Raw genomic sequence first — 72,089 nt, 5'->3', positions numbered from 1 at the left:
GATCATGGATCTCATTTCCTCCCTCATTTGTTAGCAAATGACAGATGCTAAGGTACGCATCTGGTCTTCTGATAGGAAGGAGGGCCCACTGACTGGAGGAGGTGGTGGCATGGATGTGGAAGGTCCAGCTGAGCTGGAGGGTATATCAGGGAAATCCATGTGGCTGGGTGGAGGAGAGTGGTGGTCAGACTCCTGATGTGGGATCTTAGGCTCTAGGGTTTGAGCTTTTCTTTTTGGTACCTTGACCCAAGACCCATCTACCTTTTGAAACTCCATTCTTCGCATTGTGCCCTCATTATAGTAGTCGGTGTTTCTCAAGGGTTTTGCAGGTTCATTTTTGGGAATGTGAACCTTAAAGTGTTTAAATACTAGGGTAAATATCATACCATAGGGTATACTAAACCTAGAATACCTATGACATAGAGCAATGTAGTTCAACATAAGTCTAGGGAGGTTTAGAGGAATCCCTAGTAGGATATGGTGCATGATAACTAAGTCTCGCTCCGAAACAAAATCGAAGCGACCGGTTTTAGGAAACAAGACCCGGTTGACAATACTTAAAAGTAATCTCATCTCGGCATTTAGGTCTTGTGAGTTCACTACATCAAGAGGGCCGCAGTCCTCTCGTCCTAAAAGTAAGTTTAGGGCTATTTCCCTTTGGGGATGTGAGGTTGGAGCCTCACCGTCCTTAGGGATTTGCAAAACAGTGGACAAGATGTCCTCATTAATTTCTACTAATGTCCCCCGGACATATGCAGTGTACCCTAAGTCCCCTAAGGCCATATGGCTAAAAAGTTCTCTAACTAGACCGGGGTAGGTCGAGGTATTGAGGGTACAAAGGTGCTCCCACCCTTGGGCTCGGAGTCTCTCTCCAATAGAGAACTCCTCACTGTCTAAAAATGCAAAATCTATGTACCTACCGGTCGTCACTGTGCGATTTGCACAGGAAATGGTCGTGGTTGGCGGAGCAACCGGAGGAGACGGCGCGGAAGGTTCTTCCCTCCGTTCCTCACCGTCGGCCGCTGCCCTAGGACGCCTCCCACCAGTCCTCCTAGCTCTTTTGGGTGCCATTGAATGGAAATCCTAGGGAAATGAGGAGAAAGAGGCTAGGGTTTGTGTTTGGGAAAAAATGGAGGCTAGGGTTTTTGTTTTTGTCGGGGATGAAAGAAGATAGCTCGGGTCGGCTCGAGCGGTTTCACTTATTTTAAAAAAAACCTCGTTCGGTCCCCGAGACGTCTCCGCGACTAAGGCGAGACGTCTCGCCTGGGGGGACGTCTCTGCGATTTGCCAGAGACGTCTCCGGCACTGAAAAATTTCAGACTGAATTCTATCTTTCCCAAATTTTTGTTTAATCACCCTAATCAACATGATTTCTTTTGATAAACATAGAGTGAATTTGTTTGTGATCCTCCCCCTTAATAATACATCCTATAATAAATTGATAAAGATTTTTGAATTATTAATGTTGAAATGAGGAATGTTTGACCAAATTTCGAATACCTATGAAATAGGCTCTGAAAATATCTCCATGAAGAGTCCAAGGGAGGGTAACCATCCTCCGGAAAGTCAAACAGTTCGTCATTTAGCTTAGATGAATTCATGCTTTCACTTATGTTTACCTTGAGGTGGATTACTAGTTTGAGTGGCAAAGCAATGCAATACAAGTTTAATTTATTTGCTAGGATCATACAAGTTCAAGGCATTCCTTAAGAAGTTGAATCTATCTTTACAAAGGGGCTTTGTAAAGATATCGGCCAATTGATTTTCAGTACATACATATTCAATCATCACATCATTTTTCAGCACATGATCCCTAATAAAATGATGCCTAATCTCTATATGCTTTGACTTAGAGTGTTGGACAGGATTTTTTGTTAAATTAATTGCACTTGTATTATCACATTTAATTGGTATATTATTCATTTTGATACCGAAGTCTTCAAGTTGTTGCTTAATCCAAAGGACTTGGGCACAACAGCTTCCAGCTGCAATGTACTCAGCCTCAGCTGTGGACAAGGCAACTGAATTTTGTTTCTTGCTAAACCAAGAAACCAAATTAGCACCCAAGAATTGACATGTGCCACTTGTGCTTTTTCTGTCGAGTTTGCACCCGGCAAAATCAGCATCGGAATAAGTAATTAAATTTATGTCAGATTGTTTAGAATACCATAAGCCAACATTAGATGTCCCTACTAGATATCTAAAAATTCTTTTAACAGCTTGCAGGTGTGATTCCTTAGGACATGCTTGGTATCTAGCACACATACAAACACTGAATAATATATCTGGTCTACTAGCGGTAAGGTAAAGTAAAGAGCCTATCATACCTCTGTACAATTTGCAGTCTATACTTTTACCTTTTTCATCTTTGTCAAGCTTGCAACTTGAGCCCATGGGTGTGCTGATTTCCTTTGCATCCTTCATCTTGAATTTTTCCAACATTTCCTTGATGTATTTGGACTGACTGATGAAGATGCCTTCCTCTGATTGTTTTATTTGTAGCCCAAGGAAGAAGTTGAGCTCACCCATCATGCTCATTTCAAATTCTCCCTGCATAAGCTTGGCAAACTCTTAACAAAGACTATCATTAGTAGCACCAAAAATTATATCATCCACATAAATTTGCACAAGCAATAAGTCATTTCCTTTTCTTTTAATGAAGAGGGTTTTGTCTACATTTCCTCTCTTAAATTTATTTTCAATTAGGAAATTACTTAATCTTTCATACCATGCCCTAGGGGCTTGCTTAAGTCCATACAATGCTTTATGCAATTTATACACATAATCTGGATGTAAGTGATTTTCAAAATCTGGAGGTTGTCCTACATTAACTTCCTCCATTATATAACCATTTAAAAAGGCACTTTTTACATCCATTTGATAGAGTTTAAAATCCATGAAGCATGCATATGCCAAAAGTAATCTAATAGCCTCTAATCTAGCAACAGGAGCAAAAGTTTCATCAAAGTCTATTCCTTCCTCCTGATTATATCCTTTGGCCACTAGCCTAGCTTTGTTTCTTATTACTATCCCATCTTCATCTAGTTTATTTCTATATACCCATTTGGTGCCTATGATTGAAACATTAGGGGGTCTTTTCATTAGAGTCCAAACTTCATTTCTTTCAAATTGGTTTAATTCCTCTTGCATAGCATTCATCCAATTATCATCTTTTTCAGCTTCTTCTAGTGATTTAGGCTCTATTTGTGAAACGAAAGCAAGATAATTACTAGTATTTCTTAGAGAGGATCTTGTCCTTATCCCTTGTGAGGGATCACCAAGGATTAGATCCCTTGGATGACCATGTGCATACCTCCATTCCTTAGGAAGATCTTGATTTCTCAACGGAGGTTGGTCTTCTTCTTCATCTTGCTGAATTGTATCTTCTTTGATCTCATCCTCTTGTTGTTTGTCTTGTATGGAGAATTTCTTCATTCGGTCTTCAAGTATACCTGCATCACCATCTTCTTCTTTTCTAGAAGAATCTCCATTAGCTTCATCAAAAACAACATGAATGGATTCTTCAACAACGAGAGTTCTCTTGTTGAAGACCCTGTATGCTCTACTAGATGAGGAATAACCTAAGAAGATCCCCTCATCTGATTTAGCACTAAATTTGCTTAGATTGTCCTTTCCATTATTTAAAATAAAGCATCGACAACCGAAAACATGAAAATAGCTTATATTTGGTTTCTTACCTTTTATTAACTCATAAGGCGTTTTCTTCAAGATGGATCTAACTAATGCACGGTTTAAAATGTGACATGCAGTATTTATTGCTTCAGCCCAAAAATATTTTGGTAGATCCGATTCGCACAACATGGTACGAGCCATATCTGCTAGTGTGCGATTCTTCCTTTCTACCACCCCATTTTGTTGGGGTGTCCTAGGTGCCGAGAAATTGTGATTGATACCATTTTCGTCACAAAACTTTTCAAAGCGCTGATTTTCAAACTCGGTACCATGATCACTCCTAATTGCTTTTAGTTTAAGATTGAGTTCATTCGAAACTCTATTATGAAACTTGATAAAAGCGGGAAAGGACTCATCTTTATGTGCAAGAAATGAAACCCATGTAAAACGTGAAAAATCATCAACAATTACAAGACCAAATTTCTTACCCCCTAGACTAGCAGTTCTAGTGGGTCCAAACAAATCCATGTGGATTAGTTCTAAGGGTTTTGTTGTTGAGACTATGTTTTTAGACTTGAAAGAGCTTCTCGTTTGTTTCCCTAATTGACATGCAGCACAAATTTTGTTCTTTTCAAAATCTATCTTTGGTAGTCCTTTGACTAAATCTTTTGTAATCAATTTAGAAATTAAATCCATGCTAGCATGTCCTAACCTACGATGCCATAACCAACTAGTCTCATTGACTTTGGGACTCATGGCTACAAGACATTGGCCATCCTTCATGGTGAGATCATCAAGATCAACCATGTAAACATTTCCATGCCTATGTCCTGTGAGTATGATCTCATTGTCAATTGGACTACTAATTATGCATAGTGATGATTCAAATGACACTTTAAATCCCTTGTCACAAAATTGACTTATACTTAATAGATTATGTTTTAGTCCATTAACTAACAATACATTGTCAATAAAAGAGGAGGGTGAAATGGAGATTTTACCAACACCAATGATTTGACCTTTAGCATTGTCTCCAAATGTGACTACTCCTCCTTCTTTTGATTTCAAAGTGACGAAGAGATTCTTGTCACCGGTCATATGCCTTGAGCAACCACTATCAAGATACCACATTCTCCTTTTATTCCCGGCTGCAAGGCATACCTGCAAAATGATCATGTGAAGCTCTTAGGTACCCAAGTTTTCTTGGGTCCTTCGTGGTTAGTGTAGTTGGTTCCCTTAGGCACCCATACTTTAGTTATGTTTTTAGCTTTCACAAATGTACTCTTGTTAGTTTGGATCTTTCTTTGAATACAAGAGTAGGCTTTATGTCCATTCTTTCCGCAATGAAAGCATGTAGGTTTTTCAGTTTTTACATCTTTTGCTTTTACAAAGAAATTCTTTAGATACTTTTGTTGTTTGTTAGTTTTATATCCTAATCCGGCTTTATTAAAAACAGCTCTTTGATTTGAAAGAATAAGATTTAATTTTTCAGAGCTTTGTGTGAATTTTTCAACAATTGGTTTGTATTTATGTACCTCATTCTTAAGATTTAAATTTTCTTTAACTAGTTCTTCCTTATCCTTTTTAAGGGATTCAACATTTTGTGCAAGTGAGGTATTATTATCGAGTAGAGATTTTACTTTTAGATTTAATTCCTTAATTAGTGTTTTTCCCATTTTATTTTCAATGCTAAGTTTTAAGTTTCTATTTTCTAGGTCAATGGTGTTAATATTTTTAACGCTCTCCTTCTCAATCAATAGGTTTTCAATATCTTCTTTCAGTTTTTGATTGGAGGCTTTTAACTCTTTATTCTTTGCTCCTAATATACTACAATCACCCATAAGTTCTTGAAAAGCTTCATACAATTCTTCTAAAGTAAAATTTATAGTTGAGTTTTGACATACCTCGTCGTCTTCGAATGCCATGAAGCACAAATTAGTGGTCTCTTCCTTCTCTTCCTCGGAGGATGATGTGTCACTATCATCCCATGTTGCCTTCAATGCCTTCTTCTTCTTCTTTCCAAAAAACTTCTTTTGTTGAGGGCATTCGGAACGAATGTGTCCCGGTCTCTTGCAATCGTAGCATATGATTGGGTCTCTTTCTTTTTCTTTTTCTTTTTCCCAATCATTTCTCCCTCCAAACTTTTTCCTTGGAAAGGGTTTCTTTTTCCTCATGAATTTTTTAAACTTCCTAACGATTAAACCCAAGTCCTCGTCCTCACTTTCTTACTCACTCTCACTACTTTCTTCTTCACACATACTCGAAGTAGCCTTGAGTGCAATTGTCTTCTTCTTTGGCAAATCATCTTCATGTTGCTTCATCGTGAGCTCATGCGTCATCAATGAGCCCAAAAGTTGTTCTAGCCCCAAGGTGTTGAGGTCTTTGGCTTCTACGATCGCTGTGACCTTTGCTTTCCATGCTTTCGGCAAAGACCTGAGAATTTTACTTACAAGTTCCGGATTAGTATAAGATTTACCCAAACTCTTTAGACCATTAATTATATCGGTAAAGCGTGTAAACATGCATGTGATGGTTTCATTGGGTTCCATCTTAAACAACTCATACTTGTGAACTAGAATGTTCACTTTAGACTCTTTGACTTGATTTGTACCCTCGTGGGTAACTTCAAGCCTATCCCATATTTCCTTAGCGGAACTACATGTGGAGACTCTATTGAACTCATTTACATCTAGAGCACAAAATAATGAGTTCATGACTCTTGAATTGAGTTGAGCCATCCTATCATCATTCTCATCCCAATCCTCCTCAGGTTTGGAAACTTGAATGCCATTAACCATGTGTGATGGTTCTTGTGGTCCCTTGACTATAACCCTCCACAAGGCATAGTCTTGTGCTTGAATGAAGATTCTCATTCTAGTCTTCCAATAGGTATAATTTGTCCCATTGAAGAGTGGAGGTCTATTGGTTGCTTGCCCCTCAGCAGGAACATTGTTAAAGGGTGTTGCCATCTAGATCTTTGGCTAAGACGGTTAGGTCTTTCAAGAAATATACAGAGCACCTGCTCTGATACCACTTGTTGCCCAGAGATGGTCACCCAAGAGGGGGGGTGAATTGGGTGTTTTAAAACTTTTGTCTAATTAAAAAATAAAACACACAAATGTATAAGCTAAAGCTAAAATAAAGCTATGAAGACAAACAATCGCAAACACAAGCTTTTATAGTGGTTCGGAGCCTCCACTGCTCCTACATCCACTCCCCAAAGCACCTTTGGGAATTTCCACTATAATCCACGATTACAGTACGGTAGTTTTGCGAGTTCACTACCCAACTCGTTGTTTTACACCGGGCTAACAACAAACCCTATAACCCCCAATTTCACTTAGGCTTGGGACGCCTTTCCCTTGTTCCAAGTCCCTTGACTGGAACAAGCACCACAATGAAAGGTTTTACAAAGGATTGAAAAGCTCTAAATAAGCAAATATGACAATGATAAACAATAGAACCCGGAAGAATCCTTTTGCCGTTGGAAGCGTGGGAAATGGTGATTCTTCCGATGTGGATTGCGTAGGTTTGAGTGTGAGCTTTGAATCCCGGGCGGAAGAGAGTAGTTGAGCTTGAAATCACTTGGGAAGCTTGAAAGCACTTGATTTCTTCACTTGAATGCACTCACTCCCTTGAACTTCTCTCTCTTGCTTCTCTCTTAAATGATCTAGCTTTTGGGTTGGTGAAGAGTTGTTGAGAAGCACTTAAGAGGTCCCTTTTATAGCCCAAAAAGCAAATATAGCCGTTAGAGATAAAGTAATAGAGATTTGAAATTCAAACCAAACCTGTAAAAGCTGTCAGTCGCGTCCCAGGCGCTCCGGGGACGTCTCTGCTTCAACGAGAGACGTCTCGGCTACAAGATTTTACTTTTTACGTTGTCTGGGGACGACTCGGCTCTTTACGGGGACGACTCTGGAATTGTACCGTTTGAATCCTTGCCTTTCTGATTTGCTGAGAGGGTCGTCTCTGCACTTTACGGGGACGTCTCGGCTTGTTTGCACTTTTTGAATGGGGACGACTCCGCTGCCTCGGGGACGACTCCGCTTCTTTATCTCAGAAAAACATGTCTTCTGGAATTCCCTGAGAGAGTCGACTCCGCTCTTTCAGGGGACGTCTCCGCTGCCTTATCACCGAAAAAGTCATTCTCTGGAAAACCCTGAGAGAGCCATCTCCGCTATCTTGGGGACGACTCGGGAAGTCTGCTTTTTACTTGCGGGGACGACTCCGCGTACGGTGGGGACGTCTCGCGCATATCTCTTGAAAACTGCCTTTCTGCCGCCACTGAGAGAGTCGACTCCGCTACTGAGAGAGTCGACTCCGCTATCGCGGGGACGACTCGGCAGGTGCCAGGGACGTCTCCAGACGTGCCAGTTCTTCCTGTTTGTGCCAGAGACGTCTCTGAGACAATCCGGAGACGTCTCGGCTGTCCCTGAACTTTTTCTTTCATCTCAAAAATTCTTTAATAAGTCCTTAAAAATCATGGGAACTTGCCTAGACATTTCTTAACAATATTCCTAATAAAATACATGAAATTCTCAATTAAATTGTTAAGATAAATGGAATTATACTCTAGTGTTTTGTATTCATCAAAATCCATTAGGGGGTCAACAGTCATACATATGGTTTCTATTAGATCTATTTTTGATGAAAACTCCTTTTAATCTTCTGAAAAATAGAAAATGAACTATTGCATATATTTCATGTTTTTCAGTCATACATCTTATGCTTGATATGTTCTTATGAAAATAATGCCAAATCTGATAAAGATATTCCTGTCTTTGGGTATCAATCATCAAGCAATGCATATAGAATATTTAATGAAAAGATCCTAGTTGTAGAAATATCAATTCATTTTATTCTTTATGAGAATAATGATCTTTCATCAAGACACTAAAATCAGATTATATGATATGTATATGATTAATCTTTTTGCTTACATATAATAATCTGAAACTAAAATACCTTAAGAAGAATGAACAAGATTATAATTGGTCAAGTTAAACTAAATCATTTTTGAAAGAGATAGAATTTAAAATCTTGCTGATAAAATCTTAAAACTTATTAACAATTAGAACCAAATTGAGTTTTTCAGAAATACACTTAATGAAGAAAAATTGGTTACTACTAAAAGATTCAATCAAGAAAAGATGAAATAGATCTTGATGAAATTCTTGCATGATTAGAAGTAAAGATCACCATTATTATTTGCTTGCTTTATGAGCTTTATATTCTATCAAATGAATGTGTAGAATGCACTCCTATGTGGTTATTTCATTAAAGAAGATCTATATAAAATAACCACCTTATTTGAAAACACTCATTACAAATATAGTTTCAATCACTTTAAACCTCACCTTAAAGATAAAATTGATGCTAAATTGTTTTTAAATGGAGAGAGTTTATGTGAAAAGAATTAATTTTGATCTTTGACATGATTATTCTTAATGCTTTAATATATTATGTTATGACTTAATGCATATTATGTTTTACACGTAACATGTGACATTCATAATTTGAAATGTGTTTTAACTCTGTACACAAATCTTTACTTCACCTTTGTATTCAAAATAACTTGTGTTCCAAAGCTTAATGAAAATGGTTTTCACTTGCAAAACATACTCCTCAATGATACGTATTTTCTAGATTCATTGATTCTCCTTGTACTTTTCTGATTTTAATGAATATCTTCTTAAAAATAAAAAGAAAGAATAGACTGAATTTGCAATTTAGGCAAAATGAATTGATTTTGAATTATCTTCCATCTTGCCTAAACTTTGGTACATAATGTCCTGATACATGTTAAGTTGCTTCAATTTATACCAAAAATTCAGTGATAATTACAAAGATTCTGAATGGGTTCTAATGTATTTGAAATATGTGTTATCTATCTTAATGATTTAAGATGAGCTACAATGTAGAAAATACATATCTCAAATTATAATTTTGAAAGCTTTCTTGGAAATTCTTATGAAACTCAGAATCTAATCTTGTATAATAATTTTTCTTAAACTCAATATAAATAATTGCTTATATCTTCACTTTTTTTTGTAAGTTTTATCATATGCTTCAATGATTGCATCATTTTGGAGAATGATTCAGTAAGATGTCTAGATGAAAACTACAATTAAAAAAAAAATGAATGAACTATGATGCCTTGATTGTTTGCTCTGATACGCTTGTGAAACATATCATTTTTTATTTCTAAAGTATACTAAAATTAGTCTAAATGATATATTTTTCAATGATCTTGATTGCAAACAATTAATTTTTAAATATATATTTTTATTTTAAAAATAAGAAAATTTATTGTGTTTTATATACACATTGCTGTGAATCTATGAGTAAAATTAAATTCTATAAACATTCACTTGATTGATCTTCTATATTTCTTTCTGCATGATTGTTGCTTCCATCACTAAAATAAAAAGCTATTTTTAAAAGAGAGTGAATGCTCCTAAAGCTAGAAATATTTTAACTCACTCAAATAACTCTTAAAAGAAAGAAAATATAATTGCTTTTGAAAGAAATTGAGCTTCAAAAGAATTATTTTCTAATTATATTTCAGTACATTTTTCTGAAAGATTAAGAGAAAACATAATTTATTTTTGAAAGATTAAAAAGAGTGATTGCTATACATTTTGAATAATTCTAGATCACTCTACATTCTTGATATCATAGAATTTCAGTTTTATTCACGCTTATCATTAAAATCTGAAATTCAACAAAAATAAAAGAATAATTAAAGAAGAATGCATCTTTTGAGGGGGAGAGTTAGATATTCAATCTAAATGCATTCTGTATCTTATCCAAAAGTTACGTTCATTTGATGAATACCTTGAATATTTTATGGATTGATTTTGATGAATCTTCTTGTATTGCCTTACTTGCCTTAGTTACATAATAGGCCTATTTTTTGAGTTTAATTATATAAAGCTTTATATGTTCTCAATTGATAATTTGAATACTTCATTGAAAATACTTCTCTCAAATTATTAATCTAAAAGTTTCATTGAAAAGTATCCTCAAATTCTGAAATGGAATGAACAATTGAGGGGGAGAAAGAAATTGAAAGGGGGAGAGATCTCACAAGAAAATGAAAAATGATTCAAATGATCTCCAATAAGTATCATTTGAATATGAAATCTGAAAATTCTTGTGATACTCCTTGAAGCATGCTACTTATTGATACTTTTTGTGCTTCAATTATGAACTCTAATATTTGATGTATTTAGCTCAACTAAAGTTGATTGCTTGAATTTAATGAAAAAGCTAACATTTGCTATACCTAAATATCTTGAACACTAAATTATATCATACATCAATTGTCAATATGCTAATCTTTCATGCTTGCATCTTGAAAGTATTAATTGGAACAAAATTTTTGTTGTTGTAATTCTCTCTATTCCTATTAAATCTTTTAGTCTTTTTGATGTTGTCAAAAAGGAGGACAGAATAGATTGAGTATATGCATGTGCTAAATTGATATATCTTTATACTTCATGAACTAATTATGCAATTATCCAAGAAACACAATGTGTTATGTTAAGCATATATTTAAAGTTTTGTCATCATCAGAAAGGGGAAGATTGTTGACCCTAGAATTGATTTTGATGATCACAAAACTTTGTAGCATAATTACTAATATTTGTGCTGCAAGAAAAAGTTGTTTTTGTAGAGAGCTCACTGTGTTTGGATGCATGGAGAAGCTTAGAAGAATAATTCTCAAGTGCATGAGCCAACCCTTGTGTTAATGACCTGAAATTTTGATCATTCAGAGTCGCTTCCCAGAATGAATAGTAAATGGGTCAACCCTCATTTTCCATGAGTCAACCCTTGTAAATGAGTCCCCTCATGAATCCCCTTTGAACCAAGTTGTAATTTAAGCCTACTTAAGCTACCCAATTGCTACAGTGAAATGGTTCGACCCTTCATTTCCCATGAATCAACCCTTGAATACTATATTAGCTCATCATCCCCTCGTGAATCCCTTTTGAACCAAGTTGAAGTTTGACCAATGCCCCTTTCGAGTTGCTAAGTAATTCCGAGTTGCAAAGAATAACGGCTAGTTTGCTACGGTGAGGTAAAGTTTGAAATTTTGAATCCTTCCTGCCGCTGGAAAACAGGCATGAGACATCTTTATGAGTCAACTCTTGTTCATGAAGAGTTGACTCTTGAGCTACATGAGCCGGACCCCCTGAAGATATGAGTCGACCCTTGTGAAGCAGATATTTTAAATTGTTCTATCTTGAATTTTGCCGCCTGAGGCACACTCATGAGTCGACCCCTGTTTGTCATAAGTCGACTCTTGCATCACGTGAGTCGACCCCTGAATGAATGAGTCGACCCTTGCTTCGCCGGCAGCTCTAAAACGGCTAGTTTTTTTCCTGCAATAGATTTTGTCTTTTTCCTCTAACAAAAAGAAATCTGTCAGAACAGCTAGAATTTGATTTCAAATTTTCTTTTTGAGCTGGCATATATATTGGAGGGAACCTCAGAAATCAAGAAGAAGGGAAGAATACAAGAATACAAGAAGAAGAACATTTTTACAAGAGAGAAGAATACACAGCAATCATCCTCACTTTGAATCTTCAAGTTCTTCTTCCTTGTGAGGAAATCAGTCATCTCTCATCAACTACATCAAGAGGAGTTGCTGCTCTGCATTGAGGCTTCATCAACTTCATCAGCAACCTTCATCTTCATCAACTTCAGCCTTGTTCATTAGAGTTTTATCATTTTATTTTTGAAGCTGTATTTTTGTCATAGCACATCCTTTGGTTGGATTCCTTGCTGCTGTGATCATTCTTATTGTTATATCTTGCAAAGGCACTTCCAAGCCTTGATTGGAAGTTGCTGGATTGGGTTTAATCCAGCAAGGGTTAAAGTTTCTGTTGATTCATCTGAAAATCAACTGTGTTCGTTGTGATCCCGGAAAACAACGAGTTGGTTTGTGAACTCGTAAAATAACTGGATTGTAAAGGTTGTGGTTGGTGATCCTTGGAAAACCGACTGGGTTCGGTGTAATTCCGAAAAAATAATATGTTTGGTTGTGAACTTGTAAAACAACCTCACTGTAATCAGGAAGAATTATAGTGGAATTCCCAAGAGGTCTTGGGGAGTGGATATAGGTGCTTGGTATGCACCGAACCACCATAAAATCTTTGTGTTTGTGTGTGGATTGTCTCTTTACTTGTTGCTTTCTATTTACTGCTTTCATTACTCTGTTTTTAGCATCTCTATTTATGCTAATTATCTTAGAAAGCTTTTATTCCGCTGTATTTACTCGAAAAAATTTTTAAAGCCCAATTCACCCCCTCTTGGGCTGCCATACGTGGGCCAACACGCACCTCCTTTGCAATATTTTCCTTGAGTCCTCCGATGAAGATGCCGATGAGCGCATCCGGGGCCCAACCCCTGACTCGGCTAGCCAGCTTCTCAAACTCCTGCTGGTATGCTCTCACTCTCTCGTGTTGCTGGACGCGTGATAGTTTATCGTTGAAATTGATATACTCATTTGGCCCGAACCGAGGCAACAGTTCATGCTCGAACACCCTCCAGGTAATTACAGCTCCCTCGTCTTGATATGTTCAATATAGCCACTGCCACAGTAGTTGGCCTCCTAGTCCAGGTAGAACGAGGCCGTGGAGACCCTTCGGTTGGCTGGAATGCCTTGGCCGTCGAAGTATTGTTGAGCTCAATCGAGCCAAACAATGGAATCATCTCTGGTGAATCGTAGGAAGTCCATCCTGGGATGATGATGGCCCCCGACAAGTTCCTCCCTTCGTTCGAAGCCTCCTTCTCGTGGTGATGTAGTTTGTTTGAGTGGCGTGGGTGGCAGAACCGAAATCTGATGGTGGCGGATGGCCTCCAGGACCTTCATAAGATGCCCATCCACCTGCACCTTCAAACTATGTAGCTCCTCCTGCATCGCGCCCATCTCAGCTTCTAGGTGTTCTATCCTCTCCTCATTCGACATATCCCAGGCTCTGATGCTAGATGTTAGGTTCCAGTCAGAGAAGGGAGAAGACGATGGGAAGGAAAAGGAAATGCTATTCAAAAGCTCAACAGTGAACTAAAATCAGTCATGCAAAACAGCGAACAGCTCTCTTCGGGTGAGAGTAACCCATGGGAAGAATAAACAATGGAAAGAAACGAAAATATCACTCACTCTCTACCCCAAACCCAAGATAGTCTCTCTGTTTTAATAGGGGAATTTGCTTCGCGGTCCAAATTTTTTGACCCCTGTATAACGAATAGTCCCTGTTGACTGTGCATTTAATAAGCGGTCCAAAGACATATCAAATCTCAAAAGGAGACCAAAATACCCCTGACCTGTTTCCTCTTCCGTCGTTCCTCGTATGCATGTCTTCATTTGAACGAGCCCTATTCAAAGTCCCTCAATTCCAGCCCTCGTTCGTCCCCAATCTTCGTATCCTAATCCTCTCTTCCGACGGAAAGAATTCCATAAAAATCTCGCCCGATTCCGCTTGATTTGAACGCCTCGGTTTCGAACCCTAGAACTGCAAATCACTTCCCAACGGTACTCGATCTTCCTCTTTTCTCCTGTTTAGCCGTTCCCCTTTTGGAAAAGTAGAACCCTTCCGATCCGATTCTGAGGAGCAAGGAGATTATTTTCTGTCCCCTTCGAACCGACTTCGCCCTGTTCGTTTGTAGCGGAAGCTTAGGCGGAAGCAAGGAGATATTTTCTGCATTCCTTCAACAGGTTTGTCACCGCATACTTTCTCGAATAATGTATTGAACACGGACGTGATATGCAGTATTGTACGGCATTCCAGGTAGTTGTTGGAATGGTCCAGTGGTTTTGCGGGATTAATGGACAGAGAGGTTGTGGTAGCACATTTGAGAAATTTGTTGTGGAAAATTTCTTCCATTCCGTGCTAATTGTTTACTTTGTTTTAGTTTTTAGGATGATTTATTTTTTGTTGATATTATCAAAAACATAATTTGTAACTATATTTGTGATGCAGAAATCTAAGATGGCCCCAAAGCAGAGTATCGGCCAAAAATCCTCTGTTGGCCCGAGTACTATGGTTAATGGAAGATGTTATTTCAACCACTTTGTAAATTTTATGGTCACCCTAATCCCATTCATGTCTGATGAACAGAAGGAAAGAATACGTGGCACTCCATTTGGGCACATGCTAGGTCTACCGTATATAAAACAGAGTAGGCCTGTCTTGGACACATTGCTCTCCCTTTGGGATAATGTTGAGGAGGGTTTTTGGTTTGGTAGGGTTATAGTGCCTTTTGTAGGGACTGATTTCGCACTAATCCTTGGTTTGAGTGCGACGGGTGATGAGGTGCAACTGCATAGGAAGGGGAGGGTTACGTGTGACCTCATCAACCAGTTTTTTGATGGTGACCACCAGAAAGCCAGTAGAGATGCAATTAAAAGTAGATTACAATTCCTTGTCGGTAAGAGCAGTCGACAAGATGTGGAGGATTTTACAAAATTATGGGTTCTTTATCTTTTTGGGACCATCCTCTTCCCAACCGTACGCTACTATGTCCCTAAGACATTATGTTCATATGTCGATGATTTAGACCGCTTAGGTTCGTATAGTTGGGGTCTTGCCGTTTTCTCTTTTCTTCGGCAGCAAATACCTAGTCTAGCCGATAGTGTGAAGACTAGGAACGTCACAGGCAAAGGGGTTGGTAGATACATGGATGGCTGCACGGTCGCCTTGGTGGTAAGCATCATAAGATGTTTTTTTTAAATTTCATTGTTACGATATATATATTTAGATGTAATTTGATGTTTACAATAATGAATGGCAGGTATGGGCTGTTGAGCATGCTAACAGCATTGTTGGAAGGCACCGGCCACCGTTCATGTATCCACGTCTCGTACGCTGGAACAACACCCCATTTCCCCGCAGGGTGGACGTGATTGCGGATGTTATGAAAAATTTAAAACGATTTGAGGTTTGAATGTTGAATTCTTACATTGGAAATATTTTAACTTGTACGTTAATTTAACTGTTCGAATGCTTTAGGTTATTGAGAAGTTAGAACCAAGAGAGGAGGAGTTGCACCTTCTCTCAGCTGGAAGGCCACAATTACGTGTGCCTGATGAGAGGCGTACGGAGACAGAACATCAACAATCCGTGCACGACGGAACTCAGGTATTAGCAGCTTACTGTGACATAGCATTTACAAACACAAATATATGCACTTTTGAATTGGCATGCACTTTTCACTTGTCGGCACATAGTTCAAGTCTGCACACATTGATGTATGCCTACAGTTTGTTCAATTCATACAAGCTAATTCATTATTGTGTTGTTTTAGATTTCGTCATCCAGCCAAAGTGATCGACATCCACTGCGGAAAATTCACACACGTATCACAGTGCTTGAGACGTGTTTGGTACAACATGGTTTTAGTTTAGCAGACCCTCATCCTATTGGGGATGTTGAGAATACCCGCATAGAACAGCTCGATAAGAGGGTGTCGACAATAGAGAAGGTCCTACGAGATAAGGGCCTTCTGGTTGATGACAAACCTGGTGGGCATGCTACTGTTCCTCCTGAGGTAAGCATGCTTCCTCTGTATAAGGTCTGACAAGTTAACTACCAGTTCTAGTATGAATCGACTTGCTTGATTTAAACAACCTCTTCCTTGGTTACGTGAAGGAGCATACTACAGTTGATCCACCTATTCACGACGATGCTCTTCATAAAGATCATATGCAGCATAGTGCTGATTCGGTGGAGGTATGTAATTTTTTGGTACGTAGTGTTCGCAGTTTTGAGAATGGTAGTATAAATTGTCTTGAAATGCATTTTCAAATCAGGTTATTTCGTCCACTGATGCTGAAGCTAAGAAGAAACAGAGAGCTCCCAGGTCATATGTGTCCTCCTTATGCAAGCGCGTGAAGCTGGGAGCACGCGAGCGCAAGCCATCGGAGAAAGCGAAGGCCATATCAGACCAGCCAAAGACCTATAAAAGGGCTAAAAAAAGGGTCAAAGTTGCCGAAAAAGGTGAGGTTTGTACGGGAATTACTATTGTGTCCGAGGATTCGCCCGCTCGGTCAACCAACATATTCGACCCACCGACAAGTTCATTAATGGAGCTCCAAAAATCGGCTCCAACATGGGAGGAAACCTCTCCCCCGGGAGCGGTATAGAATTGTTGTCTCGTCCATATGTGTTTATTTATCCATATTGAATTTGCTAAGTCTATACAGTTAAGTTTCCTAACCAAAATATCTGTCGTCACCATTTATTTAAAGTTAACGATGTTCAGAGAGTGGCACTGAAACGTAGCTTTCATGGGAAGGGGACAAGTATACTCCCTATTAGGTATGAAGAAGCTATTAAAATCTTCCTCGAAGAACATGAGTTTGGGTAAGTTAATTATATTAATTGACCGTTTTTGACAATTATCGCATTTCAAGTTTCTTAAACATAACTGTTTTATGTAGGGATATAATATGGGAGGACGAAGATCGTACCAAACCTGCATGCAGCCCTGATGCCTTAGTGTAGCTCCTGCATGACAAGGCTCTACGGAGTGACGTATGCTCCTACAATGAACTACTACTGCAAATTGTAATTTGGTACTGAGTGCGTACTTCTTTTATTGCGTACAGGTAATCAATGTGTACTTTCGCATTTTGGAGCTTCTGCCTCGTGCCACTAATGAGATTATTGACAATCCATGTTTATATTTGCGCTGCGAGATCCAGGTTTTGAATTACTGCTCATGATGTCTCGTTCTTACATTTTTCCAATTGAAATTCAGCGTGCCATCTAAGCTGTGTTAAATAAATTGTATGCAGGCTGCCGTGCTCCAGCATCTACTATTGGATTACCTCTCAATTACCACTGATGTTACCAAAAGAATCATAGAGGCATTGCTGCCCAGTATTCAAACATGGCTTCGGGAATTCAGATGTGCCGATCTTCAAAAGTGTAGATATCTCTTCATTCCGATGAATACGGGATGGCATTGGTATCTACTTTCTCTGGACTTGAAGGACCAGCGTTTCGAATGCTACAACTCCTTGTGGAGTTTCGACGTTGGGGAGGACGCTGTTAGATATGTTGGTATCACTTGTGAAACCTAATATTACTGAGAACCTTCTTTAACAGGCGTATGTTCTTAAAATTTTGCATTCTTCACATTATTACAGGCTTCTTTTGTGAGATCGTGGCTAAACGACATTGTCGGATTTCGTATCCCAGAATTAGCATATTCTGAAATTCGACAATGTGTACAACAACGAAATGATAGTGTTGACTGCGGGGCATACATGCTTATGTTTGCAGAGGGACTTACCCGAGGTAGCACGAGACCATTAAAGGAAGAATTGAAGGATCCATCTTTATACAGGAGCTGGGCTGCAGGGAGTATTCTATTGCATTCCGGGAGCGTTGCCAGCGTTAGGTTTAGGTCAATGTACCCTGGGAAGACTTGTATAGAGAAATCGTAGACTACGTGTTGTATCACATGAATGCAAATTAGTTGTAAAACTTGATTGTAAATGTGTTATAAAGGATGTTTGTCCAACTGTAATTTTCTTGTTCTCTGTAATAAAACATTTTCAGACATAATATCATTATTCTGTGCAAAGTCCTTATGTATTGGCAATTTTTCCAACTCCCTGTCATGCTCATCGCTTAAACGAAAAGTCTACGGTGACTTATTAAACTGAGCCACCTAAAAATTGATTTATACAATACGAGTTTATCGTAACAATATCATCCTGCACAAAAGTAACAATGATATGCATCAACTTTGGTGGTTTCATAAAGCGTGTCAGAGTTTGAGAAACTGTCGACTAACATTCATGTGGTTGAATCCTAAATTCAGAGGTCGACACTGGCACACCACGAGTCGAGTCTGGCACAGCATCCTAAATTCAGAGGTCGACATTTGTTCGCGACGAGTCAAGCTAACTCACCAGCCACTCTTAAGGGATGCAAACCTGAATGTCCGGAGGTCGACTCTGGCACACCAGCCACTCTCTGTGTTGGCTCTGTGCCACTTAAGGGGTCGACTCGCCATTCATTGGGGTCGACTCCCTTAGACTGGAGTCGACCCCAGCACACCAGGCACTCTTAAGGGTCGACTCCCTTATGTCCAGAGGTCGACTCCAGTCTGCCTGAGGTCGACACTTAGGCTCTGGCTGTTTTTGGGTGCTCTCTGTCTTGCCTCTGTGCCACTTAAGGGGTCGACTCGCCATTCACTGGAGTCGACTCCCTTAGACTGGAGTCGACCCCAGCACACCAGGCACTCTTAAGGGTCGACTCCCTTATGTCCAGAGGTCGACTCCAGTCTGCCTGAGGTCGACACTTAGGCTCTGGCTAACTTTGGGTGCTCTCTGTCTTGCCTCTGTGCCACTTAAGGGGTCGACTCGCCATTCACTGGAGTCGACTCCCTTAGACTGGAGTCGACCCCAGCACACCAGGCACTCTTAAGGGTCGACTCCCTTATGTCCAGAGGTCGACTCCAGTCTGCCTGAGGTCGACACTTAGGCTCTGGCTAACTTTGGGTGCTCTCTGTCTTGCCTCTGTGCCACTTAAGGGGTCGACTCGCCATTCACTGGAGTCGACTCCCTTAGACTGGAGTCGACCCCAGCACACCAGGCACTCTTAAGGGTCGACTCCCTTATGTCCAGAGGTCGACTCCAGTCTGCCTGAGGTCGACACTTAGGCTCTGGCTGTTTTTGGGTGCTCTCTGTCTTGCCTCTGTGCCACCTAAGGGGTCGACTCGCCATTCACTGGAGTCGACTCCCTTATGTCCAGAGGTCGACTCCAGTATGCCTGAGGTCGACACTTATGCGTCGCTGGCTGTTTTTGGGTGCTCTCTGTCTTGGCTCTGTGCCACATAAGGGGTCGACTCGCCATTCACTGGGGTCGACTCCCTTAATCTAGTTAACATTTATTTCTTTCCCCTTTTTTAGCAATCTTCTGGATGTTACGAATACACAATTACCATAGAATCAAAATATCATTATACAAGCCATGTTGGTCAAAAATAGAACATTTCATTGCAATTGTTGACATTACATAAATATATTACAATGAGTCTCCTCGAGACCTATTAAACTCTTGCAGACAAAATAACCTTAGTTTCTACGAAAAGAAGAAATCATGGGGCAGTGAAACTCGAAGAAGCTCTTGGCAGTCTCCCCATTACAAGACCCAGAACTTCTGAAACTTTCTGCAGAATGGCTGCAACTTCAGAGTTGGACTGGAGATAGGACTTGTTCAGGTCAGCTAAAGTCTGATTGATCTTATGAAGTGATTGTAGAAGTTTGTCGCATACATCCTGTGCATTTTCATTCAGATTCTCCATGTCCTTTCTGACAGATTGTTGAAGCTTTTTGGTCTCCTCTTCTATGTCCACAAATCTCTGGTACTGTCCTTGAAGAAGACATCGAAGACTGACCATTTCCGCCCTCATTTCAGTGACCAATTCACACACGGTTGCATTGGAAGGTACCAAGTCTGTACAAGCAACATCTCTAGAATTTCTTAGCTCTTGCACGATATCATCCCTTAGTGCTCTGAACTGCTCAGCACTAAGTCTAACTTCAGTGGGCTGCTGAGTTTGGGCAATTGGTTCTTCAGTGGGAGGATGAAATGATTCTTCATTTTCGACAGGTCGCTGCTCTTCTCTATGGCACGCACTGCTCTTCCCTTCATCTTTTCTTATCCACTGACCATCTTTCTTACGAAAACCCATTCGATGTAGCGACCGGTCATTGTAAGTATCCCAATGACCAAGAGTTGTAGATGGTTCCCCTTCAGTATTTACACCGAACTCCTCGAAGACTAAGGTTAAGAGCATTCCATATGGCAAGGATGCCCTAGCTCTAGAGGCAGACTCTACCATGTGTCTAATAATCAGGTGAGGTAAACTAAGGGGGCTACCGTTCAGAATGTGGAAGATAACAAGAATATCTCTTTCGGACACAAAATCAAACCTACCTGTTTTCGGAAAGAGGATTCGGCTAACAATATGATGTAATAGTCGATTTTCCACACTAAGTCGGTTGGCCGAAATTTGCTCAAGTGGACTAACATTTTCTGTGCCAAGAAGATATTGAATGCCCAACACTCTATTTTCTAAAAAATCTTCGGTTGAACCAGAGGTTGGGATGTTCACAAGACTCCCTAGGGTTTCCGGGTTTAGCAGAATTGGGGTTTCCTTTACCACACTTTCAATGGTAGCAATTCCGGTTTTGAGATTGGCATAGAAATGGCGAACAAGGTTCGGGTACGTCGGAATGTCAAGGGAACATAGGGTTTCCCAACCCATGGCTTTCAGCTTCAGACCTATGGTAAAACCCTGGGCTTCTAAGAAGTCGAAATCTATTTTCCTACCGAGAGAAACACGACGAGTCACCAAGAGTACTTGCCTAGGAGGAGATGGAGCATGCGGACGAGGAGGAGGAACGTCGTTTCTTGCCTTGGACCTTCGCTCGGTTGCTTCCGGAACATTACTTCTCTTCTTTGAAGGCCGCACGACCTGCTTCCTCGGCATGGCGACGGATGGATGATAGATAGAGAGGAGGGAAGTAAGGAATTGGACGAACGAAGAGACGCAAGGAGCACGGGAAGGGAACTTAGGTCGACTCCACGAAAATAGAAGGGAAGAGGGAGTCGATTGACCTCAGGTTTTATTTCCTTATTGGAGTTACGGGTCGACCTCAGGCAAGAAGATATCGACTCCTACGAAATGGAGTCGACTCCATCTTGATGAGAGGTCGACTCGTAGCTTGGCTGCGTACACAGGCGCTATTTGGAATACTCTGAGAGAGTTATGGGGTCGACTCCAAATATCAGTCGGGTCGACTCAATCGTAATAACTGTGTTCCCAGAGAAGCTAACTGTGTTCCCAGACAAGCTAACTGTGTTCCCAGACAGCATGCTAACTGTGTTCCCAGACAACCTAAGTGTGTTCCCAGAAACAAGCTAACTGTGTTCCCAGAGAAGCTAACTGTGTTCCCAGATAACCTAACTGTGTTCCCAGAAACAAGCTAACTGTGTTCCCAGGCAAGCTAACTGTGTTCCCAGAGAAGCTAACTGTGTTCCCAGACAAGCTAACTGTGTTTCCAGACACTCCATAACTGTGTTCCCAGAGAAGCTAACTGTGTTCCCAGACAAGCTAACTGTGTTCCCAGAACCAAGCTAACTGTGTTCCCAGAGAAGCTAACTGTGTTTCCAGACAAGCTAACTGTGTTCCCAGACACTCCATAACTGTGTTCCCAGAGAAGCTAACTGTGTTCCCAAACAAGCTAACTGTGTTCCCAGAACCAAGCTAACTGTGTTCCCAGAGAAGCTAACTGTGTTCCCAGACAAGCTAACTGTGTTCCCAGACAAGCTAACTGTGTTCCCAGAAACAAGCTAACTGTACAAGCTAACTGTGTTTCCAGAGAAGCTAACTGTGTTCCCAGAGAAGCTAACTGTGTTCCCAGACAGCAAGCTAACTGTGTTCCCAGAGAAGCTAACTGTGTTCCCAGACAAGCTAACTGTGTTCCCAGACACTCCATAACTGTGTTCCCAGAGAAGCTAACTGTGTTCCGAGACAAGCTAACTGTGTTCCCAGAACCAAGCTAACTGTGTTCCCAGACAAGCTAACTGTGTTCCCAGGCAAGCTAACTGTGTTCCCAGAACCAAGCTAACTGTGTTCCCAGAGAAGCTAACTGTGTTCCCAGAGAAGCTAACTGTGTTCCCAGAGAAGCTAACTGTGTTCCCAGACAGCAAGCTAACTGTGTTCCCAGACAAGCTAACTGTGTTCCCAGAGTTTTGAGTCGACCTCACCGAGTTTTGAGTCGACCTCCGTGCAGTGGGAGTCGACTCCGGTGAAAGACGAGTCGACTCCTTAGGTGGCACGGAGCAAAGACATACATGCTAACTGTGTTCCCAGAGAAGCTAACTGTGTTCCCAGAAACAAGCTAACTGTGTTCTCAGAGAAGCTAACTGTGTTCCCAGACAAGCTAACTGTGTTCCCAGACAGAATGCTAACTGTGTTCCCAGAGAAGCTAACTGTGTTCCCAGACAAGCTAACTGTGTTCCCAGAAACAAGCTAACTGTACAAGCTAACTGTGTTCCCAGAGAAGCTAACTGTGTTCCCAGAGAAGCTAACTGTGTTCCCAGACAGCAAGCTAACTGTGTTCCCAGAGAAGCTAACTGTGTTCCCAGACAAGCTAACTGTGTTCCCAGACACTCCATAACTGTGTTTCCAGAGAAGCTAACTGTGTTCCCAGACAAGCTAACTGTATTCCCAGAACCAAGCTAACTGTGTTCCCAGACAAGCTAACTGTGTTCCCAGGCAAGCTAACTGTGTTCCCAGAACCAAGCTAACTGTGTTCCCAGAGAAGCTAACTGTGTTCCCAGACAAGCTAACTGTGTTCCCAGACACTCCATAACTGTGTTCCCAGAGAAGCTAACTGTGTTCCCAGACAAGCTAACTGTGTTCCCAGAACCAAGCTAACTGTGTTCCCAGAGAAGCTAACTGTGTTCCCAGACAAGCTAACTGTGTTCCCAGAACCAAGCTAACTGTGTTCCCAGAGAAGCTAACTGTGTTCCCAGACAAGCTAACTGTGTTCCCAGACACTCCATAACTGTGTTCCCAGAGAAGCTAACTGTGTTCCCAGACAAGCTAACTGTGTTCCCAGAACCAAGCTAACTGTGTTCCCAGAGAAGCTAACTGGGTTCCCAGACAAGCTAACTGTGTTCCCAGACAAGCTAACTGTGTTCTCAGAGTTTTGAGTCGACCTCACCGAGTTTTGAGTCGACCTCCGTGCAGTGGGAGTCGACTCCGGTGAAAGACGAGTCGACTCCTTAGGTGGCACAGAGCAAAGACAGAGAGCAGCCGAAATAAGGGAAGCCTAAGTGTCGACCTCACCGAGTTTTGAGTCGACCTCCTTGCAGTGGGAGTCGACTCCGGTGACGGACGAGTCGACTCCTTAGGTGGCACAGAGCAAAGACAGAGAGCAGCCGAAATAAGCGAAGCCTAAGTGTCGACCTCATCGAGTTTTGAGTCGACCTCCTTGCAGTGGGAGTCGACTCCGGTGACGGACGAGTCGACTCCTTAGCTGGCACAGAGCAAAGACAGAGAGCAGCCGAATTAAGGAAAGCCTATGTGTCGACCTCACCGAGTTTTGAGTCGACCTCCTTGCAGTGGGAGTCGACTCTGGTGAAAAGCGAGTCGACTCCTTAGCTGGCACAGAGCAAAGACAGAGAGCAGCCAAAATAAGCGAAGCCTAAGTGTCGACCTCACGGAGTTCTGAGTCAACCCCAGGGCAGTTCGAGTCGACCCCAGTGAAAGGCGAGTCGCCCCGTTAAGTGGGACAGAACAAAGACAGAGAGTGGACCTTAGCTCAGCCAAGCCTAAGAGTCGACCTCTTTTCCTACCGAGTCGACATCGGGACAGATCGAGTCGACTCCAATATTTTCGGAGTCGACTCGTTAAGAGTCTCAGATTAGGCAAAGTCGAAGGAAAGCCGGGAAACGGGATTTTAGGTGTCAATATAAATTTTTCCACGCCATATTCAACTATTGTAATTGTCAGAGCTGACGTCGAATGCTATGCCAACCGTTGATTAACTGTGTATCATTACATGTTTGTAACAATTTTTTAACTGCATTCCGGTTTGAAGTAACTGAATTAAAATCTAACAAAAAATCAACATATACAATTCAGTTTGCACTTCATTAACATCAATACAAGAGTTTTGTTCTTAATATGCTGTGACTAACATGAAAATACATTGCAGGTATCTCGATACATTCTTCATAATGTCCATATTCTTTACTTGATGACCTCATTACAAGTCCTTCTATTGTGCCCAACCTTCCCGCATCGTCCACATCTCATTTCACGTACTGACTCCACTTGCGAAGGTCTTCTCTTCTTTTTAGGCCTGCCAGGACGTGTCTTTCTTATAGGGGGTAGAATGTGAATCTCTTCAGAGGCACTTTGGGGTTTCTCCATGTCAGGAATTGGACTGATTGCTTCGGCATATGTTACTCTATACAATTCAGCTTGGAAGCAATTGTCGGTGAATTGGTATAGTGATCTGCCGTCCTTCTCGATGCATGCACAAGCATGCTTACATGGCATGCGGAAGATTCGCCACTCGCCACAAGAGCAGCTACACATATGCAGGTCAACTTTGCATGAGTAGTTGGTATCCTTTACATCATATATCATTATGTTGGACGTAAATACAGCTAATCTCCGACCATCTTCCGCATTTTTTTGCAACACTTTCTCCGCATCAGGACAAAGTTGAGATTGAATGCTATATCCTCGATTACGCCGTTGATGCATCATCTGCATTATTTGGATCCTTATATGGTCAACCATCTGAGGCACAGGGAGATGACGAGCCTCCAGGACCCAACTATTAAAAGACTCTGCCACATTCGATGTCATGATGCCCCAGCGTGGACCTGGAAATACAGCATTCGCCCAATGCTCCGGCTTTGCATGTAGGAGAAAGGTGGTAGCACCAGGGGCTTCTGATGTAAGCTTTGCAATTAGCTTTCGGAATACAGTAAGCCTTGGTGTATAGGCAGCAGCATTTAGTAAATCAATGAGCCTCTTTCTCTCAGCTGCACGATAATGGACAAGGACCTGCATTGATAATTAAAATCAAATATACCACATGCTACATTACTTAGATACTTTGTAGTTTAAATTATTCATAATATGACGATGCAAACCTGATTCTTGAAGTTTTCTTTCACATGACGTATACAATATGAGTGGTAAGAATCAGGAAAGTACTTAGGCACGGATTTAATAATGCCCTGATGTCTATCCGTCATAAATGTGAACTGTTGACCACTATACTCAGTACAACTATGAATAGCTTCTTTCAGAAACCGGCAAAACCATTTCCAATTTTCATCACATTCTATATCTACAACACCATAAGCTATAGGAAACATATCATCATTTCCATCTTTGGAAGTGGCTCCAAGCAATACACCTCCATCCTTATGCTTTATAAATGTGCCATCCATAAAAATCAGAGGACGACATCCTTTTATGAAACCCATTAGTGAAGCATGAAAACAAATGAATAGACGTCTGAATCGACCATCAATTGTTTCGTACTCTGCAATGCTGCCGGGGTTGGTCTGACGAATGGCATCGCAATACCAGCGAATCCGTTCATAAGATAGCCGGCTGTTACCATAAAGATCCATCATGGCCACCTCCTTACCACGCCAAGCTTGATGATACGGCAATTCAACACCATATTGTCGTCGAATATCCTTTACAATATCACTCGGCTTATATAACGGCATATCTTGAAGTTGATCTTTAACAATTTTGGAAACCCAACGTTTTGAAGCCTTTGGATGAGACCGCACTTGCAATCCTCCTCCACATGTGTGGTTACAGTGCATTTTTTTAATTGCAAACTTTTCACCATTCCCAAGGCGAGAAGCATGAATACGCCATTCGCAACCTTCATAAACACATTCTACAGTAACTCGATCACGATCGTTCTTCACGAAGACAAAATTCCTGCAAATTGCAATGCAATAGTTGCGAATGGTGTCACGTAGAGTTTCCACATTCATGAACTCCTGACCAACACCCTCTATACTATTTTTCCAATCATCCAACGAATTTTTTTGACTTGCTTCCTCTTCAATTGCGGCTCTTGTTTCTTCAACAACTTGACCAAAATTACTTGAGCTACCCTTCGAAAAATTTTTCCCTCTCGAACTGATTTCAGCACAATGCGATGAGCCACTGTTCATACAATAGGATAAACATTATTTTAGCAAACTTACTAAAATCCGTTGCACAAAACAATATTTAAAAAAGGGAATACCTCTCAATTACCACAGCAGCACCTTCGATCAAGGTTGGAGAATGAGTAACAACCATCTCGATCACCTTGGCATTTAAGTTGACGTGTATTTCATGCATGTTACGAACATCCTTATCGCTCATGAGCGTAACAAGCATTTTAGACTTGTTTGGAATATAAAACTTAACTTCTATCATTGTAGAAGATAAATGTCTCCACCTTTCAACTATTTCCTTAAAAATTTGATCAAGAATTGTGTCTTTTGAGATGGAAATAATCACAGCTTCACTACCATAAGAACAAATGGCCATAAAAACAGAGCTACCAGTGTCTTCCGAAGCCATGACAATGGAAAAAAGAGGAGGCAATGAACAGATAATTCCGAATTGCAAACAGACTTAGGAATATAGTGGAGCAGAGTCTCACTACACAGAGAAAGAGGGACTATCAGCGTTCTCTCAAACAGGGAACCGGTAAAGAGTAAGATGTAGTCTCAACGTTTTTAGGTCAACACAAAGGCTCGACATGCTCTCTCCCTATCCATCTAGCATCCATCCTAATGGGTGCTTGTCTCTTCCCAGACCAAACAATCTCCATTGGCAAAGACAAAACAGAGAAGAACGGAGACAAAACGCATACCCTGTTGCGGCCTATTTTTACACCTTTTTCCCGTCTCAAAATCTTCCTCGAAAGCCATCTTCGGTAAACACCTTCCGTGGGATCACCAGGGGCATCCACGCTTAAGGGCTGCAAGTCGGATTTTTACTTCGGAGCATCTTCGGTAGACAAAAACAGAGTGTTTCCGGTTCCAAAACAGAACGCGGTACCTATTTTTTTCCCGCTTCCGATAACCTGGGGGGTACTTAAGTAACCTGGGGGCACTTTGGGTACTATATTTTAAAGCAAACAGTAACTTAGGGACCGGGAATTAAAGATCCATGAAGCGGTGGACCGGAAGTTTGTTTTTGGGTCAACCGGGACCTCTTGTTCCAGCGGGGTCTTTTGAGGGACGGGAAAGTAATTTCCCGGTTTTAATACTCCCTTCCCACTTGCCACGAGAGACCCGGGCCATCATTCGTCAGCTCCTCACCATCACTCATCATCTTCCCATGTTCTCTTCCCCTTGCTTCGGAACGCATTTCTTCTCCTCGTCCCACGTAACCGAGAGACCTGGCCATGCACACAGCTTCAGTTCTCCTCCTCCGGAACGTGCTCCGCTTCCGCCATCTTCGCCGCAAGGCTCAGTCTTCCTTCCGCTCCCCGTTCCATCGCGGGCGGCTTTCCTTCCACTTGCGCAGCTTGGCCTCGAGCTGCTGCTTGCTCCCACGATTCCGACTCGGCGGTTTGCGTGCGTGGGGCGAGGTTCATAGCCACCAGGTAACGCGGTTGGGTCTCCGAGCCCGTTGTGGTCTGGTAGGCATAGCGAGCCTATCAGATGCACATGTACATCTTCCATTAATCATGCTGTATATATAGTCCATGTCTCTTTTTGAATTGTAATGCTTTGACCTGCACATCATGCAATTCATGGGTCCTGTGGATCCACTCACTCCCCCTCAGCCCATGTTGCATGGACCGCATGATGGTCGTCTACATGGTTTTGACACTGGAGTGTTAAATTATGATGACTAAAGGTTCTACTTCTCAAAAGCTTTTCTGCTTCTAAAAACTCAAGTTTTCAAAAGCTCTGCCACTAACAGTAATCACAAATAGGATAACTAATTGCATGCATAAGAAAATGTTTAATGCGTCAAAGCTAGCATGGGCACAACTTAAAGAAATTCAACATGCACTTGCCACTGAGTTCGCATGTAATATCCTATGTGTTTGTGCGTCGAATAGTCTCATGCAGATAGTTCATCTCTTTCTTATGCCATGTTTTTATGCTTTGGAAGCATTCTTTCTTCTTCCCACACAAGGTAATATTTTTTTATATATATATTCATGTTCCCTTTAGAAAAAATGATCATGTAAATAAAAGGTATGTCTATATAGAATAATTGTACGTGTTTAGTTTTAAGACTCTGTATGGTTTTCAGCTGACTAGGGGATGGCGAAAGTTTTAAGCAGCGATAACCACCACTTGACCGGTTAACTACAGGTTGGTTGAAGTGCTCTCAATTTGACCACGACTTTTTTGCTGAGATGGTCGAAATTGTGTTTGTTTGTACAAAGAAGCATGATTAAATCCCATTTTTTGTGCTAGATAACAACTGTGCATTATTTCCACTTGGATGGAAATAGTCCTGTCAAATGAATTTCATGCATATCCTAATCCATTGCAGTAACATATAGCCGTGGCTTGGTCATGAAAAGATATCGCTGGGATCCGCACAGTTGCCTAACGTAACGATGCATGGTCATTCTAAATGTTGATGATCTCTCGTAATTATTCTATCATCGTCATCATCACGATCTACAAATACATGATTGCAATATGAACAAAAAAAAGTACAAAATAAAAAAAATGTAACCGTTAAAATATTTATAAAAAAAAAAAGTAATTTTATTTTTTTGTTTCGTTATATTCGGTACATCTCAGAGATTACATATACTCGTATACAGGTTCTATACAAAAAAATAATATAGTCTGATATAGAATTGCACTAACAATAAAAAATATTACTGATTAATACAATATGTGATTTCTAAAATCACCCTAACAAAATTATGCTAATCAACAAAATGATATAGGTTGATACAGAATCACGCTAATAAAAAAAAAATTATGGACTATGCTGATTGTTATGGCATCCTTAAAATTATGCTAACAATAATATAAGTATGAGATGCTCAAAATTACATGGGTCATTCCATAAACTCACCCCACCCACCAAAAAAAAAAAAAAGAAAATGAAGCAAACACTAAGGATGGAAACGGGATGTACGTTAGGAGAGATACATGCACCATTGAAAATAAACATGCGACAGATCTTTCTACATGAAAAAATATTGGTGCATACGGCTTCACGGCATCTCGAACCTATCGTGGCTTAATTAGAGACACATGATACTTTTCCTTGTTGGAGAGAAAGATTGGGCCATACGCATGTCGCCTAGCAACGGGCTGGTAATTCAATAAGGTGTTGGTATCATTTATATCCTCCAACTACCTACAGCAACACCAATTAATACATGATTTGATTGCACGTCGATAGTCCGGACGTTGTACATCAGCATGGCCCACCACTAGTTGACACGTTATTTTCTTTTCTCGCTAAAATGAATAGTTTATATTAGCCCATAAGATACTACTATACTCGAGAAATATGCTTACTTGGAAGGCCCTCCGTCCTTCAACATTATCCAGATATTTTTGAGCAATGGATGGTCGCAACCCGTTCCCCCAGATAACCTATTCTTTCCTTTGGGGCTCATTTAGTTCGTGGGAGAAGAAAAAGGAAAGTATGGTTAACAAAAAAGTAATGAGATGTCTCTTGTTTGGTTAGAGTTTTTAAGGAAGAGAGACAGGAAAGTTGCATTCCCGTGGAAATATGATTTCTACGTTTCATGGAAAAATCTTTTCCATTAGAAACATGAGAAAGTTACTGTTGTGGTTCGAATCTGGCCGGAGGGTGACCACGCCGGAGGAGTCGAGGGAGCTGCAGGTCATTTGGAGGAAGAAGACAGGGGCCACCTCCAGCGTAGCGGCAACGGCGGACCTGCACAAAGCCTCACCGGTATTTTCGGTGAGGGCCCTCCGACGATCAAGTTAGAGAGGGATAAATTTGATCCAGCCAAAAGTCCTTTAGAAGTTACTTGACCAGGCTATTTGTAGTCCCGGTGGAGAGGCCCAGGTGGTAGAGGCATTATCCGCCCTCATCATGAGAGGAGGGTGGCTCCGAGTCGAATGGCGCGCAGCTAAGGCTGGCCGGTGGCGTGCGGCATTGTTCGTTCTCGAGAACGGTAAGGTGTTGACAGTCGTAGCAGGGTATGGCCGAAGTAGTCATGGTGTTGTCCTTTAACTGTCGAGGGCCAGCTATCAAAGCATGGCGCGGTGGAGTTACAATGTATGGCCATGTAGAAGGGCGTGGGTGCACACATGGGTGCGGCAGTTGGTGAGGCCGAACCCGTTGAGAGGTCGCATCATATGTTTGGCGAGGTCGACTAGACGGATGCTGAGGATAGCTCAGCTCTCCAGGTTCCGAGGTGTGCTCGGTAGAGCGCCCCAAGCTCGAGATTTGGGGCGTACTACTAAAGCGGTCGCCCCGAGCTCGGTCGGGGCGAGTCGGCGAATATTGGAGGTCGATGGAGCTTTTGGCGGAGTCCGAGGCCGGGATGATTCTAAGCCAGACCGAGGATTCAACCGATCAGCGTCGTTATTTATTGGGCCAAAATTGGGCGGACTTTTTGTTGTGGGCTAGACAATCTATTTCGCCCCTCATCATTTGCCCCCCGTTTCCCAGGTCGAGTCGCCTTCCAACTCGGACGAAAGAAGTAGCTGGATTTTTGATCGTCTGGCTCTCCAGTCAAGCACTTATGTAGATATGCGCACCGAGCAGGGTATGCATATCTTATCAAGGGCCGATTACTTCTGGTTGCACTTCGCGTGGCGAGCTTAGATAAGTTAGGTTGCCACATCAGCTGAAAAGGAAGTAGCTACGAGAGTTTTTTTAATGCATTGCGTGTGCACTTCCTTTCGAAACGTCGCTGGGCAGAATGCGAGGGGCCTCATCAATGCCCCATTTTTGAAAGTGCCCGTCATAATGACCAGCCTTTAGTGCGGCAATCTGGGAAGATTTGGTAAGACGGCTTCGGGGCATGCCGCGTGGTGAGATCTAGCTGCCCTGCCGTTTTGGAAAGTCGATCGGGATCGCTGAAGCAGGCTATATAAAGCCCTGAGAGGAACCTTCAGGATCTTTATTTCCTTCTTTTCATTGCCCGTCGTCGCCCCTCTTTTGAACCTTCTGGGAGGTCTGTGGAGCATTTCAAAGCTTTCCGATGAATCTCTCAGCGGCTTTTCTCTGCTTCTTTTCTTCGGTGAGTCCCTTAGATAGGTGTTCTCACCCTTTTCGATTGCTTGGAGGAGCTTTTCCCATGTTTTCTCTTTCTTTGTTAAGTCGGCCACCTGGGGTCTCTTTGTACTTTGACCTCGAGGTCGGCTTTTCTTGTACTCGGCCCTAGGCCTTTTGATATTAATGAAGTATACACTTTCTCTTTCAGTACCTTGTACCTTTTGTCAAGTTTTTGAGCTCACGTTGCCTTGCCTTTAGAAATCTAGCCATGCATTTGAGCTTGTTCCGTCTCATGTTCGGTTACCAAACACCGAACCGCACAGCTCAGGTTTGCGCCTGGTTTGCACAGCAGGAACTGTGTTGAATGTCCGCCAAAGTTTTTGTAGTCGGCGTTTGCTTTTAATCTTGGAGTCCGCTACTCTTGAGCTCGTCCGTTGGTGCACCCTGGGCACCTGGATCGGGCTTCAGCCCTATTTAGCTCTCGTATTGTAGCTTAGGGCAACTTCAAGATAGGAGGCCGTTGCGGGCTTTGATGCTTCTCAACCTTCGAAGTTTTTGTAACTCTTGCTGAGGCACTTAGAATAAAGTCAGGCTGCATTCGGACTTTCCGCCGCCCCTCCACTCACATCGGTACTGGCTTATAAGATCCTGCGGATGGGGGTGCTCTTCAATGGCTCCCTGTTGATACCGCAGGGCATCCCGAGCCGAACTTAAGGGACGACTTTGTAGATGCCCCCCACTCAGATCGGGGGTGACTTATAAGATCCTACGGATGAGGGAACTCTTCAGCAGCTCCCCGTTGATGCCGCAGAGCGTCCCGAGCCGAGCTCAAGGGACGACTTTGTAGGTGCCTTCCACTCAGATCGGGGGTGACTTATAAGATCCTACAAATGGAGGAGCTCTTCAGCGGCTCCTCGTTGATGCCGCAGGCATCCCGAGTCGAGCTCAAGAGACGACTTTGTAGGTGCCCTACACTCAGATCGGGGGTGACTTATAAGATCCTGCAGACGGGAGAGCTCTTCCACGGCTCCCCGTTGATGCTGTAGGGCGTCCCGAGCTCAAGGGATGACTTTAATTTGTAGGTGTCGTCCACTCAGATCGGGGGTGACTTGTAAGATCTTGCGGACGGGGAAGCTCTTCACGGCTCCCCGTTGATGCCGTAGGGCATTCCGAGCCGAGTTCAGGGGACGACTTTGTAGGTGCCCCCATTCAGATCGAAGGTGACTTGTAGGATCCTGCAGATGGGGGAGCTCTTCAGCGGCTCCCCGTTGATGCCGCAGGACATTCTGAGCCGAGCTCAAGGGATGACTTTGTAGGTGCCCTCCACTCAGATCGGGGGTGACATATAATATACTGCAGACGGGGGAGCTCTTCAGCGACTCCTCATTGGTGCCACAGGGCGCCCCTCCACTCATATCAGGGGCAACTTTGTCGATTGATGCAGATGGGGGAGCTCTTTAGCGGCTCCCCATTGATGCCGCAGGGCGCCCCTAACTCAGATCGAGGGTGTACTTTGTCAGTCACTGCAGACGGGGGAACTCTTCAGCGGCTCTCCATTGATGCCACAGAGTGCCCCCCCACTCAGATTGGAGGCGTGCTTTGTCGATTGCTGCGGACGGAGGAGCTCTTCAGTAGCTCCCCGTTGATGCCGCAGGGCGCTCCCCACTCAGATCAGAGGCGACTTTGTCGATTGCTGCGGAGGGGTCGGCTCTTCAGCGGCTCCCTGTTGATGCCGCAGGGTGTCCCCACTCAGATCAGGGGCAACTTTGTCGATTGCTGCGGACGGAGGAGCTCTTCAGCGGCTCTCCGTTGATGCCGCAGGGCACCCCCCACTCAGATCAGGGGCATGCTTTGTCTTTAGATCCTGCAGCCGCGAGGCTCTTTGGTTCTTGATTGAAGCTGCATGGCATACCAAGCTGAGCTTAAGGGACGACTTTGTAGACGAATCCTGTGACTGCGAGGCCGTCGGGCGCTTACTTTGTTTTTGGGGGGCATCCCGAGCCTGGCTTGGGGGACGACTTTGCTCCTGTGGTCGATAGGGCCTTTTTGGCTCTTAGTCGACTTTGCTGGGCGTCCCGGGATTGAACCTGGGACGTCCTTATGAATTCGCCATAAAGATGACCATAATATGCCGAACTAGTTGGAGCATTTTAGAAATGCTTGGTAGCTTTTAAAAGTCGCCTTCATTGATAATATATTCGAAGATTTTCAGAATGCTAAGTTTGAGGAATTGAATACTGTCTAGGGATTCCAGCTTGTAAGCTTCCGGCCACTGGATTCGGATGACTCGGTATGGCCCTTCTCAGTTTGGGGCGAGCTTTCCCTGCTCTAGAGGTCGGAAGGCTTTGGCCTTCCTCAAGACGAGGTTGCCGACCTTGAATGACTTGGCTTTAACTCTGGAATTGTAGTATTGCGCTGCTTTGGTATCTCGCTATGCGAATCTGGGCGACTTCTCTTATTTCTTCAAGTAGATCCAGGTTGCCTCGAAGTCGTGCCAAGTTTGTGGTAGTGTCAAAGCTCTCGACTCGAGGCGAGGGCAACCCGACCTCAAGAGGGATGCTGCCTCCGTGCCATAAGACAAATTGAAGGGGGTCTCTTTGGTGGAAACTCAAAAGATCGTCCGATATGGCCAGAGAACATTGTAGAGATCCTTCGCCCACTGCCCCTTTGCCCGATCCAACCTGGCTTTGAGCCCTTGTAGGATGGTCTAGTTGGTAACTTCTACTTTTTCGTTGGCTTGTGGATGGGCCACCGACGTATAGCATGTTGGGAATTGTATCCAAAGAGTCAATCGTCAGTGTGCTGATGATTGAATTTTGTAAATGAATTGACAAATTAATAAAGTGTTATTTGGCATTGTTCATCATTTCATTGTACATCTTCAAATGAACTCTTATATGATGAAGTCCTTAGAACTTGTTTTATGATAAAGGAGGATTTATCTTCAAGTCCTTAAACCTGTTCGCGACCAAATGATTTGCTGTTAATAGGACGATAGCATTGTCGAGATTAGATTGTTGTGAGACATATACGTTGGTGTCCTCTTAATCAAGGAGTGTGGAGACACTGATATGTCATACAGGTGAAGTGTAGGAGTACATTTCACTGAACGTGACCAATTTCGGAACACTCTACTGTTGAGAGATGTTCCCAGTGGATATGGATATAAGTATTCCTCAGACCTGAGATCACCATAGTGACTAGCAAGCAACTCATTGTACTTTGGTACCGGACTAGCAGAATTTCTAATTCTGGAACGGAAGGTTACTGGGTGTAGTCAAGTACTTGTGAAATCAGTGCATGAGTCAAGATGAAATTGACCCCTCCTGAAAATAGGAGATAATGCTTTGTGTTCAATTTAGCAAAACCTTGGCCAGGGTAATCCTTGTGAGGTGTCACAAGATTTCTAAAGTTGATCACATAGAGGATGTACTTATTAAAGAATTGACAGAACTTTGAAGTCATCCAGGCATTAGGAGTCAAAGGGATGAATTATACAGTAACCATAGTCCAGGATTCCAGAATATTTGCTTCGCATATATTCGGCCTATCCGGACGTTGGGTACCATTGCTAGATGGTCATTTTGATTAGTACAAGAAATTAATCTTATTCTACCGGCTTAGGTTCGAACCTATGGGGTCACACGCATAGAAGTTTGTAGGTTGATCAAATGGCTGATTGATAATTAAGAATCATTTAGGGATAATTTGGTCAATTCGATTGACAAATTATCCTAAGCAAAAGTTACATTAAAATAATTATTAAATTATTGGAGGGTTAATTAGTAATTGGATTACTAATAAATTTAATTTGATTGAATTATTGGACTTTAATTAAGCTAAATTGAATTAGATTCAATTTGGGCTAAATTAGGGTTTGACCTAATTCGACCGGATTCGATCTGAGCCGATTGGGCATAGCCTAATTGATCGAACTTGACCCAATTGGATTGGGCTTGACTCAAGTCAATTAAGAGTCCTTATTTGATGAGGATTAAGAGTTCAAATAATTAGAATTTATTATGGAGAAAAATTCCTAAAATTTAGGATCCTAGCTTTCTTTCTTGGAGAAGAAAGATACATCATCCTTATCTCTAAAAGCAGTAGTGCCTATCCTCTTTATTTTTGAACAATTTTTGGCATGAGGAAAGAGGATGCGTGGGGCTATTTTTCAGAAAAATATGGCACCTCAAATCTTCCTAAAAAGATAGGAATCAAATCCCTAATTTGTAGAGACTGCATGGCGCATCAAGCAGGGTGGCGTGCAGCTGAAGTTTGGAAATTTTATCAGCCAAATTCATTGGCCAAAAGAGGTGTGAGGCGTGGGGGGTCTTTTGACAATAAAAAGACCCCCACACCTAGGGTTTGCAAAAGATGATCTTTAGAAAGTGTTCTAAATTTTGGAAAAATTATGAGAGACAGCCATCTTCTCTCCTCCTTCTTCTCCTTCATCTCCATCTTTCATCCTCTCGAAGAAGAATCAAAAGTTGAGTGCTTCGAGGGAGAAAAGATCAGCCACTACAGCACCTCTGCACGAGCTAGTACTCCTGCAGTTGTAGATCTTCCTAGAGCTTCGCATGGACTCTTCGTAAAGGTCGGACGCGTGTGCGGCTATACAAAGTGATCAAGACATCATCAAAGTTCTCAAAGCAAAAAGGTATAAGATCTGATCTCATTAAAAATTAAGATTAGAAATCAACTAGGTTGCTGAAATTCTGCATGACTACATGTTAAACATAGAATCATGCCTACTTGTTTAGGATAAATATTTAAAGTCATGGATCTATTTTTATTGTAGAGATATGATCTCTAACATGCATAGAAATTAAATAGTTTAATTCATGCTTTCGCTGTAAAATTTTTAAAAATATATGCATGCAACCACCAGGGTTCCCAACATAGTGGTAATTGATGTCGAGCTCGGAACATAACTCATCAAATCGGGCATTATCGAATTGGCGGCCGTTGTCGGATATAATGACTCGGAGAAGCCCAAACCGGCAGATAATCATCTTCCAGATGAAGTCATGTACTTTAGGTTCGGTGATTTGGGTGACAGGTTCCGCCTCGACCCACTTAGTGAAGTAGTCGATAGCGACAATGAGGAATTTTCATTATCCTATAGCCGGGGCGAAGGGTCTTAGGATGTCGATCTCTATTGGGCAAAAGGCCAAAGGGCGCTTATCGACGTTAATAGTGCCGAAGGTCTGCGTTGGATACTGGCGTAGCATTAGCATCGGTCAAACTTTCAGGCAAACTCTACCATGTCTTTCCGCATAGTGGGCCAGTAATATTCCTACCACAGAATTTTGTGTGATAAGGCTCGGCCGCCTTGGTGACTTCTGCAAATTTCCTCGTGTACCTCCCGCATCGCATAATTCGCCTCCAAAGATCGGAGACATCTGAGAAGTGGGGATATAAAAGATTGGCAGTACAGCTTGCCCTCGTACATGATATAATGAGCAGCCGAGCGCTCGAGTTGTTGAGCTGCAAGCTTATCCGCGGGGAAGGCTCCATCCCGTAGGAAGTTTATTAGGGGATCCATCCAGCTCAGCTCGATTTCTGCACACAGTACCAGGTCAGGGTCTTCCGTGCTTGGCGTCTTCAAGCACTCAAAGAGGTGCTTGCTGGGAGCTGGGCCAAGTTGGACGTCACTAGCTTTGACAGCAGATCGGCTCTTGCATTTTCTGACCTGAGAATATGCTGGATGTAGAAGTTGCTTAAGGTTGAAGTGATGCCCCGTACCTTTTGAAGGTATTTCATCATTGACGGCTTCCGAGCTTTGAAACTTTTTAAAACTTGGCTCACCACGAGCTGGGAGTCACTGAAGACCTTTAGGCTGGGGGCATTGAGCTCTTTAGCCAATTTGAGCCCAACAATCAGAGCTTCGTACTCTGCCTCATTATTGAAAGCGTAGAATTCGAAGTGCAGGGCTTGCTCTGCCACTACTCCTTCTAGGTTGGCGAGGATGAGGCCTGTGCCACTGCCCCTCGATGTCGAGGAACCGTCGACGTGTAGAATCCATGGGCGTTCGGGAGCGTCTTCTCCTATCTGGTTGAACTCGGCTGGGGAATTGTCTGGCAAGGTGGACTCCACTAAGAAGTCGGCGAGCACTTGGGCTTTGATCGCCATTTTGGGACGGTACTTAAGACCGAATTCTCCGAGCTCAACTACCCACTTTGCAATTCTTCTGGCACAATCAGACCGTTGCAAAATTTGCTTTATGGGTTAATTAGTTAGCATGGCTATGATGTGCGCCTGAAAGTATGGTCGAAGCCTGTGGGCTGAGGTGACGAGCGCGTGACAGTTTTCTCTAGCTTGGAATATCAGATCTCTGCATCTCGCTGAACCCGGCTAGTATAGAATATGGGCTTCTAGCTTTTATCTTCTTCTCAGACCAGCACCGAGCTTACTGCAGCTGGGGAGACCGCAAGATACAGAAAGAGAATCTCCCCACACTGGGGCTTTGTAAGCAAAGGGGGGGTGGCGAGGTAGCATTAGACTTCTTCAAAGACTTGCTGGCACTCCTCAGACCATACGAAGTCCTTGGGCTTCTTGAGAATTTTGAAGAAGGGGAGGCACTGCTCGGCTGATCGAGCGACGAATCTTCCAAGAGCTGTCACCCGAACAGCGAGCTACCGCACTTCGTGGACTGTCCTCGACGGTGTCATTTCTTGCAATGCCCGAATTTTCTCGGGGTTAGCTTCAATCCTCCGTTCCGTCACCACGAAGCCGAGAAATTTCTCTGAAAGCGCACTTCGCGGGGTTAAGTTTCATTTGGTATTTCCAGAGAGTGGAGAATGCTTCACCCAAGTCAGCTATATGGTGATTAGCCGCTTGGCTTTTCACTAGCATGTCGTCGACGTAGACCTCCATATTCTGCCTGATTTGGTCTTTAAAGATCTTGCTGACAAGCCGTTGATAAGTCGCACCGGCATTCTTCAGCCCAAAAGGCATAACCTTGTGACAATAGAGGCCATTGTCAGTAATGAAGGCAGTTTTCTCTTCATCTTCGGGTGCCATCCGGATCTGATTATATCCGAAAAAGGCATCCATGAAGGTTAAGAGCTGATATCCGAAGGTGGCGTCGATGAGTTGGTCGATCCTCGGGAGAGGAAAGCTGTCCTTCGGATAGGCTTTATTCAGGTCAGTGTAGTCTACGCACATGCGCTACTTCTCGTTAGCTTTCTTCACAAGGACAATATTGGCGAGCCAATCGGGATAGGTGACTTCTCTGATAAAGCCAGCTTTGAGGAGGTTGTCGACTTCTTCGGCTACCGCCTGTTGCTGGTCAGCTGCCAGGCTCCGGTCTGTTGTCTGACCGGCTTATGGGTCGGCTATACTTTGAGGTGGTGGACCATTATCTCGGAGTCTATTCCTGGCATGTCGGCAGACGACCAGGCGAACATGTCCGCATTAGCCTGGAGGAACTCGATCATATGAGCTTGAGTCTCTGGGCTCAAGCCAGACCCAATCTGCACAATTTGCTTGGGTCTGTCATCCATCAAAGGGACATGAAGGAGGGGCTCGCCTGGCTCGCTCCATTGCTACCTTGGTTCATCCTGCACTTCCAGCCCCTCAATGGGCAGTGCTTGAGGAGGGAGCTCGGCTGGCCGCTTGCCTTTGAACACAGTCATGTAACACTGCTTTGCAGCTGCCTGATCTCCTTGGACCTAGCCGACCACTCGACTCATGGGAAACCACATCAAGAGGTGGTAGGTTGACACCACCGCTCGGAAGACATTCAGCCTCAGTCGGCCAAGGATGGTGTTGTAGGCTGAAGTGACTCGGACCACAAGGAAGTTTAACTTCATAGTGCTTTCTCGGGGCGCACTTTCGGCCGTGACTGGTAAGCTGATAACCCCTTCGACAGTTACAAAGTCTCCTGTAAACCCAACCAGGGGAGTGCTCATTCTTTCAAGTTGCTCTCTGGCCATTCCCATCCTTTGAAAGGCATCATAAAATTAGACGTTCGTAGAGCTTCCATTATCCACCAAAACTCTTTTTACATTGTAGTTTGCAATGGTAAAGGAAATCACTACAGCATTGTCGTGGGGGATTTCAACACCCTTCAAGTCTTCGTCGGAGAGAGAGATAACCTCCACGGTGCACGGATGTTTTGAAAGGGTTCCTTCTCTTCGGCCCAGCGCCTTAGGCATTTTGGGTTGTCCTCCACCAATAGTGTGAATAACACCTGCAACAGGCCGGTATTATTTTGCTCCTCGGGCAGTCCGCGGTTCTGCTCCTCGGGCAGTCCGCTATTCTGCTCCTCGGGCCGGTAACAAATTGACTTAGCCGGCCATGGTGGATGAGCGTCTCAATTTCATCATGAAGCTGGTAACAGTTTTCCGTGTCATGGCCGTAGTCTTTGTGGAAGCGACAGTACTTGTCCGAGCGCTTCCGCGGTGCTGAGGATTGCATCTTTGGTGAGGGTCGGAGATAACCTCGACCCTCAATCTCCATGAGGATCTTAGCTCGGGTAGAAGTAAGGGGAGTGTACCTCTCAAACTTCAGAAGAGAAGCATACTTGTTGAAATTTTGGGCAGGAGACCTCGGGTTAACCGGGCTCCTAGGTCGGAGAGGATTCTTCTCATACTGAGGAGATCGGCTCCTTGGGCGGGAGCACTCCTCGAGGTGCTTCTTCTACATTCTGGCTGGTTGCTCGGCTGCCTCACGCCGAGAGGCTATAGCTTCTTCAGCCTTGGCATACTTCCAAGCTCGGGCCAACATTTCTGCAAAGTTGGCGGAAAAACTTTTCTCGATGGAGAAGAGAAATTTGTAGGACCGAACTTCAGTCTTTAACGCCGACATGGCGATAGACTGATCGAGATCGCGGACCTCCCATGTAGCTGATGTGAAGTGATCGATGTAATCTTTCAAAGGCTCCCCTTCCCTCTGCTTGATAGCGAAGAGAAAGTCTGAGGTCCGGTGCTGACACCGGCTGGCAGCAAAGTGGGTGGCAAGTTGCCTTCCCAACTGTTCAAAGGAGAGGATCGAGCTGGATTTCAGCCTGGAGAACCAGAGGCGAGCTGCTTTGCGGAGGGTTGCTGGAAAGGCCCTATAAAGTACAGCGCCTGTGGCTTCTTGGAGAGCCATGAGAGCGTTGTAGCTCTCCAGGTGGTCCAAAGAATCGGACGAGCCGTCATATGGCTCCATTTGTGGCATCTCGAATCTTTGGGGGATCGGCTCATCTGCAACCGACCGAGGGAATGGAGACTTGGTCGTGAAGTCGACATCCACGTCGGGCCTGGGAGCCTGGTCTCGGAGCGTTTGGATCTGTCGCTCTAGCTCCTCGACCTTTCTGTTGAGTCCTAGCAGGGATGTCGTCACTTGTGGTCGGCGGGGCCTCTCCGACTCTTGGTCAACACTGCAGGCGCCCCGACATAGGGCAGACCTTGCCTCAGATGGTTGCTCCTGCGATCAGGGCGTCAGACTTCGGCGCCGGATTTCAGGATGACCACGGCACAGTGAGCTCTTCCGACTTGGGGACCGAGCTCGATGGGGGCTTCGACGACGATAGGGCTCCCTTTCGCCCGTCGTACACTGCTTGGTAGGGGAATGACACCGCGGGTGGCATCCTGCGGACTCACACCCGCGAAGAGGGGGTGCGGATTGGACCCGACTTTATTGTAGACCCTGGACAGCTGCAGCCGGTGTTTGAACCTGCTGAAGAAGCAGGTCAAATCGCTCTGGCTGGACCTGTGGGACCTGGTCCACTAGTGCAGGTGCTGCAGGGAGTGGATTTTGACGAGAACGGTCGGGTAGCGATATCGTGCTGCTCGATGCATTCGGAGTTTCGTGACTCCTTAGCCTCATGATCACGACTCAAGCCCTTCCTCTAGCGCCAGAAATATTGTGGATCGAATCTGGCCCGAGGGTGACCACGCTAGAGGAGTCGAGGGAACTGCCAGTTGTTTGGAGGAAGAAGACGGGGCCACCTCTTGCGTGGCGGCAGTGGTGGACCTGCACAAAGCCTCACCGGTGTTTCCGGTGAGGGCCCTCCAATGATCAAGTTAGAGTGGGGTAAATTTGATCCAACCAAAAGTCAGAAGTTACCTGACTGGGCTATTTGTAGTCCCAGTGGAGAGGCCCAAGTGGTAGAGGCATTGTCCGCTCTCATCATGGGAGGAGGTGGCTCTGAGTCAAATGGCATGCAGCTAAGGCTGGCCGGTGGCGTGCGACGCTGTTCGTTCTCGAGAACGGTAAGGTGTTGACAGTCGTAGCAGGGTATGGCCGGAGTAGTCATGGTGCTGTCCTTTGACAGTCGAGGGCGAGCTATCAAAGCGTGGCGCGGTATGGTTGCAATGTACGGCCACGTAGGAGGGCGTGGGCACACACATGGGTACGACTGTTGGCGAGGCCGAACCCGTTAAGAAGTCGCATCATGTGTTTGGCGAGGTCGGCTAGACGGGTGCCAAGGATAGCTCAGCACTTCGGGTTCCAAGGTGTGCTCGGCGGAGCGCCCCGAGCTCGAGTGTCGAGGTGTACTACTGAAGCGGTCGGGGTGAGTCAGCGAATATTGGACGTCGTCCGAGGCCAGGATGATTCTGAGCCGGACCGAGAATTCAAACGGTCGGCGTTGGCGTTTATTGAGCCAAAATTTAGCGGCTTTTTTGTTGTAGGCTGGACGATCCATTTCGCCCCCCATCAGTTACTTTTTTATAAGAAACATTGGAAAGTTATTTTTTCCATTTTCCATCAGTTACTTTTTCATAAGAAACATTGGAAAGTTACTTTTCTACGAGAAATATAGGAAAGTTACTTTCCAATGAGCCGGAAATCACTTTATTTTTATTTTTTTTCAAAAACGACCCTTCAGTATTAAAGTAGCATTAAATATCTAATTTTTATGAAGGATATAATAGATATTACACATAACTTTTTTAGAAAAGTAGATGGTCAACCAAACATAAGTACTCTAAAAATCTGTCACTTTTCCATGGTTAACCAAACACGCCAAAAGTACTTTTTTAGGCCTTTTTTTTTTAGAAATCTGATTCTCAAGAATCATATTTATATAAGAAATAAATACTTTCCACGAACCAAATGAGCCCTTGGAGTTTAGACGTTTCTCCGCGTGAATCCATGGATGTTTGCTTTAAGAGCCATGCTTGTGGGTGGACAGAATATTTTGAGGTGCTTCGGGATTTGTGCATAGTGCAATTCAATGGTTGACGGGAAGATACAAACCCAACGCAGAAGGCACAAGCTTTATCAGGGTCAGAAAATGCCATCATGCGGCTCCGGAAGAGTTGGGATCATTTAATCCCAAAAGTTGGCGTACATCTATGGTGGGAGTTTGGCAAGCATTTACATCATAATGCTGCCATAGTTATGGTACGAGGAGTGTGCGGTGGATGGCACATTGTTTTTTTTTTTTTTTACAAAGCAAAAGGCATAGCATAACCAGGGAAAAAAAAACAGAGGAAAATAACATGGCGTCTGCCCATTAATGCTAAACCTGCCATCCAAATTTCTTATCCTGCAAATATGAGCAGGTCCTGAGAATAAAATAATTTACTTAATAGATGGCTGCAGCAGGGAAAAAAAACAGAGGAAAATAACATGGCGTCTGCCCATTAATGCTAAACCTGCCATCCAAATTTCTTATCCTGCAAATATGAGCAGGTCCTGAAAATAAAATAATTTACTTAATAGATGGCTGTAGCAGATATTTTTTTAATCTACAAATATTTTATTAAATTTTTTTATAAATATCCTACTAAAAATTTAAAATTATATACTTTCTTATAATTTATATTTATTTCTATATTTTTATAAAATACTATTTTTGCATAATGCTCCTATTACAACCGTTCTTCTAACACCGTCAATAAAAACCATATTTATTTTAATTAAAAATAAAATAAAAATTTTAAATTATTTTTTGTCCTCCATCACGGTCGTCTTGTAAATATTAAGAATAAACAAGTGCTTTATGAGCATATATATATATATATATATATATATATATATATATATATATTGAAAATATATTTATGTAAAATTTAATATTTATAAAAAAATTATATAAAAAAATTTATTTTATTTTTAAATTTTTATAGATGAATTTATTGGAGATTGGTTTAATAAATATGATTTAATGCCCGTGAGACTTTGGAAGCGTTGGGATCATTTAAAGCCAAAAGTTAGCGTACTTCTATGGCGTGCTTTCAATCACGGGAGTTGGCAAGCATTTAAATCATAAAGCTGCCTAATTTATGGCGTAAAAAGTATGTGCACGACATATTGAAGGAGCTAACTCCCCACCTCCAAAAGAGAGATCGGATGGGTGGGGTTAACCGTCGGTGTGCGTCATGTGGGTCGACGAGATAATAGACGTGTGATTTCAGTGTGCGTGAATACGGAGAACCTGACTGCTTTCAGGGCTCCCACCGGATGCTGGAGTGGGAGGGACCTTATCCGGCACTGGCCAGGCTGCTTCCAGCAGCGCCCGGAGGCGATCGTAGCCACCTACATTGCTCTTTAGATTTAGTTGACAGAAACGCTTCGGCTTTTGATGAGCATAGCATGTCTTCAAAGTTAGCGGTGGAGTGTGCTCGGATACACATAGCGGAGCTTGGTCATATACTCATGTTACCTCTATAGGTAGGCCTTTGACAGTTCGGGATATCTGAGCTTCCTCTTCTGCTCAAGTAGCACCATGTACGGTGTTCTTCATCTGGGAGCCCTTACTCCCAAGATTCTTTAAGGTCAATTTCGATGGGTCGGTACTGGATGGAGGAAGAAGAGGGGGCGCGGATTTTGTTATCAGGGACCCGAGTTAGAGGGTGGTGACGACAGATGACTGTCAGCTATCCGACACCTCAGTTTTCGGTGCTGAGTTGCGAGCTGCCTGCATAGATCTCCACTATGCACGGCATGTCCTGCAGGCTAGCTCGATCATACTAGAGGGTGACTCAGCCATAGTGATCGGCTGGATCCAGAATGGCCTGAGCGGCACGGGGGGACCACTCCTTAACTAAAGACATTTGGACGATGGGCAGTGATCGGGTGGCTTTTCAGGCCAAGCATGTTTTTAGGAAGGCCAATGGAGCTGCGGACTGGATGGCTGCTTATGTGGCCTGCCATTCTGGTGGCACCGTACGGACTCGAAAGGGAGAGCTGTTCAGGGCACTCTGTGATATTTTATTTGCTAATTTTATTGAGTGTATCTGTACCCGTGTAGTATGACTTGCCCGCAAAAAAATTCTCAACTTCCTCCTAAAAATAGTTACCATCAGCATCAACGATTTCAATTTAGTATTGGACGTGCGCGGGGGTCTAGAGGAAGTGTCTGCAAGGGAGAGGGAAGAAGAAAAGAAATGTATACCCAGAAATATAGATTTCATTTGATTCTTATAATTTGCTGAAGTATTATTTAGAGGGGTTTAGGCTTGATTCACATAAAAAGTTATTGAGGTACTATTTGTATGGATGATGCTGGATCAAAATTTCCCTATTCTATTTAAGTGTATCTATAGTTAAATGTATCCTTGTCTATGGTTATATATTGAAGGTGGACTCTTCTGTCAAGAGTTTAGTATAAAAATGAATGAAAACCTATGTTCGATGATAATGAACGTATGAAGATTTTATTTTAGTTCAACATTCCTCTAATTTTGTGTGCTCCAATCGCTCCACCTAAAGTTAACACCATTTAAATGGGTAATGATAGATTACGGTTAATAGTGAGCGACTAAATTAAAATTATGGGGAATCATCGCTTAGTTGGGCAAGTAGATGAGACTCAATTACCATTGGGTTAAGCTCTTGAAGGATGAAGTAGCATAGAATTGAAATGAAAATTAACCTACCTATCTTAATTTTTTTTAAAAAAAGAAAGAGAAAAATGTCATTGAACAATCTGTTTATGGTTATATATTGAAGGTTCACTCTCCTATCAAAAGATTAGTGTAAAAATGAACAAAAGCTTATGTTCTATGGCAATGATCCTACGTACAAAGATTTTATTTTCGTTTAAAATTCCTCAAATTTTGTGTGCTCCAATCGCTCCACCTAAAGTTTAACACCATTTAAATGGGTAATGAGAGATTAGAGTTAATAGCGAGCGACTAAATTAAAATTATGGGAAATCATCTCTAAGTTGGGCAAGGAGATGAGACTCGATTACCATTGGGCTAAGCTCTTGAAGGATGAAGTAGCATGGAATTGAAAATAAAAATTAACTTACCTATCCTAGTTAAAAAAAAAAAAACGGAAGAAAGGAAGAAGAGAAAAAGGTCATTGGTCGGTCTGTTTTGGCTCTTCCATGTTCACTATCACCGCACCCTGTGGTTGAGCAGCGCTTGAGTCTCTGTACACGTCTTATGGACAGTGAAGCCATCAGCCTTTATTGCTGCGAAAGGCTGGCTTTGGACGCATCTTAAAAAGATTAGACCTAGGCCACATGTCCACAAAGGCGTTTGAAAGTGATGACCATTATCTTCAACACAAAGCCCCATATCCTCAACAATGTCAGTGTCCCTAAATGTCCCCGTTCTACATCTAGTCCCATACAATGACACACTGCATCATCATCATCATCATCATCATCAAATAAGCAATTAAGACATCCATGTGTCAATCACCACAAAACCCAAATGGCTATGCAAATTCCAAGTATCCATAAAGTTTAGATACCAAATGGTGGCATATGTGCTGAGCTAAGTTCATGTTCGATATCTTCGGAATTAGAAATTTGACCTAAAACAGATCCATTTGCTCAGCGACGACCGGATCGGATGTCATGCTATCTTAGCATATCATTTAAGATCAACTAATCAGGCTTCTTCTGGTCACTGGAGCTTAATTTCTAAGATACTCAGCCTGCACTTGACCAAATTCATGAATATTTGAAATTTGGATATGACTCATGGTCCTGATACAGGAGACGGATTAATGGAACTAGTTAGTATGACTTCATCCCTTTGCAATTGCTAGGGATATGCATATCTGGACCTATAATAGCTTACACACGTCTGATGAAATTTAGAACAATAAAAAACAAGAACAATTAATTATCTGATTATAATTTCTAAAGAAACATGTGTTGGTTGCTAAAAAGTTCCTCACTTTTTGGTCGCATCTAAATCTCACCAAGTTTTATGTCTAGGTCTATCTGAAACACTTGCACCCTATCAAGTAGAACAAAATTTGCGTCCCTCACCATGAAGTAAGTATTAGTCCCTGTAAAACAAAGTTATAAGTGCTAGGATCAGTATCTCTTTTTAGGACGATTAATAATTCCACGACCCAACAGTCTCCAACTCTCATTATTATCACCACAACAACAGGGATAAATTCCTTTCGAGCTAATAAAATCTCCAATCCCCATATATAGTACTAGATATGCCCCGCCCCCCGCCATCACCTCCCCCATCCTCTCTCTCTCTCTCTCTCTCTCTCTCTCTCTCTGTGTGTGTGTGTGTGTGTGTGCGCGCGCGCGCGCGCGCTTGTGAGTGTGTCTGCTCGCCATGCACAGGAACGCAAGGATCGTAGGGAACGGAGAGCAAACTGTGGTGCTCTCCCATGGCTACGGTGGGAGCCAGTCGGTTTGGGACAACGTGGTGTCGCGCCTGACGCAAAGGTATCAAGTCCTGCTCTTCGACTGGAACTTTTCCGGTGCCACCGATGAGTACTCCGGCAAGCCCTTGGAGCTGTCCAAGTACTCCTCCTTCACTGCCTTCGCCGATGACCTCATCTCTCTCATCGACGAGACGAACCTCGACGGCGTCATCTTTATTGGCCACTCCATGTCCGGCATGATCGGTTGCATTGCTTCCGTTAAAAGGCCCGACCTCTTCAGCCACCTTGTGCTCATCGGAGCGTCACCCAGGTATTTCTTTTACTTATGCCGGTAAGCTTGCTTTCTTAATTAGAACTGCTCATAGTTTCTTCGGTAGGCAAGTTACTTTCCCTTGAACAATGCTTGCATGGTAGATTGGTTTGGTTTTCTTTCATTTCCGCACCCCGGTCCAGGTCACCCACCTCAAATTGGTTCGTAATTTAGGATTTGAACTTTGCATCTTTGATCCACAAAACTATGTGCTTAAATTAAATACATAAGCCTTCTTATGATGATGCTCGTAAGGTTAATAACCTTGCTTGGAAGGTTAAATTCATGAATAATTCAGCAACAGTACTTGGGGCTCATGACACATACAAGACCAATGTCTCATCATGCATGTGGAATTCATAGGATTCTTGGATTCATGTTCATGCACCATGTGGCGTGCCCGCATGAACCGCTCAAAAGAGATTTATCATTTGCAGGATCAAACATACGATATAAAGTGATATATACGTAATTTGAACAGTGATGTATGGAGAAATACAACAACTGATGTTTTCTTTTTTTTTCCATTAGACACTGCATAATATGAGCAGGGAGTTAGAAGAAAATAATATTTGCAACTTAAAAAGCTAAAAAAAAATTTATTATTGTTGGCCGCATTTCACATATAGGGTTACACACAATAAAATTTTTTTTGAACGAGTTAAAAATCAGCGATAATTGATCACTGCTCAGTTCACCAAGAGGAGATATGAAAGTGGGTGATTGGTTTAGTACAGGTGCAGCTCGACCAACACCACCCACCGATCCTACCACGTTTGGTATCAATTCCTAATTGCCATATCTCAGATAAATTGAGCAGTGATCGATAGCCAGTGATTGATAGCAATGCTTTTTTTTTCTCACAGAATGGCTTGTAGTCTCCACTTTAACACTAGCAGGGATTTCAATGTGGAGGGACCCTATATCTGAAATAACCCTTAACATCAGCTTATGCAAGAAGACCCTTCAGAGAAAACAATTTACGAAATGCATCTGCTTTTTTTTATTTTTTCCAGCAAGGATCTCTCTATTTAGTAAAGTAGGAACAGATACAACCCAACAAATGGCACCAGAAGGCCAGGGGACCTTGGCTATGAAACCAATGGACAACGGTAAAGGGAGAACCAAAAACGGAAGCAAACAACCAAAAGCATATGAGGCTTAAAAAAACAACAGCCGGACAATACCCATCCAACCTGAAACGGCAACCATTCGTACCAGGCGTGCAACGGAAGCAAAGAATGTGATCAAAAGAGGGGGTCAAAGAAGGGCCCCAAGAGCCTGGCCCACCCCAGGACACCAACGAGCGCCATGCGGCGTGCTCCAATTGCACGTACAACCATGATATCTGCGTATGTGGCCACAGAAGTACTATACGAGCTGGGGAGAGGCAGACACTCCATGATCTTTTATTTTTTGAGTTTATTAGATGTATTCGTACACATATTGTATAAAATACCTGCTTTAGCGTAAAAAAAAAAAAAAAAAAATAGCGACCCATGGGCCTGCTAGAAACTGGGTCTCTCCTACCTCCACTATTGGATCCATTAGAAACGTATGCTGATAGGTAGCCTTCCATGATATAAATGAGATCAATGAGACAGTTTTAGATCACCAGTGATCTTTATCTCAAGATAATCTGGTTCTTGATGATCTAAGATCACCGTGTTGGTTTGTAATATTTTAGTGATTAAAAATCTCCGAGTATCTATAAGTAATCTGTTTGGTATTAATTCTATAGAAATCTAAGATCACTGACTATATAGTACAAAAATTACCTCTAATATATTACATAAAATATATTTATTGATCATATAAAATATATTATAATAAATTATAATATAATTTAATAATATATTAGTTATTAATATTTTTTCATAGAAATATATTTATTAATCTTAAAATTATAAATTCTATAAATATATAGTTGTTATTATATATTATATTTTTTTTTAATACTAGATTATATTATTTTTAAATACTAATATTTATTTTGATTAAAAAATAAAGCAAATAGAAGTAATATATTAAATAATTTTATAATATAAATATAAATAACAATAATATATTTTATTATAGTTTAAAATCATAATTGAATAATAATACGATTGATATTATATTATAATATAATATATATCATACATATAAAATAAGTATATCAATACAATATAATATATATAACATTGATATAATATATTAGGTATATTGATTTACCATTTTTTTCAGCTGAACTGATGTATATTCTTTGTTTCCAAATTCAATCCACCATCACTGCTTTATGGTGATTTTGGATATCCGATCTCAAGGATGGATTTTTCATCATTGAGTTAGGCAGTGATTTGAGAAATAGGGATAAATTAGGACCTCCCGTAGTGAAGATGAACAGCCCGAGTGGGCTACATAGATATCGTCGGTGGTTATACACTGCTCTCTCTTATATGAGAAAAGCCAGCCCAATTCTATTTGATTTTCCTTACCTAAAGTGGTAAGTCTCTAACCAATTTCGTCTCCGCTTGTGCCAGTAAGTTCGTGAATGGATGTGGACTGGATACTTTAGAAATAAGTGACAGATATGATATTGTTCTTTTCCAGTCTTTCAGAGAGAAATTATGCTTGAATAGTTGAATGGAGTTCTATTCATCACCCCGAGCCTAAGGACATTTTTCTCTCTGTTCCGTGGAGTGAACATTAGTATTAAAACATTGTATGCTTATCCTCCTAAAATTTTGAAGGATCACTAAGTATTAATTCACCCAGCTTACTTTTTGTAGGTACTTAAATTCAGAAGGTTATGAAGGAGGATTTGAGAGAATGGAGGTGGAAAAGATGTTTGTTGCTATTGAGTCTAATTTCCAATCATGGGCTCAAAGCTTTGTGACGCTTGCTATTGGGGTAAATGATCCCATCTCCATTGAGACATTCAAGAGGAGCTTTCTGCAGATGAGGCCCGATATTGCACTATCTGTTGCAAAGATGATCTTCCTGAGTGATCTGAGGGATGTTTTGGGGAAGGTTGAGGTGCCTTGCACCATAATCCAAGGTACCAACGACATCGTCGTGCCGACCTCCGTCGCCCGTTATATTCAGCACAAGATGAAGGGTAAGGCAATGGTAGAGATTATAAGGTTCGATGGGCATTTTCCGCAGCTCACCGCCCATCAGATGCTTATGGAAGCTCTTGACAGGGTCTTAGCAGCAGTGGAAGTGCAGAAAGATGGCAAGGTTTCCAGTCAGGAATATGTTGTGAATTCTGGTGTCTTGGGATGATGATGTTGTGAACTCTAGGATAAATAGCCTCAAAAAAAACCATAGCTTTTGTCTTTGGAGGCTAAACTTTGTAAATCACATCCTTTTAATGACAGTACTTATCACTTACATATTGCATTAACAATTCCTCCTAATATATCTTTACATCATTTTCCCTCAGCTCTCTTCTGTAAGGTTTCTTATTCTGAAACAATGAACCCTGTAAATATTCATGCAAAACAGATCTGGGATGTTTGAGCAAACAATATCGGTGACCGTCACATGAAATGGTGCCTCTCGTGTTTAACTGGGACCGATGGTTTTTGCCTGTATGGTCTGCAAGTAATCAAAGATTTAAACTTATCACAAGCATAAGGAAAGAATTTTAATAAAAGGGAGGCGAAGAACAACGATGGTTGAGTTGAAAACAGAACCTCCTGAAGGTTCAGAATTTTGGCATTTTATAAACTGACAAATAAGCCTGCGAGCCAGCTGAAGAACCAAGAACAGGTCATGAAAAGCCAAATGAAGGAATACAAGCCAGCTATCTGGACCACTGATTCGAATATTTTAATCACCTACTATAATCTGGGTTATATGTCGAGCCCCAGAAAACTTGACTGGAATATGAGGCCAAGAATCAATCTAAAAATCTGAAACCCAGAAATAATCAGATTGTGTAATCACCACAACAAAAACCTAAAAACATAGGCAGTACCTTCTATTGAATTAAGGTTACTGTGTTGATTGCAGCTGAAGAACAGTTGCTGGAAACCAGGGACGGTAACCATCAGCTTCTCAACAACATCATCATTTAAGTGATCAAAAGTACAAATCGTAAGCATAACCAAGCTGCAGGTACTGGAGAAGAAACTGATTGGAGTCAGATCGATGATTACAATTAGTATACCGGACAAGCCCCTTATAACGACTAACATCTTAAAATGACAACCAGCCAAGAGCTCTGATCAAACAAAGAACAATGAGACGAGCAATCTTTTTCACCAAAAGGAAAGCAAAAGGAAAAAGAAAACCAGCACAAAAAAAGATGCAATTGGAAAGGACAGCAGTAAGCAAGTCCTATCAACAGCTAACCTCATGCTTCCTGGTGGTATAATTTATCACAGTACAGTATCACTGAAGGCATTTCCAGGAAAAGCTGTCTGCTGAGGAGCCTTTTAGATAAGATTTCTAAGTAGAACAAACACAAACTTGGCGTTCAAGAAATTTATGAAAATCAACATACCTGAGGTGACTCTTTGGCAACCATGACAAGAGGCAGGACAACCATCTTCCTCGACAATCTAGGACCCTGCAGCTGATTCCTTTGTCTCGTTTCAAGCATGAGCAAAATGGTCTCCCAACTTTCACTTCTGACTATAAAAACATCTGCATGTTAAGTTCTCGCAAATATAAATGAATTATCTGCAAAGCAGCCTAGGAGAGAAAAATGCTGTTGGCAAGATAATGATAAAAGTGAAAATCAGGATAACAGAAAAAGATTTTTTAGGCAAGAATGGATGAAACATCACAGATGGCCCTCAAATGTGCTATAGGAATGTCTCTGCTGCAACAGATTTCCCATCATAGCAATAGACAGGGTAAAAGGTATGATCAGGAAAGACATGCATCAGCACCAAACTATTGATAATGACAACACCTCCATCAACCCTCCAACATGGAGACAACCACACCATTATAGGAAGGGAACTCATCCATTGCCAAGTTCAGTCTCACTTCTTTCTAGCGTTACAAGTATGCTACTGAAGAATATAACTATTATCCTAGCAGATGGCCTACCTGACAAATCTACCAAGAATCACAACCAATAATTAGTTTCATGGAGATGACCATTTCACATTTGGATGTCACATGTTACTTAGAGATATTTGGGAAACATTCACCAAATTTGCAAACAGATCCAAGGCTCTGTAAATCTGATCAAAAAAATTGATTCGCATTAGAAGTTCAACAGAAATAACAGATTTTAAATATCTCCAATTTTGAGCATTTCTAACTTTCATGAATCATGTTTGCTTTTTCCTACACCAAAGGAATGCACAAAATTGTCTTCCTCTAGATCTATGAGATACCAATCATTTTGCTGACCTCCAATTTTGGGCTACTGCAATCTTCACAATATCTCTAACCACTAAGAGTAACAGTTTTTTTTTTGTTTTTTGTTTTTTTTCAAATGACCACCTGCCACTAAGCCTCCATCATCTTGTTTTAATATATTAATATATTGACAAGTTGCTGAAGTGTTTTTCAGGTTGGAACCAATCAATTGGTCGCCAAGACTACAGATAAAAATGTGACAAGATGATATTGCATGTGTAATATAGTGTTATTATAATATGTATCAAGGTACTATGACAACTTTTTTTTTAATGTCTTATTACATATTCCCTAAGAAGCTTCTAATTTTAGAATCTCCTTACAATTGAACACAAGTCTGACACGTTGACAAACACTTGAGTTCAAAACCCACTTATAAAATAGATAACAGATAGCATCAGCTAAAACCTAATATATTGCCAAATTCAATAATCTTTTCACCTCTCCATCACCACATATAAATCTATCATGTGCTACGGAGGAAAATTTCTAATTAGCGCCAGATCCAAGGAAGTGTTTCTAATAATGATGGAGATAGATCACAACTCCATAGACTGTGGTATCAATGATCTTGTGTGGGTTTGCTTCTAATACCACTGGCAAAGCAAATCAGGCTGAAACCTCCAACAACAGCTAATCAATATTTTTGCTAAAATGTAATTGACAGGTAGCAAACTATAGTTAAATCAATCTAAAGTACACAATCGCATGAGCAGCCAAAACAACAAAATTCTTCCAAAAAATGCTTGAGACTTTGGAAAGTAATCTTAACATATTCAGGTGCTAATCACATGAGATGTTATACAAATTACTTACATTTTTCAGTTGTGGAGACTACCTGATAATTGGCAGTTTTCTCCTGTCAGCACTTTGAAAGTTTCAATGAGCTTGTATACCTCTACATTCACTGTTGTTGCTTATAAAGCAAGCGTAAAGATTATGGCAATGAGAACACTTTCAGCACATAATTGCACTCCCATCAACACACATTCGCAGAAATAACATATAACTAAAGAAAAAAAAAATTCTGTACAATATGTATCAACCAAAAAACTACATACAATCCCCTGATTGGAGTTACAAGACTCCACCTTAATGGAGAGTTACTACAGTAGAAAGCCAAAATGGTAAAATTGACCAGCTGATCAAACTTCTCAAAATTGACTTATCTGGCTTTGCACGGTCCTAATGACACCAGTTTGCCTGGAAACCATTGTGGATGGCTAAACAGCTCTTCTCAAGAAAGAAATGCCTCAACCAATCTATGCAAACATTGGGCCACCAATATGCAAAAAGTGTGCCTGCTTTTTTCTCCCACTTTCTTCATGCCTGAGATATAACTGATACACATCTAACCATCACCAATCACATCTTTCTGAGATGCTTTTATCGCTTCTGCGGTCATAAATGCAACTGTTGCTTTATGAAGAGCAAGGTCAGCCTTGCGCAACAACCACTGAGCTTTTTCCCTCTTGAGTTTAGCCATGTTTGATGCATGTTGAGCTGCACTTGATGCATCATGCAACCTAAACTCTCTCATATCAGCTTGTTGCTTCTGAAACTCATCCAACTGTGACTGCTTCATGCCAGGCCATTCGCGCACATCAGCACTCCATCGATTGACTTCATTTCTCCTTGGTTCTCCACAATCTGAAAATATATGGGAAAATGGCAACATCTGAGAATCCCTTGCAGCCAGCAACATTCTGTTTTTCTTTGAATTAGTCCTTTGAAGTTTCGGGTGTTGGCTTCTATCTAGAACATCTCTGCTCATTGTTAGAATTCCAGCCCTCGCATCGTCCCTTGGTGAGTAACCAGATGGAGATGAATGCCACCGAGGAGAACAAGACAACTCATGGTTTGGCTCAGATATCAAAGCCTTCTCCCCTCTGACTGAAAACTCATTTAATTTTCTGCCTGATGACATATAAAGCAAGTACACTGGGAAAAAGGACAATCAAGGAGAAATATAATGCAAAAGCAGGTTAGAATGATGTTAAAATCGTACCAGAAGCACGGAGACCATCCTTCTCTCTGGTAGAAGAATAGCGGTGACCGGTGAACATCAACTTCTTGTGTGATCGCTGCTTCAAGCATTTGTTAGGTACTTCCAGGCTACGTGGCTTCAAGCAGAAAGCAAACATGGGAGGTTTTTCAACTTGACATGCCTTATTTTGGCACCCACCAAGTGAACTGCGAATTTTGCTCATAGCCAATTCCCATTCTCTCAACTGCTGCTCGTAACGCTCCCACAATGGAGGCTGGAACATATAAAAGAATGAAAATGGATAAGAGAAGCAGAAAAGGAAGGAATCGTCATGATTCAACAAATGAAGTTACTTACCAAAAAAAAAATATTATCTGATTTTACTATAGATTTAGGAATGCTAAAGAAAATGTCAGAAACTTGAAGAACTGGTGTAATAGAGAAAATACAGAATAAAGCTCACCTGAAATTGCCGAATCAGGGGCAAACCCTTCTTCTGCCTCTTTTCATGCCAGTGTTCATAGACAGCTTTAAGGGTGTCCATTGGACCAAATTCAACCACGAAGTCTGCTAATTCATCATCGGTGAAGATGTCGCATTGTTTAGCATATGCAATTTTCTCAAACACGTCCATTATCCTCTCAAACATATCATCAGTAATCTCAGCTGCCCTACTCCCATTACCATCCAAATGCAGTTTGTATTTTGAAATCCACTCCTCATCATCACTATCCATGTCATACAACACATGAGATGGATCCAAGGCCATCTCAACCTCAGTCCCAATCTGCTGATGATACTTTGAGCTGCGAATAACCGGGCACCTCAACAACATCATCCTCCCCATCATCAATTAGACAAACACCTGGTACAGGAATGTTTTTAATAGAAGCAGCTCTAAGGTTTCGATTGTAGCATTCTTCATGCATCACCTTAAAAAGTGACCAATGGCATCGGTTTGTGAACTCCAGAGCCCAATCATTTCCTCCTTTCCACATCATAGCATGAGTATAACGATTTGAAGTGCCAGGCTGCAGAAACTGGTTTGCCTTGTGCACATACTTGGTGACCCCAGAAAATTTTACTGCTATCCACCAATCCTTTTGACCATCAGAGTCAAGGACAACCTGTGCCCCACATTCTCTCCAAGCCCTGTCCCCTACTGTAACCAGGACATTTGCATCACAAGTCAATGATTCTAGGTAGGCTTGAGGAACTTCAGAACCATTAAGCATCCTGTTTGCAGTTTTAATTTTCTTAAAAAGATGTCCTTTCTTCTGATGGCCTTGATTTTTTGAACCAAAGCCATAATTTCCAACTTGCAATGAACACGAAACCTGAGTTCGAGGTTTTCTAGTACTATTAACAAATCCATTCTGAACAAAATCTTCTGGCCACAATTTCGAGTAATGAGCAAATTGTGGTGAAATCAAATTATGCTGATTGTGATGCCATATGCTTTGTTGAGCTGTTGTATTTGGGCTGTGGGTCATATCACCATTCATTTCTGAGACCAAGTTGGATGCAGACAGAACTGATTGTCTTCCACTACCATATATTTTTTCCTCAACTTGAGCAAATATTGTCTGGGCATTGCTTTCATTCAAACAAGAAGTATACGCACCATCAGACTGATCTGGAGAAGAAGAATCTTCGGGCAATGAAGAACATGTCTTTTCAGCACCCCGGTGAAACTTTTGGCATTGGATGCCTGTCTCATTAATTGCATTCTTCCCCAAATCACTGCAACCTACAGAATTCCCAGTCATATCAACATCATGTTTGAAGAGTTTCTGAGAGGATTTCATCCAATCACCATCATTGCTTACAGAGAGAGCATCAGTCTCTACCTTTGAGTGACCATAATTTAACCATCCAGAACTGGTAGCAGTCTGGCCTGAAGAAGAACCAAGATTTTCGAGGGTGACCTCTGATACTTGGTCAGACGAATCCTCAACAGGGGAGTGGCCCCCACTGATAAACCCACCATAGTTTCCTGGGCAGTCATGTGAAGATGTTGAATTGGGCTTTTGTAAGCTGATGAGAGATGCATTTTTATCCATCAAAGACTTGAGATGCATGTTCAGAAAAAATGAAGGGTTAACAGAACAACAAAGAGCATCTGAAGTAAGCATCTTGCACTTGTCATCAGAATAGCAAAGTTCAGTGTCAATAGCCAGACAGGCTGATTTTCTAAAGACACCTCTTTGTTTTATGTCTGAGCAATCTCTTTCTCGGAAATCCTGCACAAGAGAGAACAGAAAGTTGCTAGCATTTTTTTTTGACGTCAATACAAGAAGCATGGTGATATGACTTCATGCTAGCTGGTAAACAAGCACATTGTTTCTCAAGATTACCGTTGAAAGATTCATATTTTAAGGGGGGAAAAAAAATGAAACACAAATTACATGAGGATTAAAAAAGTGTGTTACCTGCACACTTGCGTCCAGCTCCTAGAATCTGTGTTGGATGCATATCCGAGTCAAATACGCATCAGATTCTTGGATACTCATCAAATTGTCTTATTTACAGATTTTAGAAATTGGTAGAGACTTGGACTTCACCAATGAGTTTGATTCACTACAATAATGTTAAAAGTGAGATTTTGTTCTTTTAGAGATTGGTTAAAAATGTAGGTATTGGAAAAAAATTTTTGCAAGTTTCATTTTCTAAAATTCTTAAGCTAAATGGGAAGTTTGGATTGAGAAACATGCATATTGAAAGACCTCAACAAATATATTTTATTTTATTCTTTTATACTTAAATATATAAAGTTGAAATTATTTTTTTTCTACTTATCCCCATATATCCTTTTTCCTATTGCCAAATCATCTACTTGGAAACATGTCTGAATCCAATTCTTGTATACATGTCACTATTAAAAGAAATTAAAATTTACTTCTCTAGACCCTCGTTGGGAATAAATTAACTTTCATCATGCATGAATAAGTGCAGAAGTATCCTATCTGATAAACCTCATAATCTCATTTTTTTAAAAGCATGCCATATCATCTTCCAGTTTTAGTGCAAACTATAGTACTTAGCATAGTACATCCTCTAGTAGATTAGAGGGGAGATAATATAAAGGATGCAATTTCTGGAGTACAAAAAAACTAGAGTCACATTCACACTATTGAGTTCGCCAATCTAAGTTTCTTACATAACCTTTCCTAAACAAATTAACTAGTATAATAAAAGATGAAAATAAAACCAAAAAAATAATTGTGTTTTGATTCCACATAGTTTCTAGCACTACAAGTTGTTGATATTGATGTTGATAGTTTTTAAGCAGAGTTACCAATTTCAAAGTGTCACAATGTAAAAACGAGGACTGGATAATGAATAATATGTATATTCTTCTAGAATGAAATTTTGTAGATGCATTACACATTATTTCAACTGCAGACTGCATAAGTCAAATTAGGCTTTACTTTGTGAATGTTTTATGAAAAGACTCACCTATCTCATGTAAGCTTAGACCAACATCACTGCTCAATTGGCATCACCATCAACTTGGATTTATGCCATGATGGCATTGGCAATTTATTGATTGATTGCAACAAGATAATATCTGAATGTGATTTCAGGGTTTCAAGCAAATAATAATAAATTGGATTTATTGTGGAAAAGTATGTTACTTGACGACCACACAGAGGGTTTCCTTCAGTTGTTATCTTCTTAGACTTCTCACCCTTAACTGATTATAACATAACTTATCACGAGGGGCATGGTTTACACTTATCACGAGGGGCATGGTTTGTTGAACCGACTGATAAAGGCATATACCGAACAAACCGGACCAGTTGGTTGTCGGGATGGTTCAGCGCCTTCATTTGGTACATAACAACCAGCCCTAATCGCACTTCCGTTCGCAGAAAATCCAAGCTCTAATTGCACTTCCACTCCCTCCCCGATCACTTGAGGTTGCTCTCTGTCCCTCTCTCTCCTCCTCTCAATTTGAAGCACTCCCCTTATCAGGATTCTGCAGCTCTACCTGTTCAAAACCCCCCTAGGTTGGTCGTTATGGGTCCCTCTCTCCCTCTCTCTCTTCAAACATCCGGGGCTCTCGAAGCTCTTTGCCGAGCAGGTGAGTCCTTGGCCCCTCTCTCTCTCCCTTCCTGCCTTCCTCCCTCCCTCTCCCTCCCCGTTTTGGACTGGTACACCCCATAACGGCATGGTAGAGACCATATCCACCGATACCAGTTCGGCAAACCTTGATGAGGTGCCTTATTTTGTAACTTGTCAGCAAATGATCAAGTGTGAATTGATAGTATATACAAAGATTAATCCAGAATGCAAATTTTTAAGGCAAATTCTAAAATAGTCAGGCAAAAAATCCAAAAAATTAAAACAAAGGCCATCATTAGCAAATGTGCCAAAAGTATAATCAAATACAAGGACTTTCGTGAATTCTAGTCTTGAAAATCCCTAGTCCTGCTGGTTTTGTTATATTAGGTTTATTATACCAAGGAAAGATAGACAAGTTAAATGAAGGTATCTTGCAATATCCAAATGCCTATAACTGAACGACATGATGGCTTATCATATATCAACTATATCTAACGAAGCAAATGAATGTCGATAACAACTTTATTAATATTTATTGATTTTTTTATAAGTGAGAAAAAGAAATGGTTCCCTACCCAACCCAGGGCAGAATTTCGTTAAAGATGCTAATATTGAACCACCATCAACTTGTGCAACAAAAATGTAATACAGGATTTCTGTTACATCAAGCCTGTTTTGTAACTGTGTTTAGGAAATAAGGGGCTGTTGGATGCTCCAATAACTTGCCGACCGGATAACTCTCCTCGTGCAATTGGGAGTAGTTGAGAAGATAATGTTGGGTGGAAAATTTGAGGGATTGTCCCAGAGAATCTAAATCCCGTAAAATCCGGAAAACCAAACCAGTTAAAAAGGAGATTTATCTTATCACCAAAAGCCTAGGATGATATGCTCCACGGCCTCTTCCTATTCTTCAATTTCTTCCATCTCCTCTATTCAGTTCTTCAAAGTTTCCTCTACAGAGCACAAGTTATCCTTGGACAACCTCAGGATCATCCAAAAAATGTTCACCGCGCTCCACAAGTTTAAAAAAAAGGTCTAATTAACAAGTTATAAAATGATGAAATAATTTCTTTTCCTTTTATTAAGCAACATGTGTGGTAGCATAATTCTCTCTCTTTCCAGCTGATGCCAATTATTACAGAAAAACAGAAAATGGACATTTTTTTAGTGCATTTTCTTCTGAAGCTTTTAGTTCAAAAAAAAAAACCATCTATAATGTAGCAAACCAGATTAAGAATCTGAATTATCATCTGCTGCGTATGTAACTTCAAAAAACATGCATGCATCTTGTGGTCTTTAATCATTTGTAGAAAGTCCAAAACAAAATGCACATGCAATCACAAAGATTCAGTTAGCTTATTTAATCACTTAAATAGTACTTCTCTAAATTCATCTGCTGCATGTCAGAAAGAAAAAACAAAAGATAATTTATATGGTGAAGCAAGGTAAATAAACAATGCCGTGAATGAAGCAGAATTAATCTATAAGGGTTGCAGCACAAGAGTATGAGAAGTCAATAAAAAAGGAAATCATGCATAACAGGATAGGTGACTAATTTTCAGCAAGAAAGTTAAAGCAAAATTTAAGGGACAAAAGAAGTTACCACAGATGTGTCTGGCTCTTCAAAAGCATAAGGGCATAGTAGGCGGTTACTTATAGTCAACTGGCTCTTCACATTGGCATATGTGCAGTCAGCAATAGGTAGCTTGCTTTTTGAAATACATTGATGTCCAAGTTTATTTTCCAAGAATTTCCATTTCGAACACTCCAGCTCCATAAAGCTATATATCACAAAAAGAAGCTGATTTCTTTCATGTTGCAGGCCTGAAAGCTTAAATTCAACTGAAGTGAACGGAATTTGCAGCTCCGGCAGCCTGTTGCATGTTTCTTGCGGATGGATTGTGGCCATGATCAAACAAATAATAGCAACTGTCCCCCTTAAACAGCCTTCAAATGTCAAAATCTTTAACCCCTGAACATTATCAACAATAACTATTTCCATATGAACAGTTGGCCATAGATGCATCAGTATACCATGATGAAAGAGAAAATCAGCATTAGATAGCGAAATGATTTTAGTTTCAAATGCATGAAAACGAATGCCTTGGAGTGAGAAGATCAAGTTCCATGTAGTTTGTTTGAGTTCTCTTGTTGTGGCAGCATAATGCAGTTCTTCAAAAGCTGACTCATTGTCAGCAACAGAAGCAAGCAAATCAATGGGCCCACCTACGGAAGCAGAATCATCTAGTGCATTGTCCAAGCCCTTCACCCTCTTGTGAAAGCGTTTCCTTATATAAACAAAAGATATGTTGCTGTTGTCGGAGCCAATGCTTCTCCCTAGTACACGTGGCACTTCACTAATGTGCTCATTGATTGACCAATCTGGCATAGTACTGTTAGACGATAATTTATTAGAGGCCATACTAGGCATGCTCACAGATTTGCACTCATTAGGTAACAATGAGATTGAAGGCCCGCAATCCATGGGCAGATGTATCCTTTGTTGCTTCTTTCTGATAACATGTTTGGGTGATTTGACTGCATGAGTTAATCGAGGCAACCATGAGATAATGGGCTCCGACTCCATAATGCTTGCCATAGAGTTTTCATCCATATCGTTCCTATCCTCATCTTCAGTTTTTTGCTTCACAGCTGTCCCTAATTTTTCAGGGTTAAGCTTAACATCAACTTCACTAGGAAAAAGCAACAATTTGAATCTCTCATTATGGAGATCAATCCATTCTTCATCCCGATCATCATATTTGACATGGTGCATCTTAGTTACCGGATCATAATTCTTAACCACACCAAAATACCAAGTCTTGTCCAAAGGCCAATAGACCCTGATTCGCTGCTTTATAACCCAATAGGGATCCATATCGCTAGAGCTGACTTCATAGAAATGCCGACGCTTCCTAACAAGACTTTTACCAATGTGTTTTCTTGGCCTTAACACTCTACTAGAAGCATCAACTGAAACCATCTCTGATTCTTCACCCTTGAAGTTCTTGTGAGATAACAGTAAAGATGATCCATTTGTTGGTTTTACAGATGCCATCTTATTCCCCAAGAACCTAGTGCATCTTGGATCAAAACGAGATGAAAGCATCCTAGCAGCATTCTGTTCGAGGTTCTCCTCATCATCATCTAAAAAATCATCATAGAACTTCGCTTCATCCTTAACTAAACAAGCTTGAGCCTCCACTAGGGTCCTATTTTCCATTATGGTGCTCTGTCTCTTTCTTCTTCTAGCCTTTCTCAAAGTAATCTGGACAGCATTCCCACTTTTAACCTTGATGCTGGAGTCAAGATGGTCTCTAATTGAACCATTGTCCACAAGTTCACGGAATTTTTTCTTTTTCTTCTTGTTGATTGAGACATAAGAGGGGGGCTCCAGATTGATGGATAATTTACTTGTCTGGTCATTGGCACCACAAATAGAATCATTGGTTGCACACTTCAAGCTAGTAGAGCTTTCAGAAGAGTTTGTTTTCCCTAAAATGCCATGGGGCCTTTCCAGAATGGCAACAGTGTCACCTAAACCATATGAGCTCTCCAAATTACCCACATTCAGAGCTCTACTGTCTTCATCCTTTCTTGGGGTGGAATGCTCGCTTAGATCACTCTCTTTCAGCGAAGCGCCACCTAAACCATTTGACTTTGGCGTCGAGGTATTCAGATCCTTCTGACACCTATCGGATATGGGAACAAAATTACTCAACGAGACATTCCTTCTGCTCCTTTTCTTCCTTGATTCCACCGCAACAGAGGCTCCATGTTCCAATGATGATCGATGTTTCCGCTTTAAATCCTTAGATTCCTGGATTGTGTTCGAATTCCAGTTCTCAACTCTAGATTTTCCAGTGGAATGCCTCGATTTCTCAGCGTAGATGCTCTGGAGATGCAACGATTTTGACTTTTTAGAGGTATTGGATGAAGCAGGCTTCTGAATGCTATCTTCCATCTACAACCCCTCGGTCCACAGGAAGAAAAATCAAAACCCCCAAATCTCATCTTCTATTATACATGATGCTCAGATCGAAACCGAAATTTCAGATCTGATTGCAAAATTTCGAGCGTGTTATTCCAAGAAGCACCAAAATCGATCCCTGGAGTGACGATAGAATCGATCAAAACCGATTCTCCAATCGATTCCGCATTAAAATCGAATCAATCAAAGTAACAGACAAGGAAAACACAAACCTGGATAAAAATGATCCAGAGAATCCAAATCACGCACCGATCCGCACAAGATATCTTGGGGCAAATGGTTAGCGTGTCGAATCGGAGGTTTCGTGCAGGAGAATCCTTCGATTTGTCTAATTTTCTCGGGGTAATTTCTTAACCCTAGAGAGCTAGGGTTTCGCCGATTTCACGAGACCTAGGGTTTAGAACGGAAAAGGAAAGAGAAAAAAGAAATATCAAATTAAGGAAAAAACTCCTCAGGCGGCCATTTGGACTGTTCTTGAACGTCAGATCCGAATTGGACGGCTGTTTCTCTTTCTCGTGCCGACCGAACCCCAAAAAGCGTCGATGGGAATCAAGAATATCGGGGAAAAACTAGACGGACAAGATCGTCTCAGTTATGACATGGACGGACTAGATGCGAGAGTAGGTTAGGCAAAAGTGGGAGACACGGCAATATACCGTGAAATTTCTGGAAGGCTTTCTAAACGTTTTTTACTTTTTCCGCTGATTCTAGAGAAATGGTTAGCCCTGGTCGCTGACAAATTTACCGGCCGTACCCTTTTCCCTCTTTTGGAAAGCAACAAACGCCCTGGTTTTAGCTGCGATTCTATCATCCATCCTTCGATGCTTCCTCCAAAGAAGTGGTTGTACCGCGCTCATGCTCTGAGCCAAAAGGGCACTAAAAACCACGAAAATGGTAACACAGTTAGCACGAAGCTTTATTTTTATATAAGTGATCCAAGTTCAAAATATGCGGACGTCAACTAAATACGGAGACCAAATATCCTCGGCCTAACCTGCCTATTTAAAAAGATGGTGCTGAGGTGGTGCCGGAGTGACGTACTCACACATGGATTCATCCATACTGGTGGGGAGGGTATAAAAAATTTTCTACCTGTATCGAATATTTTCTGATGGAAGGAAGCCTTAGTGGGAGCTGCTGCGCGGGTGGGGTTAATTTTTCTCCCTTTTTTTTGTCAAAAAAAAAAACAAAGAGCACTAAGATAAAGTTTGACCCACCTCCGCATGGCCATAATTTACTCCATTCCACAGACCGGATCTAAACTAATCCCATTATACCATATTTTACCAAACTTCCAACATATCCATTCATAATGCCAAAACTTATCTCAAATTCAATCCAAATATATATATAATTCTTTATTATTTTTTTCTATTTTGGGATTTATTTTATTTACGCATAAAAAAGATTGGACATGTAAAAGTTGCATGATACTTAATTGTTCTTTATTTAGTTTATTATTTTTTAACTTCTAAAAAAACATTTTATTTATTATATTTTTATTATTATTAAAATTTAATTTATTACAACTTTTAGTTTAGAAGTACTAACCATCATCCATAGCAACAAGACAATAGATATGACAACAAAATGCATTCACATTCACTATCCTTTGCCTTCAATTTAAAATTCGATGGATGAATGACAAAATAATCGATGGTACAAATTTGCATAATTGGTTAAACTGGTTTTTATTATAATTAAATCCAAAATTATGTTCTTTTCAGATGCATCCCTCTATATTTCCTTTTTAGTTTTTTATACCTTCATCAACCTCACTGCAACCTCTCCACCGTTTCCCACTAACCTCTATCCCTACTACCTCGCTGATACCCCCTTCCCCCACCTCCCTTGCCACCTATGTCCTCTCTCATCTTTGCCGTGTCAGCCTTACAGCCTCATCGACAACGACACCCCACTTCCCTCATACCTCATCGCTGTTGCTCTCTCCCTCCGCTCGTGCCCTCCTCAAATCCCCTTCCCTTGTTGATCCTGTCATGCCTGTGTCGTCGTGTCTCCTACCACAACTACTCGCCCTATAGCGTCGCTGTGAGCCATCATAGAACAACAGTTATTCTCGACACCCAACTGCCGATATTGGAGAGAAGCGTGAGTAATTTGGCTGGTGTGCCAAAATTTGCCCGACGCGTCGGAAGATACCTATGCTTTCTAGTCGGCAAAAGTCTGACTTAGACAACGCTAAAAATTGCCATGAAAAACCAAAATGAAAACAACGCTTAATGATGGCAAGGTTAGGCAGGATGGAAGACTTATATATAATAATGCCGACTGGGCTACCCGTTGGAGATGACAAAGGAGAGTGTCCGACGATGAGAGAGTCAAGTAGAGGTTCCCAAGAGTTCATTAATGGATGTGGAACTAAAATTGGAAATAATAAAAAGATGAAAATAGAAAAATGGTTGGCGACCAATAGCATGGTATTTCCATGGTACCCCCCATCAATCGATGATTTGGACCAATAGCATGGTATTTCCATAGTACCCCCCAAAGCCCTCAACGCCGAGAACCTCGGTCTCCTTCTACTCTATTTCTCTTATTATTGTTGATTTCTTTCCCATCTCTTCTTCGTTTCTTGTCGTGAGTTTTTCTCTTGAATCTTGGTTACCTAGTTCCTCGATTCCATGCTATATGGGAATAGAAGCAGATCCAGTGACCGGGAGATGACTTGATTCTTTATATCTTCAAGAATCGAACTTCTTGACAAGAAGTAGAAAATTTAGTCCATGTCCTATAATATCTATATGATTTCTAGATCTTTGTTTTGAAGATTTCTGATCCCGTCAAAGCTGGATCAGCATAAAGGCACGAGCTAAATTGCTGGTAGTTTTGTAGGAAGAAATTGAAGATGATTTGATTCGTAGGTCATATTAGGGTTTCAAAATGCCATTTCCTCTCCGAGTTGTTTAGTTTAACAACAATTGAGATAAGATGACCTAGTTTTCCATCTGAAAAGTTACATACTTCCAATCTTTCAGAGGCATGCGTCTTATGATGGGTTAAATTTAATCTATGTGCTGTTTATGGACATGATTTTCTCTTGCATCTGTTTTTTTATAAATATCTTTGGATAGCTGTCATTGATCACATGCTTATGTAATCTTTTTAGTCCTCCGTGACTCATAATTGAAATGGTTGTGCGGAGATGGATGTAAGATACAAAGGCTATCTTCACGAGTGGAAAAGTCATCCTTGTATCAAATGCGTCCTTGTGGAGAGCACCTCACCTTGTGCCTGTTCTGCATGTCAATGCACAATGAAATCATCACTCTTTCAATATTCCATTAGGCCTTTTCTTTTACTTATCTGTTTTATGGGGTGTTTGGTATGGGCTGAGGGTTGAATTATGGACAAGGCAGGAATGGCTATTAAGGGTGTTGTAGCTGAAATTCAAAAGGACAAAGCTACACAACTCATGAAGAGTGTCTTTTACTGGGCATAGAGTATGTCTTGTGTTACGAACGCCATGCATGGATGCATCATATGCATGTTTTTATATGATGTTTTGCTCTATCATTATAAGATCTTTTGTATAATATGCAGGAAATACTGTGAATCAAGATACTATTTGATGCAAAATATCAGAATTAGTTGAGCTCTTTGCTAGCTGAATGCTACTTATAATAGCAAGTTTGCAATCTCAAACTATATTGCCCGGTACGGAGCATACTATACCGTACTGGTAGGGTATTGAGACTTGGTACGCATTTATTTCATATTATATTTGAGGGTCTTGGATTCGGTGGACCACATGGCTTGCAGTCCACTGAATATGGCTGATACCGGGGTCCCATGTATCCACTAAATTCATGGCAGCAAATAGATACAGAAGCAGAAATCTGCACTTTCCCTGAATTTACTTCTTTCCCCAGCTTACAACTTATCTCTTAGCCTCAGGGATTGCTGCTTTGCCCTCTTCCTCCGTCTAGTTCCTCTACCTGCCTTTTTTGCTACCTAGTAGGAAAAGTAGGGGTACAAGGATGTCATTCTCTCCTACTCAGTATCTTCACTACCGCTCTTTTCTTTCATTTCTCGCTATTACCACCAATTTCTTCTGTCAAGGACCTTCAGTACCCCGAACCCTGTCTCCCTTTCTTCCTTCCAAAAGCACTGGGAGATTGTCGGTGTCCTTTCTTACCTGACTTTGGAAAGGTTTGTTCAGCTGGTCTGTAACAACCCAGGACCTCACCCAAAATGGCTAATCGAAAGATCTACCCAGCAAATAACCGATGTGGGACTAAACACACACCCGCACGGGTCCTCATATGGTCCCTCTCAGGAAGAGTTGGCTTCCTCTTGACGAGCCCGCCATACCCAAGTAGCATTAGGGTCTCAGGTACATTGGCTAGAGATCATGATCAATAGTGGGAAGGGGATTTTCCTCATGCCTTTCGTCTTCATGATGCACCCAGGTGTCCCTTGCTCTTGAGAGCAACCCCTTTGAAGTCATGCTACACATCCCTTTGTCCACCTCTGGCCACCACTTGAAAATGACTGGTTGCTTGTGGCAAAGGAGGATGCTGGTCAGCAAGGGAGGGGGGGCGGAGGAGGTGGTCGTGGGCTGAGGAGAAAGGCCAGGCAGATTTTCCAGGATCTTGTTATGGTACAGGCGGAGGTAGAGATGGGAGGAGGAACTGACAGAGGAGGATGGAGATGCAGATTTTTTTTCTTTTCTTCTCGTTTCAAGAAAAGAAATGATGCAGATTTCTGTTTCTATAGATGTTTGTTGCTGTGGATTAAGTGGAAGACATGGGATCCCAGTATTAGCTGCATTTGGTGGACCGCAAGCTATACAATCTACCGAATCTGTGCCCATGGCTAGGCTCTATAAGATAAATGGTGGGTTTGCTCTGGTGGTACAGGAAACAAATCATCTAAATAGTGTAATTGTTGTAGACTAGGTGTGGTTGATCACCATTCTGGAGTACCCAGGCAGTTTGCTTATCATTTGCCACTATAAGGGACATGACATCTTACAAGAAGACTTAGATTGGAGTTTTCATTTCTTGTTAATGGAGTTGCCTGTAGAGTATGAAACATTTGGTTGATTTTGCTATTTTTGATATTGTCCTTCTCGCTGTTTCTTTCTTGTACTTTTCATTTTTTGATGCAAGACAACTTTATGAATAGAAATATATAAGTAATACGTTAAAGTGATCTTCTGAGGCTACTAAACTTTTATTGATCAATTTGATGAGTATCGAGAGGTTTATAGCACCAAGGTTCGCCGTCTTGATACTGAACTCCATACTGGCGCTATCCTATAAAAATATTGCTATGCAGTATGGTACGGTAAAGTTCAACATGATAGTATGGTAAAGTTCAGCGTACTTTTGTATGCATCAGCACATAACTTCTAAACGATTCATTATTCCGTTTGTGTTTTTTTTTTCCTGTCTGTATAATATTTGGCATTCTTTTTCCTTGCTTTTGTTATCATGATAATGTCATGCTCGAGGAAATTAGAAGGAAACCGTTGTAGCTCAATGTTTTATTTTTTTGGGAAAACTTCTTTTGCCACCATCGATGTTAAATTGCTCCCATGCATGACTTTAGGAAAATTAAAACATGGCCAGCTTATCAAATATTAGTTTTCATCATGTTTTTTTACTTGCGTTGGTCTTGTATATGGTTGTTAAATCCTGGCTTAAGTTGTTATTTGGATGTAGAAAGATGACTGCTATCAAAAAGTTATTTAGGGCTTTGTTGATATCTTTCACCTTTTATTATCTGTAAACCGACATGTGATGCTAGACTCTCTATGTTGTTGAGGTGAAGCTTCTTGTTTTTGCATGAATGTCTTCTTGACTTTTCTTTTTTCTTTTTTTAAAGCAATTTCTACATCTACATTTTGAACCATTGTAAAGGTTGATTTAAGTTCTCTTTCAGTTAAACTGGAGTCTTGTTCTTTTAGCTCATGCTATTATTTTGTTATAGGTGTTTGCTCTGGTATATTTTCTGATATGTAAAATTTTTGGATATCAAATGCCCGTACATTTATTTCATGGATGGTGTAACAATGGGGTTTGGGATTGGCCTGTCTGGACATGGCCACTACCAAATTGTCACTGAGGTATACCTTTTTTCAAAGCAGTGATCATTCGTCATATCATAGGTACCCTGGTATGGAAATTAATTTTAACTTGGTACTTGATTTTATATGGTTTATGCCAAAGAACACTTCTTGCCATGCGAGAATGGAATTGGCTTGTTCCCAGATGTTGGCTTTTCTTATATGGCTGCAAAGAGTCCAGGAGAAGGGGCAGTGGGGGTGTCCCCCTGAATTCTTTCACATTCATCACTCAACTGATCTTCATGACTGTGCCTCAACTTGTTTGACTTCTCAAGTTGTACATCATAACTTAAAACACCACAAAAGATATATCACACTGAATCTTGTGATAGATAATGAGTTGTTTCTGGCTTAACAAGGCATGGTCCCTCTTAATTTTCCTACAAAATTATCACTTTTACTGTAAAAGATAGTTTGACCTTTCAGTTTTTGTCAAGGTCATCTAACATATGTCTATTCTTGCTATCTTCTATTATAAGTGATCAAATCAAGGTTTGTTGCGCCGGTCCCATTAAGCAGTCTCATACTGTACCGACATTCGGTATGTCTCGCCATTTCGTACCACATTTTGATATTATAATAAGATAGTACCATTATGAGGTCGGCTACTGAGACGGACGAACATTGGATAAAAGTAATGCTACTATGTTGCTGCATGCTTCAAGTATCAAGAATCTACAATATTAGGGCAGTAATAAAAGAAAGGGTGCAAAAAAATAAAGATATCTAAGATGATTACTTGCGATCATGTCCTGTCAAATTTTATCTTGCTTACCTCACATTTGCAACAGCGCACCTCTAATACAAACCATTCTTTGTAGCCTTTTCTTAGTGATCAGAATACAATGTACACAATAACCAAGCTTTTAGGGCTTGTTTTGGACGTCGGAAGACCTTATCAATCCAATAAGATCTTCCAATGAGGCCTTAATATTGGAAATACAACACAAGAAACCATAGAGGAAAGCGATTGGGGCTGCCGGAGTTCTTCAGGGTTAAGTAATCACTTCTGTGAGATAATTTATCTAATCTCTGAGAAATAGGGATTAGACACTCCTTCGGCTTCCCGGATCACCTTCAAATACTGTGCCGATTGCCACTGCTTCATTCTAACTTCAATAGTAATGCCTTGCCTGACCCTGCCGGAAGATCTTTGTCAGATCGACAAGATCTTCCGGCATCCAAACAGGGCCTTAAACATTACATCCTATTCGTACTTAAGTGCATATATACCTACCATGAGGGAATCAGAATGGCTAAACCTTGAACAACATATAATCAAATAATGAACCACATAGATCACCATTCATTTCTAAGGAACCCTAGGGTTCTTTGACTTGGGAAACATGTTGCCTGGTATATATGCAGGAAAAGATGTCAAGAGAAAACCACGTGAAGAAGAACATGCGACTTTTTAAAGTATTTTATACTTATTAATTTTTTTTTTTAAAGATCTCTCTTAGTAAATTTGCCTTAGGCCTCCAAATGCATTGGGCCGCTCCTGCTAGGGGTCTCTCGGCGGGGACTACGAGTGCACCTTATGGCTTGGGAGTCTTGATGAGAAGAGAGGCTTTGTCACCTGATATGCGGCCATATTCATCCTAGAGCCCTAGTGCTTTTGGAGTCAGGTGATGGTAACCTGGTATGGTCTTGCTCGGGTGGGTGAGATATCGGCTAGGGGTTGGAGATGCTTCCCCATATGGCGAAAAATCGGTAGGTATGTGCCTCTCGTTTTGTTTAATTGCAGGTGGCTAATCGGCGATAAGCAGAACATGGATGCGGTGGAAGACTCCTAGGTCGACTTGCTCCTTGTGAGGCGTTGATTGGCCACGGTCAACATCAACGCCCCAAGAGGACTGCGGGTTTGCGACCTCCTTTGTCCCAGAGGGGCAAGATGGGATACTACCCGCTTAGCCTAGCTATTTGGAAACCAACTTGCTGAGAGGATTCGATCAGTGCCAGGATGTGCCTGCCCTGATGTGAGGGTGTGGAGCTCGGCCTGCAGATCCAGGGTTAGGGTAGGCGATGTCTATGGCCTTCTCCAGAATGTGTAGCACCCGGGGGTTGATTGTGCCAGGGTATGACGCTTTAGCTTGCATCCGAGGTTGGCCTTGTTTCTCTAAAAAGTTGCCTTGGGGCCAACTCCTGACGAGGCTCGTCTTGAGTGAAAGGGGCCTAGATATCTATTCCCAATGCCCCTTGTGCCAGGTGGCTGAGCCTGTGGACCATGCCTTGTTCAAGTGCCAACATGTGAGGAGGCTTTGGGAGCTTGCTATGATCCTATTAGAGGTCTGGTGTGACTCAGCATCATTTTTGCAAATGATCAGATGGTGGGCAATCACCCCACGATCTAGTTAGGCGACTACAGTGGTGACCTATATAGCATACCAGATTTGGCTATTCAAGAATGCTTGGACGTTTGGTGATAGCTGCCCCCACTGAAGTTCGTTATCGAGAGGGACCAGATTTAGGCAACCGAGATTATTAGTCACATCTGTTGAATGGACCATTAATAGATTGGGACATTTGGAGCTCTTCTCTTGCTTGTGGAACGTCTTGCACGGTGTTCTTTGCCTGCAAGCCCCTACCCCTGAGCTTCCTCAAGGTAAATTTTGATGGATGTGTACTGGATGGTGGGAGTAAGGGAGGGGTTTGGCTTCATTATCACAGGTTCGGACTTCAGGATGATTGCGGTTGATGGTTGCCAGATCTTCGATATTTCGGTTCTGAAGGTGGAGTTTAGGGCAGCTTGGACCGACTTGAGTCATACTTGGTGTGCGTTGCACGCTAGTGCTATAGTGCTTGAGAGCGATTCGGCAACAGTTATTGGCTGGATCTAGCAGCGTGTGGGAGGGGTAGGCGATAACCACCCATTGCTTATGGATATCCAGATTATGGTGAGTGGCGGGATGACCTTGCAGGTTAAGCATATATATCGAGAGGCCAACGGGAGAGGTGATTGGATAGCGTTTTATGTGGCTAACCATTTTAACAAGACCCTTTAGTTGGAGAAGAGGGAATTATTTGGTGCGCTTCGGAACCTGTTATTTTTTAATTTTTTTTAGTATATTCGTGCTTGCTATCTATGATTCATCCATCTCGAAAAAAAGAAAAAAAATCTTTTTTATTCCAAAAAAATAGTCAAATCTTGTACGACGACAAACCTAACTTGTACTAGAGGAGATCCATGTTGACAAATTGGTTTTCTTTACAGTAACTTGACGTAACTAGACGTGTGGCATGTAAACTCGGCTCTCTCTTTTTTTTGTCTCCTTCCCTTCTCTCTCCTCTCTTTTTTATAATTTTCTCGTTAATTTTATTATCTTGAACCTTTTTTATAAATTTCTCG

General features: G+C 41.6%; 3 protein-coding genes across 3 annotated transcripts; 1 reads left to right on the top strand and 2 right to left on the bottom strand.

The window, feature by feature from the left end:
* Window positions 1-24,423: 24,423 nt before the first annotated feature.
* LOC120107164 lies at window positions 24,424-26,790 on the bottom strand. The gene is made up of 3 exons (XM_039120340.1): window positions 26,468-26,790; window positions 25,341-26,385; window positions 24,424-25,251 (listed from the first exon to the last, which is right to left on the bottom strand). The coding sequence occupies exons 1-3, from the start codon at window positions 26,788-26,790 to the stop codon at window positions 24,424-24,426; spliced, it is 2,196 nt and encodes a 731-aa protein (XP_038976268.1).
* A 19,941-nt stretch (window positions 26,791-46,731) lies between these two features.
* LOC103695647 (strigolactone esterase D14-like) lies at window positions 46,732-50,665 on the top strand. Its single transcript, XM_008777021.3, has 2 exons — window positions 46,732-47,239; window positions 50,011-50,665. Exons 1-2 carry the CDS (start codon window positions 46,878-46,880, stop codon window positions 50,504-50,506), a joined length of 858 nt encoding a protein of 285 aa, XP_008775243.2. The 5' UTR covers window positions 46,732-46,877; the 3' UTR covers window positions 50,507-50,665.
* Window positions 50,666-53,582: 2,917 nt separating this feature from the next.
* Window positions 53,583-63,070, bottom strand: LOC103695648. Its single transcript, XM_008777022.3, is given in 6 exon segments — window positions 53,583-54,520; window positions 54,612-54,864; window positions 55,054-55,408; window positions 55,410-56,833; window positions 60,262-62,767; window positions 62,862-63,070. Coding segments are annotated over 5 exon segments (4,959 nt in total). The 5' UTR covers window positions 62,623-62,767; window positions 62,862-63,070; the 3' UTR covers window positions 53,583-53,954.
* Window positions 63,071-72,089: the final 9,019 nt, after the last annotated feature.

This window comes from Phoenix dactylifera, unplaced genomic scaffold, assembly GCF_009389715.1.
Source record: "Phoenix dactylifera cultivar Barhee BC4 unplaced genomic scaffold, palm_55x_up_171113_PBpolish2nd_filt_p 000781F, whole genome shotgun sequence".
In the NCBI taxonomy this organism is placed as follows: Eukaryota; Viridiplantae; Streptophyta; class Magnoliopsida; order Arecales; family Arecaceae; genus Phoenix; species Phoenix dactylifera.
Note: the sequence above shows the minus strand (reverse complement) of the source record. Positions and strands in the feature narration are given on the sequence as shown.

Coding starts and splice junctions, on each gene's coding strand:
- LOC120107164 (XM_039120340.1), bottom strand. CDS start 26,790: ATGGCTTCGGAAGACACTGGTAGCTCTGTTTTTATGGCCATTTGTTCT. Junction 26,386..26,467: donor GCTGCTGTGGTAATTGAGAG/GTATTCCCTTTT, acceptor TTGTATGAACAG/TGGCTCATCGCATTGTGCTG. Junction 25,252..25,340: donor AAGAAAACTTCAAGAATCAG/GTTTGCATCGTC, acceptor TTATCAATGCAG/GTCCTTGTCCATTATCGTGC.
- LOC103695647 (XM_008777021.3), top strand. CDS start 46,878: ATGCACAGGAACGCAAGGATCGTAGGGAACGGAGAGCAAACTGTGGTG. Junction 47,240..50,010: donor CTCATCGGAGCGTCACCCAG/GTATTTCTTTTA, acceptor TACTTTTTGTAG/GTACTTAAATTCAGAAGGTT.